The sequence below is a fragment of the Pseudorca crassidens genome, chromosome 21, assembly GCF_039906515.1.
Source record: "Pseudorca crassidens isolate mPseCra1 chromosome 21, mPseCra1.hap1, whole genome shotgun sequence".
NCBI lineage: Eukaryota > Metazoa > Chordata > Mammalia > Artiodactyla > Delphinidae > Pseudorca > Pseudorca crassidens.
The window spans coordinates 7,093,831-7,154,778 of NC_090316.1; the positions used below are offsets into that span (position 1 = coordinate 7,093,831).

Here is a 60,948-nt window from a genome sequence, read left to right on the forward strand (position 1 = left end):
GGGCAAGTGAGACCCTCAAACATACTTATGAAGAAAAAACAGAGCCAAGGGCGTGGTCAGCATGAGAAACCTGCTTATCACCAGGGAGGATATAAAACCTTATCCTGGAATCTGTGAGTGTGAAATTCTCTTGATAGCTTTGAGGTCACATCTAGCAGAGTTTAAGAAAGAAGCCATGTACAAATTCCAGGACAGGTACATAGTGAGGAGAAATAGCTGTAGACAGCAGTTCATTGTGTCTAGACCTTTTTTTTTTTTTTTTAATGTAATGGAATTTATTGGCTTATGTAACCGGGAAATCCAAGGGCAGAGCTGGCTTCAGTTGCTATGGCTTGGAAGGTGTTTTCTAGGTTCACTCTCTCTCCCTCCCACTTCTTCAGGCCCTGCCCCTCCCACTCTTGACTCCCTTCTCTTTTTCTGTTGGTTTTGTTCTCAGACAGGTTCTGTCCACAGCCATCCCCAAAGTGACTTTTCCATTAATTTCTCTCAGCACCCAGATATCTAAAGTAAGAAAAGTGTCCATTGACACTGTGGGTCTGGCCTGGGTAACAGAACACTCTGTTCAAATGTGATCACGTCACCTATCCATCTCTGTGGGCAGGAGAACTGCAATTGGCTCCACTGTAATACATGAAATGGAAAAAAGCCACTCTCACCTTGACCTTAAACGACTCAAGGGACTGGAAGGTGCTCTTACAGGTAAGATAGACCCAGTCTGGGGAATTAGGACTTGGGCATAAAAGCGTTAAAATGCTTGAGGGATGACATAAAAGTAAACATAGATGGGGGAGGGCACTGCAGGCCAAAAACATTTCCTTCAGCGTTTTGTCAGAAAAGATGTGTGTGGGAGTGAAACCGTGCAACTCAGACTGGGACTCAAACCCACATTCTTTTAACTGAGATCACATACCTGGTCTCAGGACTTAATGAAGCTCAGGTTCTTGATGTCTCATCGCAGAAAGAATTCAGTGAGAGACAAAGTGATAGGTAAGAAGTGGATCTATTTAGAGAGAAACACACTCCACAGACAGAGTGTGGGTCACCTAGAAGGCCCCATGGGACGGGGTTGTCAGTTTTTATAGGAGTGGGTAATTCCAGAGGCTAATTAGTGGGAAGAGTATTCCAGCTATTTTGGGGAAAGGGTGGGGATTTTCAGACACTGAGCCACAGCCCACTTTCTAACCTTTATGGTTGGCCTTGGAACTGTCATGTCACCTGTGGGTGTGTCATTTAGCATGCTGATGTGTTGCACTGAGCAGATACCAAGGCTCAAGGTCTAGTGGAAGTGGATTCATCCTCCATATTGGACTTATTTGGTCCTAATCAGTTTATATCGTGTCCTCAGGCTATGTCATTCTTTTCAAGGTTGTGCCCTGCCCCCTTCCCTCCTGTTTCAGGAGGAGGCCACACATGGAACAGTTTTGACATACAGATGCCACGTTGGGATAGTGACACAGAAGATCAAAGGAGGAAACATGGGAGCGCTGTTTCCCTGTGTCCACACCAGGCTGTCTCTGCACTTAACAGTTACCCCTAGGGAGTGCTGACATGGAGTAAAAGTCATCCAACTCAGGAAGAAATGGAAGACAGATGTGCTAGGCCAGCCTGGAATACTCCTCAGCACTGAAGTGAAGAAACTGAAAATCTGGACCCTGGAGTAGCTTTTAGCTACGCTTCAAACATGTGTGAAATAGCAAAGGAACAGGTCAGGAGTACAGCTCATAGAGCAAGTCCTATTAAAATACTTAGTACTCACGGAGTGAAGGATGTTTTGGAGCTTTTCACCTGATAACACCACCAACAGCTAAAGCATCATTTTATGCCTGAATCTCATGGTTTTTAGATACAAGACAAGGCACAGAGTTAGTTCTGGTGTTTTGAAAGTTGCCCCATAACACTAGCAGTTCATCCACACTCTTCTTTTTTTCTTTTAAACGTCTTTATTGGAGTATAATTGCTTTAGATCCACACTCTTTATCTGACTTTCTGTGTAGGATCGCAGCTCTTTGAGGACATGTCTTGAGACGATTCTATATGTATAGAGTATAGAACGTATATAATCTAGCGCCTGACATGTAAAAGGTGCTTTAAAATTTATCATAAGATGATACAGAAATGAATGCTCTAAAGACAGGCACCTGAAGTATGTCTTTGGTTTGGAAGCATAAAATCTAGTGTCTATTTTTTTTTTTGCAGTACGCGGGCCTCTCACTTTTGTGGCCTCTCCGTTGCGGAGCACAGGCTCCGGACATTCAGGCTCAGCGGCCATGGCTCATGGGCCCAGCCGCTCCGCGGCATGTGGGATCTTCCCGGACCGGGGCACGAACCCGTGTCCCCTGCATCGGCAGGCGGACTCTCAACCACTGCGTCACCAGGGAAGCCCGTGTCTTATCGTTTTTAGCCCTTTCTAAAATCACAAGATGATTTTACTGGGCTCTATATGAAAGATTATACGCTGACACTGATTCAGCCCCTTAGCTGTAGGCAGCACCCACCTCAGGCGGCTCTTTGACCGTGTGGCTGAGAATTTCAGTCTAGGATCTACCCCTCTGTGCTTGGGACAGGAAATCAAGCCTTCCTTTCCTCTTTGGACAGAATAATCGAGGTATATAGCTTTTTGATAATACCATTAGGGTTTCAGAAATGGGCACTAAATGGAACCATGCAGAACCCTGTGGGGCTCCTGGGCAAGGGGGCCGTTCAACCAGCTGCTCATCAGGGAAGGGAGAGGATGCGGAGACAAGGGAGGAGCAGCCACGAAACAACAGTGCAGCCTTGGGGCAGGTCCTGGCTCCGCCTCAAGGGATACAGTGACAATGTCTTTGAGCTTCTACAGCACAAAACCCCCACCAGATGGAAGATGTTCCAGAGAAAAGGTCAAGAAGCTCATCAGGAGACCACCTGAGGCCAGACTAAAGGAGTGCAGGTCCTGCACACACCCTGACCCTTATCAGCAACCCAGCCCTGGAACTATTCCTATGAAACGCCTCACCAAATCCCCCTGAGTTGGACACAGAGTTTTGAGAGGCATGAGCCTGCTGTGTCCCCACTTTGCCTGGCAAAGCAAGAAAGCTATCCTTTTCTACTTCATCCAAAACTCTTGTCTCCAAGATTCAATTCAGCTCTGCTGCACAGAGGCCGAGGCTTTGGTATCATAAGGAAGCACCGAACCAAATCTTGCTCTGTTTTCTCCACCTAGGGCAGCCCTGTTGAAAGCTGGGGAACATACTTCAAAGCCACATCTATGGAATTCCTCTGTCACTGCTGCAATAAAGGGTGATTTATGGCGATGCCTGTCCTTGGTTTATCCCAGAGCCAGGAGGACAGATGACGAAGGCACTCTGTATTACTACCTCTCTCACCATCGAGGAGTCCTGGAGGTGACCACAAGGATGGGCATGGTGGGGAAGATGCTATATTAATGGTGATTTTTACTGAGAACCAAAGGGGACCTCTGCTTTCCTCTTCTGTTCTCTTTTCTCTCTGTAAGGGGACTTCTGGCAATGGGCATTGCCATTGCTCCCGACTTTTAAATGAAAGCTTCTGAAGTAACTGGCACTGTTTATGGAGTATGAATTAAAGATGGAGTTAAGTGGGCTGACTCACTGGCGATTGGTGGGTGATTCACTGCAGGGGAATCGCTCCCCAAAGCCCTTAGTGTAGAGTCACCAATTAGGGCCATCACGTTGGGACCCCGTGTCTCTGTGTTTCGGCGGCCAGAGCAGCACAGACGCTCAGAAATGGACACTGGGACAGGAGAAAAAGCTACAGAAAGCTGAGGCTAATGGACTGGGTCTGTTTAAAATATAGAATGTTGCAAAAGACAAGGAAGGACACTACATAATGATCAAGGGATCAATCCAAGAAGATATAACAATTATAACTATATATGCACCCAACATAGGAGCACCTCAATACATAAGGCAACTGCTAACAGCTATACAAGAGGAAATCGACAATAACACAATAATAGTGGGGGACTTTAACACCTCACTTACACCAATGGACAGATCATCCAGACAGAAAATTAATAAGGAAACATAAGGTTTAAATGACACAATAGACCAGGTAGATTTAACTGATATTTATAGGACATTCCATCCAAAAACAGCATATTACACTTTCTTCTCAAGTGCACATGGAACATTCTCCAGGATAGATCACATCTTGGGTCACAAATCAAGCCTCGGTAAATTTAAGAAAATTGAAATCATATCAAGCATCTTTTCTGACCACAACGCTATGAGATTAGAAATCAATTACAGGGAAAAATATGTAAAAAACACAAACACATGGAGGCTAAACAATACATTACTAAATAACCACGAGATCACTGAAGAAATCAAAGAGGAAATCAAAAAATACCTAGAGACAAATTGCAATGAAAGATAATCCAAAACCTACGGGGTGCAGCAAAAGCAGTTCTAAGAGGGAAGTTTATAACAATACAAGCCTACCTTAAGAAACAAGAAAAATCGCAAATAAACAGTCTAACCTTACACTAAAGGAACTAGAGAAAGAAGAATAAACAAAATCCAAAGTTAGTAGAAGGAAAGAAGTTATAAAGATAAGAGCAGAAATAAATGAAATAGAAACAAAGAAAAGAATAACAAAGATCAATAAAACTAAAAGCTGGTTCTTTGAGAAGATAAACAAAATTGATAAAATTTTAGCCAGACTCATCAAGAAAAAGAGGGAGAGGACTCAAATCAATACAATTAGAAATGAAAAAGGAGGCGTTACAATAGACACCACAGAAATACAAAGCATCATAAGAGACTACTACAAGCAACTATATGCCAATAAAATGGATAACCTGGAGGAAATGGACAAATTCTTAGAAAGGTGTAACCTTCCAAGACTGAACCAGGAAGAAATAGAAAATGTGAACAGATCAATCACAAGTAATGAAATTGACACTGTGATTAAAAATCTTCCAACAAACAAAGGTCCAGGACCAGATGGCTTCACAGGTGAATTCTACCAAACACTTACAGAAGAGCTAACACCCATCCTTCTCAAACTCCTCCAAAATATTGCAGAGGAAGGAACATTCCCAAACTCATTCTATGAGGCCACCATCACCCTGATACCAAAACCAGACAAAGATACTACAAAAAAAGAAAATTACAGACCAATATCACTGATGAATATAGATGCAAAAATCCTCAATAAAATACTAGCACACAGAATCCAACAACACATTAAAAGGATCACACACCATGACCAAGTAGGATTTATCCCAGGGCCACAAGGATTCTCCAATATACGCAAATCCATCGATGTGATACACCATATTAACAAATTAAAGAATAAAAACCATATCATCACCTCAATAGATGCAGAAAAAGCTTTTGACAAAATTCAACACCCATTTATGATAAAAACTCTCCAGAAAGTGGGCAAAGAGGGAACCTACCTCAACATAATAAAGGCCATACATGACAAACCCACAGCAAACATCATTCTCAACAGTGAAAAACTGAAAGCACTTCCTCTAAGATCAGTAACAAGACAAGGATGTCCTCTCTCGCCACTATTATTCAACAAAGTTTTGGAAGTCCTAGCCACGGCAATCAGAGAAGAAAAAGAAATAAAAGGAATACCAATCGGAAAAGAAGTAAAACTGTCACTGTTTGCAGATGACATGATATTATACATAGAGAATCCTAAAGATGCCACCAGAAAGCTAATCAATGAATTTGGTAAAGTTGCAGGATACAAAATTAATGCACAGAAATCTCTTGCATTCTTATACACTAACAAGGAAAGATCAGAAAGAGAAATTAAGGAAACAATCCCATTCACAACTGCAACAAAAAGAATAAAATACCTAGGAATAAACCTACCTAAGGAGGTAAAAGACCTGTACTCAGAAAACTATAAGACACTGATGGAAGAAATCAAAGATGACACAAACAGATGGAGAGATATACCATGTTCTTGGATTGGAAGAGTCAATATTGTGAAAATGATTAACTACCCAAAGCAACCTACAGAACCTTGCAGATCCTCCAGCCCAGCTCACTCTCTTCACAATTGAGGACCCTGACTCTCAGTGAGGAGGGGTGACTGGCCTGTGGTGGGCAGGCAGAGGGGAGTAATACAACCATCCCACCAGGCATTTTATATATTTATTTGCAGAAGAATCCTGATTTATATGGAAAATTTTTCCAGTGCTGTCTTTTCTCACTAACATTTTCTTTTTTAATTTTTACTTTATATTGGAGTATGGTCGATTTACAATGTTGTATTAGTTTCAGGTGTACAGCAAACTGATTCAGTTTTATATATATGTGTGTGTGTGTGTGTGTGTGTGTGTATATATATATATATATATATATATATATATATATATATATACACACACACACATCCATTCTTTTTCAGAATCTTTTCCCATATAGGTTAATATAGATTATTGAGCAGAGTTCCCTGTGCTATACAGTAGGTCCTTGTTGTTTATTTTATATATAGTGTGAATCCCAAACTCCTAATTTATCCCTCTCCCCCCTACCCCCCCTTCCCCTTTTGGTAATGATAAGCTTGTTTTCTGTCTGTGAGTCTGTTTCTGTTTTGTAAATAAGTTCATTTGTATCATTTTTTAGATTCCACATATAAGTGATATCATATGATATTTGTCTTTCTCTGTCTGAACTTTTGAAGGCGTATTTTATCCATTAATTTTAGCACCACTTAAGAAATATGCCAAACTTGTTTCAACTCAAGTACCAGAATCAGTCTCCCCTCAGATAAAATCATGGTTAGTCAGCAGTTGATTTGGAATTTTACCATTTTGAGGAAACTCTTCATCTCCTTTCCTGTGTCTTTTGGCCCAAGCTGTCTTGCATTTTTTTTACTATGTCCTTCGTTTAACAGTAGTATTGTTTTTTTCTTTTCCTGAAACTTGAATTTGTGTTCTACTTCAGTTGAGACTTAATGGTGCAAGAGAATGATCAGAAAGAATTGCCTTTTATATAATAAAAACAAACACTTTTATCCAAGTTTTTGGAGAGGGATGGGTAGCCAGGCTATCAGAAGAGACGTAGGCATTTTTTGCTTCTTATTCGGATGATGATAAAGAATTTATGTTTTCTGCTTCAGAAAACAAAACCCTTTTTCATTAAATGTGAGGTGAATTATAGGTAATGGTTCATGGTCTCCTTGCCAACAAGGGAAAGAGGAGAACGCCATTAACCCGTGGGTCTCAAACTTTAGCTTATAATGCCGTCACCTGGAAACTTGTTAGAAAAGCAAATAATCAGGTTGAACTCCAAATCTACGGATCAGAAACCCTGCGAGTGCTCCAACCCCATGTTTTATCAAATCTCAGGCAATTCTGACGTAAGCCTAAAATTTGAGACATACTGGGTCAGCCAAATATTTCGTTCAGTTTTAAGTAAAAATAAAAGATGCGGGCTTCCCTGGTGGCGCAGTGGTTAAGAGTCCGCCTGCCGATGCAGGGGACACGGGTTCGTGCGCCGGTCCGGAAGGATCCCACATGCCCCAGAGAGGCTGGGCCCGTGAGCCATGGCCGCTGAGCCTGCGCGTCCGGAGCCTGTGCTCCGCAACGAGAGAGGCCACAACAGCGAGAGGCCGGCGTACGGTAAAAAAAAAAAAAAAAAAAAAGATGCATTTTTCGTTCTCACAAAGAACTTTACTGAACACCATATTCACTAACCAAACGAACTTTTTGACCAACCCAATAGATTGCTGGAAACTAAGGAATACAACCCATTTAAGAATTGACTCCTGACTATGAGAACAGGTAGAATTTCTTCCAATCTGAGAGCAGCTATTTTATCGAGGCAGGACCTTTTCCATATCAGTGTAGCTGCAAGGTGAAGATAATATTACAGCTTTTAGTGCAGGCTGACTGGCCCGAGGGGAGGAATGAGTTGTCAGTGTGCGGTGATTTCATACTCTGCTCCTATCAGACACTGTCTCTGCTCCCTGTATTTGCCTCTCCCTCCCTTGAAAGTTTACTAGTAACGTTTAATAACTATACTTAAGGCTTTAATCTTAGTATACGTCAAATACCTTAGGGAGGAATACTTTCATCCTTTACCAATCTCTTATACAATGAACTGAGTTTTGGACTCCTTTCTGAGGAAAAGTTTGGAGAACCATGAAAGACACAGAGAAAATTAGACTATTTAAGGAAGGTATAATAAAATACGTCTTGTTGCCTACCTCAACAGGCATTCATGCCTTCTTCCTTTTTTTAACAGAATCCTATTTTTTGTTACGTATACAGCAATTCTGCCTCTGTTGTAGCTGGGAAAGCTATGAGATTAAGATATAGTCAACAGAAAGTAAAACATCCATAGAGGACTTCGTGGAAGTCTTCTAAAAAAAGAAATTGTGGGGGCTTCCCTGGTGGCGCAGTGGTTGAGAGTCCGCCTGCCAATGCAGGGGACACGGGTTCGTGTCCCGGTCCAGGAAGATCCCACATGCCGTGGAGCGGCTGGGCCCGTGAGCCATGGCTGCTGAGCCTGCGTGTCCGGAGCCTGTGCTCTGCAATGGGAGAGGCCACAACAGTGAGAGGCCCGCATACCACAAAAAAAAAAAGAAAAGAAAGAAATTGTCCGTATTTCCCTTTTTCTTCCCATCACCTGGAAGGCAGATATAAAGGCTGGAGCTCCAGCAGCCATATTAAACCATGAGGCGGCAGAAATGTCCTGAGATGTCTGAGTGGAGAGAGAGCAACTTGAATTATTAATGACTGAATGGAACCAGCATTCCATTCCTAGATATGTTAAAACATGAGAGAGAAACAAACTTCTATTCTTGGGATTTTTTTTTTGATTATATAAAATACAACATGATATAAAAGATGGTGCCAAGATGGGAGTGGACAGCACAGAAAGGGGGGATTAGGAGTGTGGAAGCTAAATTTTCCTACTTACAGCTTAGCCAACCCTGTCAAGCAGTAGGATATTAAATTCCTTCTCCCAGAAAATTAGCTCCCCCTTGCCAACCAGCTCATGAGTCTTTAACTCTGTAAGTACTTGTTCTAGTTTTTCAAACTCTATAGTATCTCCACTTCCCTCAAAGAGTGTTGTAAGGTCTCACAACAACACTGACATGATTTCAGTTATATGTTTTAAAGCTAGATATTTTATGTCATTTAGAATCTAGGAGTGGGATTGGAGAAGGTCTTTTATAGTGAACTTGACAGTAATCAAACAGTCAGAAAAATATTTCTCTAAAAAGATGACAATGTAATACCATAGAAATTTCTCAGTTTTCCCCGCGGCCTTCCTCTGGGGTTCTTAGGGCAAAAATTCCCTTCCAGGTGAACAGAAATGAGCAGAGCTCTTCTATGACTCTATGCCTCGGGTCTAAGAAAGCACGTTTCCTTCCACACTGTTCAACTGTGAGTCTAACAGTCCCTGGAAATTCCTAATAGCACCAATCATAGCAGCAAATAGTTACATGGTGTTTGCTCTTTGTAGACACTGGTCCAAACGTTTTATATACAGTATAGTAACTCGTATAATCATCATTCCCTATCATGTATGAATCGTCATCACCCTGAAATTGACTCACAAAGGTGTCACAAACACATTGAATGGAGGAACTGGAATTTGTACCAGGCAAGTGGCATGGAAAGGAGGATGTTGCGAGGAGATTTCCGTGGGCTTCGTGCTCTGTATCGAAATCTCTAATCCCACATTTGTTTACTGTGTGGCTACGGGGCATTTTGCAGCATAGAGTCTCCATTTGCCTTTTTCATTAGCTTCACATCAGAATTGATTCTCTGTTTTAATTTCTGTATTGGAAATTAATGGGCAAGGGAGGTGATAAATACGGACTCTTTAAGTTTGTTTTCTGTTTATGCTTGTTTTGTATTTTAGAAGAAGGGCGAACGTGGTGACAAGGAGCAGATTGGTTAGATGTCACATTGTCTGTTCCTTCTCCTGTCTCTGTCCACCCGAGAGTTCCCCTCCAGAGTCTGAATACAATTTCAGTGATTGCCCTGATAGGACACGTTTAAGTGAAGCGTCTATTTGCCTGTGCAGATTTCATCCCTGTGCTCTTACCACAGTAGGAATTCCACAGGAGTCACACATGGCTCCGCGTGCAGTGGATCGGGATGGGGGGTGAAGGAGGCAAAGAGGAGAGAAATATGTCATCAGTGATGACGTTTTTCTTTTCCTGTAGGCAAAGCCCCAACTAGTCTGTTTCTAAGCCCAAGGCAGTTATTTGGCTTTTCCTGTTTGTAGTATTTATGTGATCTTCCTTTTCAATCCTTAGTTGTGTTATTAATCTTCTTTTCCCAATCCGCCAGCATTTAAGCTTCCCTGACAGTAAAGATTCTCGTATAACAGTGGTCACTGAGGTAGGAAGAAGAATTCCTCTCCAACTTTCAAAACAACAGGGAGTAGAGTTTTCTTTTTGATAAAGGAAACTCTTAAGAAGAGGAATCCAAGTTATCCACAGTTCTACCACCCAGAATATCCCCATTAAAAATTTACAAATAAATAAAATAAGATTTGCTTTTATTTATTATTTTTGGCTGGGTTCAGTCTTCATTGTTGTGCATGGGCTTTCTCTACTTGCGGCGAGCAGGAGCTACTCTTTGTTGCGGTGCGCGGGCTTCTCATTGCGGTGGCTTCTCTTGTTGCGGAGCACGGGCTCTAGTCGCGCGGGCTTCAGTAGTTGTGGCTCGTGGGCTCAGTAGTTGTGGCTCGTAGGCTCTAGAGCGCAGGCTCAGTAGTTGTGGCGCCCGGGCTTAGCTGCTCCGCGGCATGTGGGATCTTCCCGGACCAGGGCTCGAAACCGTGTCCCTGCAGTGGCAGGCGGATTCTTAACCACTGCACCACCAGAGAAGCCCTGATTTGCTTTTGGACACACAGAGAGCTGTCTGGATGGATTACTGTGGCTCTGTCTGGTGCCATGGCCCTGGGGGATAACCTCTCAAAATTCCCCAAGTCCTACTGTGGAGAAAGAGTTAATTCTAAAACATAGGAAAAGCTTTTGTAAGGTACTTGGGAAACCGCCCTTGCTCGGGCTGGTGCTGTCTTGCAGGTCGCTGTTGCCCTCTGGTGGTGATAGGGCAGACTTGCAAGCAAAGTTTAAACTTTTCAAGCCTGGGACAGAGCGAGGCAATCCTCACCCCTGATGTCTGCCAGGGCCTTTGGGGTAAATGGACATCCACATGTCATGTCTACACATATGTAAAAGTGATAAATCAAGATAGCAAATTATTTTAAAAGGTTTCCATCATCCCACCTCGAAAAAGATACTTTCGTAATAAGCTGGGGGCCCATCTTCAAGTTAAAATTCCCAGACCCCTGAGAATCCCATATGAAACCCGGAGGCCTGGAGACAGTGGGTGTCAGGCGTGGCTCACTCTTCCCAGCCCCGCTCTGTTGCACATCTCCAGGGACCGCACCATCGCACCATGACACCCCAGCCTCCTGTCCAAACACCATCCCCATCCCTGCTCTGCAAAGAGTTCCTCCTTCCCACGCACTCGCTGTGAGTCCACGGAACGAACAGCACTGACCCCATCAGGACCAAACCCAGCAGAGGACTATGCAAGTTTCAGAAGCAGTCTTGGGACCCCTTGTGCGAGGATTCTGTGTTTCTCGTACCCAGAGCATGATCTAGAAGGTGGCAGTGGTGGAAGTGGTGTGGACTCTTGGGGGCAATTAGGGTGACCTGACTGGGTTGCTTGCACCTGTCCTGCTCTCAACACTGAAGTTCCACGTCCTGGGAAACCCTTCATCGGGATGTGAAAAGTTCCACTTTTCAATCTTGTGTCCAAAGATTAAAGGAGAAGGGCAAAATGCACATAACAGTCGCCTAAACGGGAGCTGAAAGTAACACTGTTTTCAACGTCAAACCGATGTGTTGTAGATTATCCCTCTTCTACAGTCGTGGTCACGGATGTTGGCAACTGTGGTCCATGGTTCACAGCCATAGGTCCCCCACGGATGCTCACTCCGAGGGATGTGCCTTATAATTGCAAGTGTTCACAATCTGTCCAACTTTGCCTGTGGACTGACTATGGTGTCTTCTTTGTATTGAGACAGTAAGAGAGTTTGATTTTTCACAGTGTCTGCAATCATGTTTACTGAACCCTATTGAAAAGTTTAGATAATTAAAGTGAGAATAAATACATATTATTGGTTTAATCAGTCCTACTCTTAACCACTACTATTCCCACAGTTAAGTATATTTTTGACAATGCTTATGTTCAAGAACTCAGGTTTTTAATGTTGCAGGCAAGCAGATGCTAAGCTGCAAAAATTAGAGATGGCATTTCAGAAAGCGATGATATCCGACTTCTTTATTAAGTTTGCTGTTAAGCGAACAAAGAGAAAAACATTTCTTCCATTAGCAAAGCAAATAGGACATCTGTGCACAAGGAAATGCAACACACAATTTGGTGGGTGAAATTCATTGTCGTGGAAGGAATAATTGGCTTGTGGGTACAGAGAGTTTTCTATCCCAGATCTTAAATTGGTTAAGATCTCACAGGCTTTAAACATTTCTTTGTTGTCATAGTTTAGTTTCATTTTGATTTTAACCCTGGTTCGGAAACAACGGAAAGCAAAGTACAGATTAACAGTGAGGAAAGGGGAACTCAGTCTCTGAACCTCTCTGTCTTGATGTCTTATAAGTTGAGAGACCTTTGCAGATCTTTGCATCCAAGTTTGACCCAAAGGCAGCCCGGGGATCAGGCTGGCGTGGGGCTTGTGAGCCCACATAGGGAGCATGACATGTCAGCTGTGTTTGTTTTCTTGTAAAATCATTCCGGAGTCTTCAAGTCCTCCCTTTCTTTCAGGCATTGTTGTCGCTCTTTCTTCTGAAAAAGACAAATAAAATTAAGTCTTGCCCCGAATAAACGCATCATTTTGAATGAAACAGTGGCTAATCCCTCATGTCCCTGCGGCCCCGTCTAAGTAAAGACACTCATTTTTCAAAAATAAAAATAAAATTGTCATGACAAAAATAAATAAATAACCAACATTTTTGGTTATTTATTTATTTTTGTCATGACAATTTTATCAAAAATAAAAATAAAATTGTCATGACAAAAATAAATAAATAACCAACATTTTTGGGGGGTTACAAAACTTCCTGTAGTCTGAAAGCCTGAATCTTTAAAGTCTCTTAAAAAATGACCACACCCATCCTAGCCAGACAAGAGCACAGGATGGAAAGGACTCAGTGCTTCCTTGTCACCAGCAGTGGTGGGCGGTGGCAGCTGCCAAAGGGAAGCTGAGTCTCGTGTACGAGGCTTAGCACTTGAAGGCCTCGTCCCTCCTTCTCAGGTGAAGATTTGTCCTACATTCTCAACCTCGGAGCAGTGGAGTTTTATTGTTATTAAGAGAAGCAATGGGGACTTCCCTGGTGGTCCAATGGCTAAGACACTGGGCTCCCAAGGCAGGGGGCCCCAGGTTCGATCCCTGGTCGGGGAACGAGATCCCACATGCAGCAACTAAGACCTGGTGCGGCCAAATAGACAAACTAACAAATAAATAAATAAGTGAGGCAATGGTGCCATTCCACGCAGATCACCCAGCGTGGTGGAGCCTTTAGTTGGCCCTAAGTCAGCTTCCTCTAGGTGGTGTTCCTTGCTTCTCCCTAGTGGCTTCTACCCAGTCCACTGCTGCACCCCTCCCTGGCATGTCTTAGAGAATAGCTCTACTTGGTACCATTTTTTATCTCCTTGCCATCGTTACAAAGGAAGATTCTTCTGCTAATACAGAGTGTGGGGAGAGTATGGCGTTAGACACCATAACTTCTCAAGGAAGCTGGGGATGGCTAAGTTTAGACATCCGCTGGGCTGGGCCATGATGCCCAGATATTTGGTCAAACACTATTCTGGATGTTTTGGAGGGGGTTTGGGGATGAAATTAACATTTAATTCTGAGGACTTTGAGTCAAGCAGATTGCCCTAACCCTAGGAGGGTAGGCCTCACCCAATCAGATGAAGGCCTGAATAGAACAAAAAGGCAGATCTTCCCCATGAGAGAGAAGAAATTCTCCAACAGTGACCTTCAGACTTGAACCACAGCATTGGTTCTTCTCTGGGTCTTCAGCCTGGGATATATATAGATGTGGATATAGGTACAGATACAGATATATATGTAGATGTAGGTATAGGTATAGATACAGATACAGATGTAGAAAGAGTTTCTAAGCCTTCACTTTGGCCTTTTCTTCGAGCTTGCGTTAACATCCTCACCTCATCATGGTCATGATCAAATCATTTCTACCATTAGTTATTTTTCCCACTGATACAGATTCCCTTTATCTCTAGAGATCTTGAGGAAAATGCATTCTCTTTTGTTCTGGAAGCTTTAGTTTCACACTATGCCATAACGCTGCACATGGAACTCACTGGCCCTGGAAATCAAAGCTTGAACGTGAATTAGGAGCTGGTTCTTTGGCAAAGGAGCTCTTCGGTTTGCATTGATTGCATTCTTGTGTAAAGACAACAAACAAACAAACAAACCAACAAACATTCTGAAAGCTTTGAAAGACTACACTTTGTTCACTCCCGTTTCAGCCCCCTTTAGTCTATCTGGTTTTCTAATTCTTCAACATTTACTGAAAACCTGCTCAGAGCCAGGCCCTGTGGTCTCTTTGTGTGGACTTGGATCTGTTGAAAGGATACCAGGGAAGAGGAATCTCTGTTAATCCTGTCACTCTCAGGGAAATTTTTTTTTTTTTTTTAAATTCATACAAACCTAGATTTAAAACCTAGACTGAACTGGCATGCTTTTTTTGTTTTTGTTTTTGTTTTTTTGTTTTCGGTACGCGGGACTCTCACTGTTGTGGCCTCTCCCATTGCGGAGCACAGGCTCTGGACGCGCAGGCTCAGAGGCAATGGCTCACGGGCCCAGCCGCTCCATGGCATGTGGGACCTTCCCAGACCAGGGCTCAAACCCGTGTCCCCTGCATTAGCAGGCAGATTCTCAACCACTGCGCCACCAGGGAAGCCCGAAAAGGCTTTTTGAGTGATGACAGTCTCGGTCTTCTGAGCTGCAACTCTGACTTAAACGGTAGGCAGAGAGGACCTCATCAGACCCAGAGTTTCCCTTGGTCCACTCAGACCACATGCTCTTGGCCCCTTCATGCCCACCTCCCCATTGGCAAGGCCACGCCCTGGGAGGACGTGGGGCAGTAGGAGCCTTCCTGGCACCCCAAGAAATATACTGGTTCGTGACTTCTCACCAAGGGCCCTGGGCATTGAGGAGAGTCCAGAAACCCCTGCCCCACCCCCCATTGCACTGAAGAGTGGAGATTGTGCCTACAGCTCTGGGAGATGCTCTGAGCCGGTCTGGTAGTCGCCCAACATTCCTGGGGGCTGTGGGAATAAGTCAGTGCTTCTCTAGGTGGCGCGATAGGACCTTGAGGGCTGAGCAGCTTTTCTGGCTTAGACAGGATGAGGCACGCTGCGGGCTCCATTAGACCACTACCCACATAGGGAGGGGGCCTGCTTCGCAGATGCTCACTTGCCCACCAGCCCGATGATCAGGTGCCTCTCCCTGATGCTGTGATATAGATCAGCCCTCCGGAATTTAGAACTAGCCCAGGGACGTGTGTGTGCACAGTGAGGGCAACCCTAAATTAACGGAATTCATCCTAAGATTAACGTTTTCTAGTTTTCTACTGCCAGGCGGAGTGAGATCTTGTGATATAAACCAAGTCAATAAAAAGTGACATTTATTTGCCCACGACACATGTGGATTTCCCATGTATTCCCATTTCACTCATTTACTTCCAAAGGGTTCATTCATTTTACAAATACAAACTTTCAGCGTAAGGAGGAAGAATCATTCTTCTAAAAAGAAAGAAAGAAACCAAAATAGAAAGTACAAATTTCTGAACTTTGTGGCTAAGCCTCACCCGTTCCCATATCGTTCACTTCTCGTTTCCACACTGGTGATTTCAGAGTCTTATCAGCAGCTGCCTCTTCCCTTCACATGTCCACTGGAGCATCTCCAAACTTCGGCCCCCAAATTCTGCACACGTGGGGAGAGAGGACTGTAAAATTCCTGCTGTAACCCCTAAGCCAGGACTCAGTATGGGCTGAGTAAGTCAGTAAGTGAACCAACGAATGCAGGAATTTAAATTTTTTTTTTTGAGAAATCAGCAAGGTGATCTGTCCACAAGCAATTTTATTTGATTTGTGAAATTATGTTAGTTTTCTAGAATAGGGGTACACTCACTCCTCCGTGGGGTTCTGAATGAGGGGCTCTCCAGAGCTGTTTGCTATTACCCAGTGATCAGGGAGGGAAAGACAAGTTCCTGGCCATGAAAATTCTCTCAACATAGGAGAAGATGGTGCTCTGTGCAGCGAGAACATGAACAGGTCTGAGGTCCCTTTCAGATTATTCCAGACAGAACCCTCGTCCTCATTCTCCAGGCCCACCTGCTGTCCAATGAAAGGAGGATAAGGAAAGATCTGCATGGTTTGCATTGCTGGGGAGAAGGGCAGTCTCTTAGCCACTTTGGTGGAGAATCGCCTCTATGGTCTTATCCCTGACACTCTTCAGGAATCTCATGACTGCCGTTCCGCCTGTGCCCCTCTCTTCTAAGGCCTGAGGTGGCCCCGGGAGATGGCTCGTCTTCCGGCCCTTTGCTTTGGGTGCGGCCGTGATGAGGTACTTGGTCACCATGGCGAGGTGGTAGCTGCGCAGGGCTGCCAGGGCCTCCACGCACTGGTTATAGGCTGTCAGAAGCTGGCTGTTTCCAGAGGACAGGATGTGGTCCCTCAGGGAAGGAGCGGAGTGAATTTCTTCTATGAAGGCCCTATGGGAAGGAGGCATGTAATCCCTCATTCTGTGCAGAAAATCAGCTGAAAGAAACAAGGCAGAGCAATGCCATGAAACAAGGCAGAACGATGCTGGAGCTCCACGTGGAAAGGTAAGAGAGCCTGTCTGCCTTCCCAGACATCAACACAGCAGATGCTGCTGCTGCCCTCCTAACCGCTCATCCCAATGGCGTCTAATCAACTTGGCTGGCTCTTTTGCATACAGACATCAGATCCTCCAAACGTAGATTGGAGATGAGGCAGGAAAAGAAGCAAGCCCATCACAAATAACTAAGATGGAACCAGCTCTACCGGCCAAGGTATAAATATTTATCATCTACCACATGTGGGCCACATATCTTGCCAGTTACACATGAGGTATATCTACAAATGTAAGGCATGAACCCTTAAACTGATGAGCTAAATACTCTGATGAATTTTGTTTCCTGAGTGCTTCGTTGTGGAGGGAGTGCTAAGGAATAGGAAAGTAATAGTGTTTCTAAGGACAGGAAGATAAAGAACGATCAACTGTTTTAGTAGCAGCCTCTTGAAGTCAAATGGTTTAAAAATCAAATCAATAGATATTTATGGGAAATACAGGTAGACGAGAGATCATTTACAGGAAACTCATTATGGGATTAATATTAGGCATGGTACATCAACTACTAACCTCATCAAACCAAAATTCTGTGAAAAGTGATCATGGTTCTATAGAACAGACTTTTGTGGATGAGACTGGACCCTATGACACCGAATTCTAGTCATTGATTTTTTCTTAATCCAACTTGAAAACTCTGTACCAGGAAGTGCCTTTTTGCAGCTATTGAACATTAGGCTTGATGCCGGCAGGTAAGGAAAGGAGCCATTTCAAGCTTGTAAAACGGCAGAACCCCTCTTCTGGTCTACGTAGCCTTGGCTTGCGGCCACACCATTTTTACGGAATGGGCTTCACGGGAGGAGCCCATCCCCATCCCCATCCCCAGCTGCATCCAGACCTGGCAACATAGTATCACAGCCCTGGATCTGCAGATCTCTCCCCCACTCTGCAGAAGCAAGCTACTGCCTAAGGACCCAAACAAAGTTACAGGGAACAGCTGGAAATATAGGAATGTTTTAAGATTTAGAAACAAAACCCAATATTCAGCTGAGCTCTGATGCTGATTGGCTTGACAGTCCCAGACGGCAGGTGCACAGTCTCCTGGTTGATCTGGAGAAGTATAGACTTCCTGAGAGTTTCATTTACTTACTTGGACATATCAGTTGATAAAAACACCACTGTTCTTCCTCCCTGTTAAGGAAAAAACAAGAAAAAGAAAAACGTCCGACTTACCGCTTTCCTTGCTGTGACGAACACCCAAGAATTCATCAAAGGCATGCAGCACTGTGCTCTGAGCAGCGCTCGCGCCGGAGTAATGCAGGGGCTCTTTGGAGACGCCTTCATATAACAACCCCGCAGGCATTGCTGGGTTATCCTTCCAGCTAGGCGAGAGTAAAAGTCAGAGAGAAGAAGTGGGTGCTAGGAGTTAAGAGTATATTTTCTGATATGGAAACAGAGATTGAGCGAGAAAGTGAACACAATTTCAATGGCAACTTTAGGGCAAGAGGCTGGATATCTTTGTAGGATGTGTACTTAAGCATTATCTTGACCCAACTTCCTAACAGGCCAGCCCTTCTCTTTGCTCATATAAAGGACTGTTCCAGAGAAGTAAAAGATATTTAGAGAGAAATCATTGGCATCGGTCCTATGACATGTTTTTGGAAATTTCAATTATAAAGATGACGTCAGTGCTGATCAACAGGAACCATTAACATAGGGGATCTGGAACAATCTTCACTCCCTCTGCTAATCTCAACCTTGATGACCTTGATGCCCGTAACTCCACAAGTAGAGTTTTGAAAATACATGCGCGTGCACACACACACACACACACCCCCAAACACCGACACAAACACACAAATATACATACAAATACACACACATCTTTTCCCTTCCCTAAAAGTTATAGCTATAACAGTTTTCACATTAAACTTCAGTTCTAAATGCTACCTAACTTCATGGGAATGCCTTTATCAGATAGTGTGTTGATGGTAGGTGTTAATAATAAGGGTAGCAGCAAAGAGAACACAATACAGCCATGCAGATCACCAGAATCTATGGTCAAGGACAGGAGGAAGGACCGGAATTAAGGCTCAGATTAAATGGTTTTTCCTTCCTTCTCTCTCCTCTCTTCTCTTCTTTTCTCTCCTCTTCTGTCGCCCTGATTCCACGTCTTCATCTTTTTGTCCTTGAGTCCCCCTCTTCCTGAGGACCCAAGCCACTTTACTCAGTTCGCTGTCTGACTTTTTATAGGGTCTTGAACCGTCACAGAGTGTATGTGGGTGACTCCACAATGAGACAGTCAGCAGCGCCAAGAACACACCACATCTGCCCTTACGACGCTTTACAGTTTACGTATCACAGTCACATCCATTTTCTCGTTTGTCCTCTTTGGAGTAGATCAAGGCAGACATTTTAAAATCCATTTTACAGATAAAGAAATAAAGACGCAAGGCACTAAGTCTCTAGGACCACGTTGTTAGAGAGAGAGGGAACCAGAACTTGACCCCCAAACTTGTCATTTTCTAGTTTCACTTCCCAAGACCACCCACGGGTAAATTTCTACTTTTACTAAAGAACAGAATCGTTTCCTTTTATTGCCGGGAACCCTGTTGTTAACGGTTTTAAATAACAGGCTTATGTTGATGTCTCTCCTTCTTCCTGTAATTCTACAAGTCATTCTGCTGGAGAGAAGGGAAACACACACATCTCGTACACACAAAAGCCGCAGACAGACTGCTCAACTCGCATCCGTGACCTTTTCCAAATACTTCTCTGAGGTAGGAAATGCTATTGTTTTCTTTGGGGGCTGTTTTGCGTTGCCTGTTCTGTGGTTTCACTGGATGAATATCGTAGTGGCCTTTGCAGTTGTAGCAATATCACTATGGAAAGAGATGACACTGCACAGCAGGGCAGGGGACAAGTCAGAGGAAACCAGGGAGGATTCTGAGTCTAAGATCACAACCTGCTGTAGCTCTTAGGAGAGAGCGCTCTATCTTAAGCAGATATGGAATGGAATCTCAGCTTTGATACTTAGTAACTCTGAGCCTTGGGTGAGTTAATTAACTTCCTGGAGCATCAGTTTCCTCATCCCAGTAATATTAGTATCTACCTTACTGGGTTGTGAGAACTAATTAAAATAATACCTGGTCCGTGCCTGAAAACTATTAAGCATTTGATAAATATTAGCCGTTTTATCATATTATTCACAGTGAATTTGAACCTCTGCTCCCTCCTTTTGTAACTTTGTACAAACCCTTCTGAGTCTCAGTTCTCCTGACTTGTACCTACTTCCTGAAGCTGCTGGAAGAATCAAGTGGATTCCACAAAGGTCTACTGACTCCGCAGAGTTCAGGACACTGGTCCAATAAAATTTCTAAGCAACATTTTATGGGGCAGAAATATTGAAGACCAGACCACTATTGTGTGGTAAGTGGACCAAACACGATGGCTGTACTGGTTCAGATTTTATTCTCTGTAATCCTGTTGATGGTCTCATATAGTCACTTTGGTCTCCTTCTCTAGTTCCTTCCCTTCACGACCACTTCTACGTGCTGGACACTCTCAGGACTCATTCCTTGGGCTTCTCACTACTCTCACTTCCCAAGTGATCTCATCTAAGTCTCCTGGATTTCAAAGCCAACTATATTAGGATTACTGACAAATGTGCACCTGGACCTGGATCTCTGCCCTGTATTCCAGAGACGTGTATTCAACTGCCTACTAGACATCTCCATGGGAGGGGACACATCCCAAACTGACCTCTCGATTCCCCCTTCCTTTGGCCAGACCTGCCCCTCCCATGTCTCCACCTTCAGAGAAAGGAAAATGGCAGCTCCATTCTTTCCATGGATCCGGCCACACACCTCGAGTCCTCTCTGAAGGACCTCATTCTCTTCCATTCTACGTGCAATCCCAGAGCAGATAACTTCAGTCCACATCCAGAACTGCCTGTTTCTCAAGGCCTCTTCTGCTCCTGCCTAGTCCAGGCCACCACCCTGGACTGTAGTCAGAGTTTCTTAGGTGCGTTCCTCGGTCCATTCTATTCCCCACTCAGAAGACAGCGTGGCGATTTGCAACTTCACACAGCTCGTGTCATTCTTCTCAAAACTTGCCTGTGGTGCTCACCCCACTCAGAAAAGGAGCCAACGAGCCTCTACGTGATCTGGTCCCCCCACCGCTTGTATTTCTCATTCTCCCCACATTTACTCCATGGGAGCACTGCTGGGCTCGGTGCAGCTCTTCCTCCAAAAGTGCTTCCACCCCAGGGTCATTATGATGCTTGTTCCTTTCAGGCGGAGCTGGTACCTGGGTGGTTTGCTACTCTTCCTCACCTCCTTCACATATCTGCTTAAGCACCCTTTAGAAATGTGGCATTCGCAGATCACAATAAATAAATAAGGACTTCGGCTACCACCCCTAACACTGCATAATGCTCCATTATCCTACTTTCAAGTTTCCTGTATCTCTTCTTGTTGTAACACATCGAGTATGGTATTGCCTTTGTTATATTTATTTACTCATTATCTGTCTCCCGTGATTAAACTGTAAGCCCCACAGAAATGAAGTTGCTGTTTTTACTGCTCCATCCCCAGCACCGAGAACTGTGCCTGGCATTTTGTCAGCCCTCGCTAAGTATTTGGTCAATGAGTGAATGAAAAACTAGCCCTCTATAATTAGGCATTATCTACGTAGAATATGTAAATCCAAGTGTATTTGTTGAAAGGACCTGGTCAGCTTAAAAGAAGATGATCGAGAAAAAAAGAGCATGAAAGTCAAAAAAAAAATAAAAGGAAGGCATCTACTTTCAAAACCCATATTCTCCAACTATGATGAGATTACTATGAGGAAGAAAAATTGGGTTTCTCTGAATAGCCCAAGGATTGCTCCCATGCATTCTCAGGCCCAAACTGCTGTTTGTGAAGAAAAGGAATTAGTTTCCTTACAAATCTCTGTAGGCAAGTTTATTTTTAACATTTCTTGTAGCATATTTCTAGCAAACCCCAGAAAAGGGGAAGTTTAAACAGGAAAAAAAATAGAAAGGAAAAGAGATGACTTTTATCCATAGGGGCTAACTTCCCTGAGGAATTTGACGTGAGTGAGAAATAAAGGGACTATGTTTTACAGATGGAATTTCTTAATGCTCCTAAATAAAAATGTTTTTTTAAAAAGTCAACAGAAATAATGAGTCAAGCATAAGACAAATCAAGAACACAGGAGCAGATTTAGACTTTTCAAGACAGCCCTACTGGGAACTCTCAACCACCCAGATGCTTTTGGCCACCAACACGTTTAGGATTGGCTACTGGCCACTTAGTTGAGCTACGTGGGAAATAATTTTGAGGATCAGAAATAGAAAAGAGGCCTTTATGTAGATCACAGATAAAAGGCATCACTGACTCAGAACTTATCTTAATGAAAATGAAGTCACCCTTTGGTATCCATTTAACTATGATAGATGGAATTCTAAAAATGTTGTCCCAAGATTCCCATTCTAACTCCTAGAACTATTAATATGATAAGAAAGCATGCCTGTCGATATGATATATCATAAGGCAAGGCAAAAGGGACCTTGAAGGTGTAACTAAGGTCACTAATGAGAGACCTTAACATAGGCAGTTATCCTGGATTATCTAGGGGAGCTTAATCTAATCACACGAGACCTTAAAAGCAGGGAGTTTTCTCTGGCTGATGACAGGAGATCTCTGAATTACCAGAAGGACTGGAAATATCACTGCTGACTTGGAAAGCATACTGGAGGCTTCTAGAAGCTGACAGCAGATTCTGCCAGGAAAGAATGAGAGACCTCAGTTCCCAACCCACAAAGAGCTGATTCTACCAAAGACCTGAATGAGTTTGGAAGTGAATTCTCCCCCAGATTCTCCAGATAAGAGCTCAAGCCCAGCAGGTCCCGACTTCAGCCTTTTGAGACCCTAAACAGAGAACCAAGCCGAGCTCACCCAGACTTGTGACCTACAGGGATGTGAGGTAATAAGTGAGCCTTGCTAAGTTGTGGTGATTTGTTATGGAACAGCGGCAACTAACCCCAACTCAGGGAGCAAACTGAAGCACAAGGAGATTTTCCAGAATTAGGTCTTCCTAAAACGCAGTCTATTTAAAACGTGTTGGAAAAATGGCCCTTTTGTTCTCCCCTCTGATCCTACCAAAGCCTGGCTGCATGCTTTGCTTAATATTTGTTGCTAGAATCTCTATTTTACGATCAGATCTTTGTATTGACCCTGGCTACATGCAAAAGATACAGAGAGCAAAAAGAGTTCCACAGGATGAATAATCCCTTTGTCGGGGTTTCAGGAGTGAAGGGTACATAGGAAGGTGTAAATTGTGAGATACGCTCTCAATTCCACTCCTTTGCTCTTCCCCTTTCCTTCTCTTTTCCCCATAAAACCAGGTACCTGTTACTCTCAAGTTATTCTCTAGAAATTTTGCTTCCACTCACTACCCCTACAATGAGGGGTCCCCACCCAGGCTGGCCTCCCCTGAGAATGTCTCATACTACAGACCTACCCAATCTAGAGAAAATACTTAATACACATGGTCACTCCCTTCGTGCACCCATGGAATATACCACTAAATCTACGGATGAATCAGTACATCTATTGATGTTGGAATTCGGCATGACTCTTGCTACATCCAGACACAGCTTCATATTCTTCCTACCAGCAGCGTTTCAGGCACCTCCTAGTTATCAAGATGGTGCTTTAGATGATGTCTATTTCACATTTTCACCTCTTCCATCCATCACCTCCACCTTTCACTCTTCACCATTAAAACAAAAACAAAAACTTAGTTTCTCTCAGTTAATGTGAATAGGAAAGCAATCTCATTAAAACATGTCACGTTATGACAAATGTATTTAAAATAAGACATGTATCTAAGAGTAGAGTTCTCTATCTGGAGAAATTGCAGGCCAGGTGACCACAGAAGAACACCAGAAGTATGAAAAACTGTCTTTGTTGTAGCTATTCCAAGAATGTTAGAAGGAAGCTTTTAAGCTACTGCCTATGCCTCCACCTGCCTGCATAACAGGCGGGAGAAAAGATACACATAATCGAGCTTTGTGGGTGGCACACTGGGCTGTGTTCCCCTCTGTCATCCAGTGGTTTTCTAAGGTGAGTACATTGAATCGAAAGTGATGGCCTCAGGACAATTACCCTAAACTTAAATATTCAATCCTTCAGTGTCATTTATCATGCAAATGGTTCCCCACTTCTTTTATCCAGGAACGGATCCTGGTGATTCCTTTGTTAGCAAGGGTTACTTGGTGTGTTTCTTCCTCTGGGAAGCTTCTGTCTGTTTCTCCCCTCATAAATCTGGGAAAGGCTACAGATGTCTCATGCAGGAGAAGAGTTGAACTGTACTTACCCAGAGAAGAAGATCCGGATGACTGCGTAAAAGATGTCTGGATCTACATAATCTAGAGGAGCAATCAAAATGTGAACTTTACTACAGGCAAAAAAAGCAATTGGTTCCACATGCACGGGCTCTGCTGCCCTCCCAGGACACCCCCTCTATCTGATCTGCACAGAAACCTGGAGGGAACACAGCAGCAGGAGGGGGAGGAATGTTCCCTTCTGTCGCTCCCCTCACTGGCGCTGACGGGAGGGTTAAACGGTTCCAAATGCTGCCTTTTTCTATTTGTGGTTACTTCCCTCTTCTGCACTTAACAACAATCACCAAAAAGAGAGGTCAAGGCCATCTTTAAAAAATTAGTATTTTAAACAGCCAGAGAGAATGAAAGAATGTGGGAAGCAGAAAGGAGAAAAGCAGAGAGAAAGAATCTGCTCTCTTCAAGGCTTTCAGAAGAGAGGACCCCTGAACCCCTGGGTGCATTTCTGTGTCGTCAACAAAGGGCAGAGAGTGGAGGATCCTCTGCTCAGGCTCTGCCACACTTGGTCGGACACAGGCTCACTCATTAGTCCGTGCAGCTCGTTGTGTGTGTGTCTGTTGTTGTTGTTGTTTCTGTTTGGGGGGTTTTTCTTTTGACGGTGCCACATGTGGGACCTTAGTTCCCCAACCAGGGATCCAACCCACGGCCTCTGCATTGGAAGCACCTAGTCTTAACCACTGGACCACAGGGAAGTCCCTATGCTGCTATTTTGAATGTAAGCCAATGCGTGGGGATAACTGATCCCACTCGCTTGTTAACTTGTGTGTGTAAGGAAGCACGTCCTCACGTTTGCACCGAATTTCTTTTCATCCACTTTTGAACGTTATTCTCTCTTCTTCTCACAATGGGGCCCCTCTGGGAGCTGACATGTTCCTCTCATCCAGATTCCTGTCTATGTCTCTTTGTTTCGGAGAAAAAAAGAAACATCTTTTTGATGAGACCTAAATAATGGCATCTCTACACCATCAATTGACCTTTTCCACCATCACACCTGATCTCTGGTCTTCCATCTCTGTCTTCTCTGAAGCCCCCTGGGCTCAGGTAACTCACATCTCCCATCAGCCTCAGGGCTTCCCAGGGCCTCTGAGGGCTGTCACATCCTCCCTGCTCATTTGCGACACCATCCCATGTGCTGGACTTTTCTCTGGGCCCTATTTCTGGGTCTTTCCCATTTGGTGCTCTGTTCCCACAAATATGCTAAGTACTATGTACAAATTTTTGCTGAAGCAGTAATGACTGGAGATAATTTAATGTTTTACCCAACTTATCATATTTAAGGAGGAAAAGCCAAATGATGACTTCAGTAAATGTGAGATAATTTTTTCTTTTTTTTTTCTGGCTGTACCACATGGCTTGCAGAATCTCAGTTCCCTGATCAGGAACTGAATCCAGGCCCTCGGCAGTGAAAGCGCAGAGTCCTAACCACTGGACTGCCAGGGAATTCCCACATGTGAGATAAGTTTGATGTAAAATTTTCAATAGATATAAAAAAATCCATTCATGATTAAGACAAACAAAAACTTTTAGCTAATTAGGAATAGGAGGGAACATCCTTAAACTGATCAAAGGAAGCCACAGAAAGCCTCCAGTGCATGTTACACTTAACGTTGAAATATTAAAAACGTCTTTTAAAATGTCAGACAAAACCAAGTATCAGCACGTCCATTCAACACCGTGTTAGGCATCCCCTCGCCTGAAGAACAAGAATAAAAATTGAAAGAAAAAAGTTATGAGTATTTAGATGAAAAAACAAAACAATGTTATTCTCAAATAATATGATTTCTACATAGAAAACCTAGATAATCAACAGATCATCATTAGAATGAATAAGAGTGTTTATCAAAGGGCTAGATTCAAGGTTCACACTAAATATCAATTTCATTCTATAAACCAAGAACAAACAGGAATTAGTTCAGTCAAAAGACGCCATGTTGGCTAGAAACAAAAATATAAAGTAACTATGAACAAAGCAGACTGTAACTCAGTCTCTTACGTTGAAATAAGTCAAAGTAATTTAAGAAAATGTGTCTTTGTTCGTGGACAAGGAAACTCAGTATCAATATCCAGGAAAATAAACGTATCAAAGAAGAGTTCTTTGTTTTGTTTATTTTGTTTTTATTGTATATTCAAATATTTAATGTAATTACTGATATGTCTGGGTTATATATACACTTTTATTTATTTTGTCTTTGTCTCCTATTCTCTGTTCCCTTTTTTCTTCTTTTTTGACTTTCATGAAAAGATGTTTTAAATTATTTTATTTCCCCCCTTATTATCATTAGTTTCCCCCTCTTAATGCTATTCTTTTAGTAGTCATTCTTGAGATTACAACAGGTAGCTTTGATTCAACAGATCTACGAAATTGAGTGCTTTGACCACTTCCCAATCAATACAAGGTCTGTAGAATACTTTATCCTCTTTAACCCCTTCGCCTTTTGTGCTATTGTTATCATTTATTTTATTTCGACGTACATTTTAAACCTACATTATTATTGTTGTATAAATTCAGTAATCATCTGAATTTAACCACATAGTTACCATCTCTTGCTCTTCATTCTGTCCTGTATTTCTGTGCTTACATCTGGAATCTTTGTACTTTTGCCCGAAGAAGTCAATCGAATATTATTTTAGTGTGGGTCCTTTGGCAATAAGTTTTCAGAGTTTTTATTTGCCTGAAAATATCTTTGTTTTAGTTTCAAATTTGAAAGATATTTTGGCTAGGTGTGTAATGCCAAATTGGAAGTTATTTTCTTTCTGCACTTCAGTGGTACCATTCCATTTTCTTGGTTTCTTTTTTTCTGTTGACGAGTCTTCTTATTTCTTTAAAGAAGAGTTTTCTATCTGGATAAATTTCAGGCCATGTGGGAAGAGAAGAACGCCCAGCAATATGAAGACATGATTCCGAGAGCACGTTAATGTCTTTACGTTAGTCTCCACCTGTCCATCCGCCCTGATCAGAGGACAGAAGGACCAGATAGAATATCAAAATCAGGTAATTTTTCTCCAAATTAATATACAGATTTAATGCCATTTGAGCAAAATTCTTAACAGAATTTTTTTATTGGGATTTGACAAGCTGATTCTAAGTTTATATGAAAAGCAAAGGGTCAAAGACAGGATGCGCGCCCCTGGAGAAGAGAAAAGTGAGGGGGATTTTCTCTACCTGAAAATGAGAAATACTATGAAGCTATGGTTCATTTAAGACAGATGGTTTTTGTGTGGGGAAAGACAAACAGACAATGAAACAGAATAGGGAGCCTGGAAAGAGATCCAATCATTTAAGAAAATCTGCTGTAAGACAGTGTTAATATTGTAGGTTAGTGATTATTCACAGAAGGGAAATTGAATTTATTTCCTATGTCATACTGTATAGAGATAATAATTATATGTGTATTAAGGGGTGAAAGGTGAAAGACAAACAACATCAACTACAGAAAAAAATGTAGAAAAATATATCTATGACCTCTGATTATGAAATTATATCTTATGCCACACTTCCTAAAAATAAACTGTTACAAAAGAAACTACAAATACTTTGACTATACTTAAATTAAGAACTTCTGCTTTCACAAGGCAGAATGAGAAAAACCACAACACTTGCAATCCATAACTAACAAAGATCACCCTCCAGAGTGTACCCAAAAACTTATTAAAGGCAATGAGTAAAAGATAAAAGACATTTCCAAAAATAAGGAAAGCCATGCATTTCGCAAATCAGGGACGCACGCGATGAGCACGCAGGAGCACAGGCCCTTCCACCCCCATCCCAGACACACAGACGGTTAACTCATTAGAAAACAGGGAGATGCAAGAGCGACATCATCAGCATGGCAGAATAAGAGTTTTCGACTGTCTTCCCCCCAAAGAACATTGTTTTAGACAGTCACCCGTGGATAAGACAGCATTTGTGGAAGTCCAGGAGTCCAGCGAAAGGTTCCAGAACACCACTGGAGCAAAAAAAACAAAAAAAATCTAAGAGTAGATGCACTGAAGAGGGTAAGAAGAATATTTCACTTTACCCACATCACCCCTTCCCCAGGGCAGCACAGCACAGGGCCAAGAGAGACCTTCTTGGCACACTCCTGAGGGTGGCAAGAGTGAGCCTTTGCAGATAGGTAGCGAGCAAGTACAGCGGGACTCTGTGGGATTGGGAGAAAGCAAACACACTTGAGAGTTTAGCACTGCCCTAGGGGAAGCAAAGGAAGAATGTCAGCTCCTGGCCTGGCTTTACAGGATCCAAAGAAGGCATGCACGACGATGAGTACTAGAAATTCTGCCACAAGAGGGAGCAAAAAGATTGGAGCAGGTGTATCCATAGACGTGTGAAAAAGCCTCAGAATCCCTACCGGGGCTGACGGAAGGTATTTCTCTCCCTAAACCAGATAGAGAACATCTATTAACGTGGGGCTGGTGAGGGACAAGGGCCACATAAAAACTCTTGCTTCTGGATCTGATGTGTGTACACTTGGGCTGAGAAGGGCAGTTCCTGAAAGCCAGTGCCATTATCCTCCAGGGAGCATAGAAGACCCAAGAAGACACCTGAGTTACGTCTCCCCCCTTTCCTCCCCTGTGTCTTCCTAGAGGAGTGGAAAAATGGCCCCATGGACTGCAGTTTCTGCCCCGATGGCCAAGCCCAGGTGCACTTAGTGGATGGGGCTAGACGTCTTCCAAAGTTGCTGTTGTTATTGTTCAGAAAAACACAAAACACTTTGGTCAAGTATCTTGTTCTTTTAAATCTAAGTGACTCTCAAGAAAAAAACAATGTCTGCTTTTGATTAGTTCACTCTCATCTCATTCTATCATAAGCATTATTTTTGTTTTGCTTGGAAAACCTAAGGAAACTTGTTTTTTCAACTTTTCAGGGGTAGGGATTTAGGTTTTATACTGAGAAGTGGCCTTTAAACAAAACAAAACTCAGCAAATCCTTGCTTTGGGTCAGTACTAAAGCCACAGACCCAGAATCACCGTAGTATTTTCATATGACATCATTAATGTTCATTATGGTCATCCTACCCAGAAAGGTAAGGCAGTCAATGCTCCATTACTGACACCCAAAACGAAGCACTGTAGGTACATAACTGAAATATACATCTGATCGACCTGACCACCAAACTGTCTTTTTTGGGTAATTCCCACTTTTTTTTTTTTTTTTTTTTTTTTTTTTTTTTGCGGTACACGGGCCTCTCACTGCTGTGGCCTCTCTCGTTGCGGAGCACAGGCTCCGGACGCACAGGCTCAGCGGTCATGGCTCACGGGCCCAGCCGCTCCGCGGCATGTGGGATCCTCCCGGACCGGGGCATGAACCCACGTCTCCTGCATCGGCAGGCGGACTCTCAACCACTGCGCCACCAGGGAAGTCCGTAATTCCCACTTTTAAAGCCACATATTTCCACTGAGTGTCTCACCATCACCTTAAATGTGACATGTTTCAAAGCAAGTATTGTTTCCTTTCCCTGTGTTCCCTATTTACTTTGAAAATCAACCTGCCAACCAAGCAGAACTTGATTCAATCTTCCAAATAACAGATCTTTGCCAGAGGCCTCGTGACATTTTTCAACCAGCTTTGAAATCATACGTATGTGTATACCCTTGACCCCTCCTCCTGCCTTGGCTCACACCTAAGCTCTGCCAATCCTCAGCCCTTCTCCTCGGGGAGTCTTGTTTATTTCTCCTGTGGCTCCATCCCTTGCCCCATTCCTGGGTGTGGCAGCATTGCTGATAGGGTTTAAGCAGCTATAGATGCCTGGATGAGACCGGGGCTTAAATCTGAGGGTAAACAGGAGTTAAGTAGGCAGACGGTGAGTTAGGAAGAATGTCTGAGGCAGAAGGAATAGTCCGTACACGAGCCTTGAAGTGGAAGAAGTTCTTTTCAGGAGCTAAAAGCTAGTGTCAGAAAGAATAAGTGAAGGGAAAGATGATGTGAAATAAATTAAAATTAAAATAGCCTGGGGTCAGTTCATCTTGGGTCTTGCAGAATAGGTTAAGGATTTTGGCCTTATCCTTAGAATAATGGATAAACTAGTGCTTTCGGTTGAAATCTAATGTGATAGACACGTGTAGTTTTAAATTTTCTAGTAGCCATATTTCAAAAGGTAAAAAGAAAAGGAAAAATTAATATCAATACTATATTTTAGTTAACTCCAAATATCAAAAATACTATCATTTCGGTATGTAATCAATATAAAAATTATCAATGTGGTTTTTAAAATTAATTGTTTGAAATCCTGGGTATATTCTTATAGATTTAAAATTTATTTTATACTTAGAGTGCATTTTAATTCGATGCTGAATTTTCCACAGTTAAGTGAAAGGTAATCTTTCTAACAATGAAGCTGCATCTAACAGAAAAGTATGTGACACTGATTCAGTTTTTCGACTTCAATTTCAATTAGCTAAATTTAAATACAATTAAAAATTTAGGGCTTCCCTGGTGGCGCAGTGGTTGAGAGTCCGCCTGCCGATGCAGGGGACACGGGTTCGTGCCCCGGTCCGGGAGGATCCCACACGCCGCGGAGCGGCTGGGCCCGTGAGCCATGGCCGCTGAGCCTGTGCGTCCGGAGCCTGTGCTCCGCAACGGGAGAGGCCACAGCGGTGAGAGGCCCGCGTACCAAAAAAAAAAAAAAAAAAAAAATTTAGTTCCTCAATCACACCGTCCATATAGCAAGTGTTCAGTGGCCGTGTGTGGCTGGAGGTTACCATATTGGACTGTGCCAGGAGGGCAACGGGAGGGTTTTAAGAGTCAAAGTGATGCAACCGATCTGCACTCCTAAGAGTTGGTTCAGGCTTCTGTGAAGAGCATGGATTCGACTAGGTAAAGGACAGATGAGAGAAAGGATTGAGAAGGCCACTGCAGGAGTGCTGGCGGGAGATATGATAGCCAGGTGCAGAGGAAGTGATGGTGGAAACACAGGGAAAGGAAGAGATGACAACAGTACGCCAGAAAGAGACTTCCCTTTGTGGTAATGGAATGTTGTTTTACTTGGACCTATCCTTCCCCTGACAAAAACAACAGAAAGCTGGGTAAATGTGAAAACATCCTAAAGGCCATCAAAGAGCTCAAAAGACAGCAAGGAACCACCGAGCAAACATTGCAAGGGAAAGCAGAAACCCAAGGAGGTAGAAAACAAGACCAGCAGAGATAGTGTTCCCTGAAATCACTTGCCCATCCGGGTTCGCCAGGGCTCTGGTTAGGTGGCTTCTCTGTACGATGGGAGCCCTGGTCCCAGCTTTGGTGAGGAATTTTACACCAGACTCTCCTCATATTATCCGCAGAGCCCCAAATGCCTATACTCACAACTCCGAGTGAATCAGGGCCCCCCTGTACCCCCATTTGCCACAGGAGACAGAATTAGAACTAACTTTGGCACCAAGCCAAAGAGGATTAAAAAAAAATCTGTCCCTGAAAAGTCGTGACCTTTTCTTTTGCACATTTTTAGCCCAAGTTCAGTTGTCGGGTCCTTACGTGTTCAACATGATTTAAGATGATCCAGAATTTTAGAGTGCCAAAGAACCAGGAAGAACCAAATACAAATATTTCTCTCTCCTAGCCCCAAAAGTCTGCCTACAGATGATGTTTCAAAGACAATGAACATTACAAGGTGAAAACAAAATCAAGCATAGAAAAAAACATGGCAACCACTGTGAGGACTGAAAAAGGAAGAGAAGGTTAAAAAACAAGAAGGAAACAGAAACCAGTTTCAAATATTAGAATGACCACATCTTTAGGCGTGACTTTGAAAATTCCTGGAAAGGAGGGTTTGTACAGGAAGGGAGTACACAATTCGTGCTAAAGTTTGGCTCCGAAAGAAGAATGGTTGGGTAAGCTCCATTTGGGGGAGGACAGCAGTGCAGCTGGGCTCTATTTATCAGGCAGAAGAAATTCAACAACCATAAACCACAATCAATCACTAACAAGTCCGTGTGATTCCTTACCCCTTGAAGTTTTTATTGTTCGTGATCATTTTTTTTTTTTAATTGCTGTACGCAGGCCTCTCACTGTTGTGGCCTCTCCCGCTGCGGAGCACGGGCTCCAGACGCGCAAGCTCAGCGGCCATGCCTCACAGGCCCAGCCGCTCCGCGGCATGTGGGATCCTCCCGGACACGGGAGGGGCACGAACCTGTGTCCCCTGCATCGGCAGGCGGACTCTCAACCACTGTGCCACCAGGGAAGACTGTTATCATTTTTATAATTTTACTTTTCTGGTTACTGTGGCTGCATAACAAACCACTCCAAACTCAGTGGCACAAAATAACCATTGTATTATGCTCACGGACTCAGGGCAGGAATCAGGGCGAGACACAGTGGAGATGGCCTGTCTCTGCTTCTCAGTGGTTGGGTCCTCCGCTGAGGAAATGGAAGAGTGAGGATGCCTGGAAAGTGGGAACTCAGACTCATCTGAGGGCTTATTCGCCCCTGTGCTAGGTGCTAATTGGAGCAGCTACAGTTGGCCTCCCTGTGTGGTTTGACATCTTCATTCACAGCCCTGGTGGCCACAGAGTAGATGGAGTTTTTACATGGCGGCTCAGTATACAGGGTGGCAGCTGCAACACTTTTTCTAGCCTTGTCTGGGAAGTCACGCTGTGTCACTTCCGCTGAGTTCTACTGATCGCGAGCATGTCACAAGCCCGCCTACGTCACAAGCCAGGACACGGGCTTTGATGAGAGGAATACCCGGGCCACATTGTAAAGGAGCCCTGAGGATGGATGGCGGTGTTGTGGCCATTTTTGAAAACTGCAGGCTGATACATTCATCTATTTCGCTGCAGTGACTAGTAGTGAAACCTTTAAAATACAGGATGTCGGGCTTCCCTGGTGGCGCAGTGGTTAAGAGTCCGCCTGCCAATGCAGGGGACACGGGTTCGTGCCCCGGTCTGGGAGGATCCCACATGCCACGGAGCAGCTGGGCCCGTGAGCCATGGCCGCTGAGCCTGCGCATCCGGAGCCTGTGCTCCGCAGTGGGAGAGGCCACAGTAGTGAGAGGCCCGCGTACCGCAAATAAGTAAATAAAATAAAATACATGATGTCTGTGTGGGAAAATTTGCCTTTGGGGGACACAAGGGAAATCACCCCATCACCTGCCCAGGCCATCAGACCTCCTGCAGAGGATGATCAAGAAAGCATCAGGGTTGGCCTGGGTTGAATACGTGACTTTGAAAATGAGTGCTAGGGAAGCGTGTGAGAGCCAGACAGGGCTGTGCCACCTTACTGGGACACACCCTGGGACAGGGTGGAGGGCCTCCTGTGACCTTCCAAACCACTCACTGCTGCTTATGCCTAAGATCTGAAGACCCTGCAACGCGCCTCTAGCGGTCTTCACATCCTGAGTAATAAACGCAGGCCATCTTGCAAAACTAAAATCCATCTCCCTGAGCTGGGAGAGCTTGTTTGGCAGGAGACCTACTGATGTGATCGGGAGGAATTTACAATTAAAAATCAGGGCAATGGGGAGATGTGAGTCAAACGTGTAAAACAGGGGCCTTGAATGGAAAGAATACATAACCCGGTGACTTCCGATGGACGTCCCAGAGAGTCTGGGATGACAAAGAAATCTATCCTTTGAATGAAAAGTCACAAAGCTGAGTACCATCCGGTCTCCGGCTCCCTCCCTCCTGCCCCGTTTCCTACAAACACTCTCTTTTTCCAGAATCTGTTTTGTTTTCCAGTGAAGAAGGACTTAGGGGAACTGATACTTAGCTGCTTTTCCCTTGCTAAACAGATCACGCCCATTTTCCCCCTTAAATTTTTGAGATTCTTCTGCTAGGGGAAGTTGAAGAGCTGCCCAGACATTGGAGAGGAAGGCAGTTGCCAGAATAATATGTAACCAGTTGCAGCAAGGGTGGGCCCCTTAAGTGGCCACACTTGTGGTAACCCATCCCTGCACTGGTCACAGACGAGGGCTGAAGAAGCCAAGGTCAGTCATGTCCTCCGGTACCAAGGTCACTGCTGGATAAAGCAGGTACAAGCCATGTAGTGTGCCCTTCCCCTCCTCCCAAGCTTCGTGCAAGACCTCAACGCACAAAGAAATACATGGCAGCCGAAGAGAGGAAATTAGCCTAATCACATGAAAATAGAAAGACTATACCAGGAGAATATCCCTGCCAACTGAGAGATCATTTTCCAATAGCATGAGCGGCAGTTACCTAAAACAAAGCTAGCACAGCAGTGCCACCTCATGGACGTTGCCAACCTCCAGGCCCTTTCTGCCCCGCAAGCGACCCTCAGCCTTCAGGAGCCCCTTACCATGCACTTGTCCCAAGGCTCTGGTGATGTCCTGAATGGAGAGCCGCAGTTGCTGCAGGGCTTGGAGCAGGGAGTCTGGGCTGGGCAGCAAGACGGCATTCACCGCCTGAACCAGGGCCTGGGGATGAGATTCAGTCTCGTAATGCATTAGCATTCACTGAAGGCCCACTGAGATGCAGTGAGCCTCGGAGATGGGGGAATCCAGGAAGGGCAGCCCTCCGCCTGCTGGACTGTGTGACAGGGCTCCCCAGGGAGTGCTTCTAAACTACATTTGGCCATGAGGTCCTTCTCAAAGGAGAATCTTCCTGGTCACCTCCCAGATGGACCTGGTTAGGTCTTTCTGGATCTTTCCACTGGCTGATACTTCGTGTGCCTCTCAGGGGCCTCACTCTGTCATTTTCCTCCTTTCTGCTTCTTGAGTTATTACACATAATACTCCTGCGTCTTGACTCCTGCGTCTTGACTCAGGACGGCCTCACCCCTGAGCTCTGTCTCACAGAAAATCAGAATTGTGGAGCCCTCAGCTCAGACCCCCCCTTCATTAGCAGTCTCGACCTTATCTGAGCTATATTTGGAAGACCAGTATTTTATTCTGTATCTTTCTATGGAATAAACACACGGATGAGAAGTAAAGTGACCCCATAGTTTCACTTCTGAGAGTGCAAGAGGGAGCTATAATAATTGTAGCCCGATCTGGTCACCCTACAGTAGGTACAGTAGGCACCCAGGGAAGGTGGTGAGGAAGGACAGAGATCTAACTTCAATATCTTCAGGCAGGGCATGGATTCTCTGACAGACACCTGACCTTTCTGGGACCTGCCTGACCCCTAAAGGAATTCAAGTTTACAACCCCAGGGCCAGGTAATCTCAAGGATGGTTCATTTGAACTCAGAGCCCTTGCATGGTAGTTCCAGGCATCAGCATCTCTCTCTGTCTCTGTCTCTCTCTCTCTGCTTAATTCCTTTACATTACTCAGGTATTAACTTTCAGACCTGTCATTTCCCTTGGAAAGCTTTGCCCGACCCTTCAAGTCTGAATTAGGTTTTAGACGTCTTTTCATGAAACACGGCACTTTTTTTCATGTTACTCCCTCCATCGATGCACCCTCCTCCACTGGATCCTGAGCCTCTGTGGAAGCCAGAGCAATGTCTGTCTTATTCCCCCAGATATCCCACTGCCTAGAACAATGCTCGTTTGTTGATGGGTAAACGGTCAACTGCGTGTTTTACAGTAGTTTAGGAAAGGTAGATACCTCTGTGGGCCAGAACTTAAATCTCTTTGCTCAACTAACCAAGTAAGATGAGGCCTGTATTGACGAATTCACTGCAGGGAAAGGGCCTGGGTGGGAAGCAAAGCTCAGACTGACTTTTCATTTAGAAAAAAAAAAGTTCTGTGTGTGGGAAGATACCTTAATCCCGGGTACAGCTGCTTTCTCCACCAAAACAGTCACCAGTATAAAACCACGCAGGCTTTCTCCCCCTGGGAATAAGACAATGGGGTCCAAGTTCCTTGGGAGGGACATGACCACGTGGTTAGAAAGGTCTGGACACAGTGAGTACGCACGGCCCAGCGGTGGCCTCGAGTCAGGTAACTGCTATAGTCCAAGGTGGAACCAGAGGTTGATGCTCTCCTCTCCACAGGGCAGCCCGAAGATGGGCCTCTTCCCTCCAGCAACATTCAGGTAGGAAAGAGACAGATCTGCTCCAGCCCAAGTTCACCTGAGGACTCCCAAGCTAGCATGGCCCGGATGGTCCCAGACCATCTCCCCCACCCCCCACCCCCACCCCTGCTGTGGAACTGCTAAAGCACGAGGGGACAAGTAGGGTTGATTCTTCACAGGGCCAGTCCGGGGCCCATTACACCCTTCCCGTTAGGAGCACAGTGTCTTAATGCTGCAGTGACCACAGGCAACAGCTAATTCCATGCTCCTTTCTTACAGACAGAAAACTATGGCCCAAAGAAGCAAAATCGCTTCCCCAGTTGCATCCAGCTGCTTAGTCACTGGACCTGGTCCAGAGCAGTTTCATAGCTCAGGCTAGTGCTCTCTCTCATTAGTCATTTTCCCCCCCAAATTCTGTATTATAATAGTGAAAGCTGAAGACTGTTATAGAGGGATCATTCTTAAATGATCTGTTATCACACGGATTCAAATAGCCCAGAGGCGGATCCAGTCTACAAAACATAAAACTTCATTCCATAAGTCACTTCTGCCTCTAAAACATGAGAAGACATGAAAATCAAACACAAAAGATAACTCAGTCAGGGACCCCCGTAGTTTCAGCAGAGTCACGTTAGTGTGGAAATGGGGTCTTCAGGCTTCATCTCTCCATCTTCTGAGGTACAGCTTTTATACTGAGCCCCTTTATGGAGTTGAGGTTTGGTGACCGGAGAGGCAGTGTCAACTTAGAGGTTAACTGTGCTCCCTGGGGAAACAGGGGCCTAAGAACATCTGGACCAGACTTGCCCCACGAGCTCCAGTCTATGTAATATTTCAAAGGGATTCTGTAGCTGTAGCAGCCACAGCCTGCAATTCGGCCTTTCAGAGAAGTTACAGTGAGACCAGAGATCTTCCTCAGATCATTAGACTTCAAAAAATCACAGAGAATTGGAGAACTGGTGAAGTTTTGGCGTTTGGGGGGGTTTTGGTTTGTTTTTTTGCTCTTCTTACATTGCATTTTACTTGTTTTATTATGTACAAATTGGAAAATGTAGTCAAGAAAATTAATCCCTTAATCTCTACAAAGCAGAGACAACTACTGTTAACTTTGGGGCTGTTGATTTGGCGTACATTTCCTTCTACTATTTTTTCATGCATTTTTATATGTTTCATGCATTTTTATATGTTTTATACGTACAATGTGGTATGCTTTCTCTTTTTTTTGCTTGTTGTTTTTATTGTAAGCTTTTACAGTTAGCAAGAATTCTGAAGTGAGTGAAGGATTTCTGAGAACTTACCTGATTTCCAGGGGTCTAGTCCAATTTCAGTTATTGACAAAAGGAAAGAAAAAGAAGAGAACAAATCAGTTTGCAAACCTGATATGCCTTCTAGGGTCACGTGGACACAGGCATGCACACTTGTGTGCAAATGCACGCACAGACACACACACATCGTGCACAGTTTGGATGTCACGGGTTGTGACTAGACCGTGGGCCTGAGGGGAGCAGAATAGACCACCTCAAATATGCCACTTAGTGGATTGATTATTTTGAATTAAAGATACTTGAGAAACAGCCGGTGCCAAAAGGACACTAGGACCTCTTTGTGCCGCTGAAAGTAGGAAATAAATCTCCCATGTGAAGGTCCCCCTCCCTGTACCAGGAAGTAGAGAGAGACAGGCTTATCACCAGAGACAGGAATTCAGGGCTGAGAAGCCTGTATAAACGAATCTTGTTACTTCTTCCCTAGTTAGCTAACCCAAGCCCCAAAGCCTGTGTCTTGTCAATTCTTCATAAATGCAGTGCTGCCTCATCTAGAAGATATACAAGCTTCCGGCTTTAGTCGCATATTCGAGTCTCATCTTTTTATGGGGATCTAATAGGTACAAAAGTAAATTTGTTTTTCTCCTGTTCCCCTATCTGATGTCAATTTGATTATTAGACCAGCTAAGCAGCCTAAATGGGAAGAAGGGCAAGGTTTTCCTCCCCTACGGTCCTCGGAGCAACAAAGAGGCAGATAGATCTCAATTTACATATCAGCCCCAGAGCATTTAGCCTGTGGCCATCCTGACAATTGAAATTGCTCCTTTTATATACTTGCAATTACCTGCCCCAATGTTTTCAGAGTGGGTTGAGAGGAAGCTCCTGGGAACTGTGATTATTGAACTTGCGTTCAAGTTCACCCCTTCTTTGGCACCATAAATCGGGTAATAAATATGAACATCCCTAATCACAACATAGCTGACAAAGCCTGGATTTTTCCTGCAGAGAGAAGGAAAAGTCAAGACTCTCCCTTACCCGCTTTTAATCTGTGCAAATCCCAAGCACCTTCTCCCGCTCTTACCTTCCTGGGTTCCTAGTAGCCCAGTTGGCCAGAACCACGTCCGAGTGAAGCAGGATAGGAGGGAGCCCCAAGGTCCTGGAGACCTCGACCAAGGGAAGGGCAAGGGTTCTCGGCAGAACCTTGAAGATACAAATCCAGACAATTAGCACATTCTAGAAAGAATGCAGCAGAGGAAGCAATCTGTCTTTTATTCTGGCAATCTTGGGGTAGAGCAACGAGCCGGGGATAAAACTGGAATTATATGAGTGATCTATAGACACACACCTCATTCTCATATTTATTCTGTTAACAGCCTAGTGGGTATATTGTTTATGAGTGCGGTCTGAAATATATGTGAAGATTACAAAACTGGAACACACACACTTACACATAGGGTATAAAATAATCTCTGAATATTGTGCAGAGAAGGGCCTGAGCAAATGTTTAAGCATAAATGGGGGCTGAGTTGATGAGCAGTGGGAAAAAATCTCTCTCTATCTATATATATATCTCCAGAGAAATAGATCAGACAGATATGTAGCTATCTAGATATATGTGTGTTTTTGTGTTGTGGGACTCGAGGGACATTGTTCCAGATAATGATTAAGAACTCTCCAGACAATAGGGGCTTCTTAGACAATGGGTGAATTTCCAGGATGTCCGGCCCCCTTCCGAGAAGGAGGGGAGATAACAAAATGTAAAAAAGGTGTCTGTCAAAGACCAATCAGACAGCTGGGGAGAAGGAGGGAGATAACAAAATGTAAAAAAGGTGTCTGTCAAAGACCAATCAGGCAGCTGGGGACAAGTTCCCTCTCTGGTCCGAGCCTAAGCCGGGACCAATCAGCAGGAGAACACAACCAAATCTATAATTTACATACGGGGAAGTGGGAACCTATAAAACTGACATATTCGCGCCCAAAAGGGTTCCTTCTTCGACCTCCTGCGTGAGGACCAAGGAACCCCGGTGCACCGGCCTTCAATAAACCTCTTGCGTTTTGCATCGACTTCCGACTCTTGTTGTTTCCTGGGCGAGTCGAAACTCCTAGGAGACCGCGCAGGTCTAACAGTGTATAGTCTTAGTTTTAGGAACATATGCGTATGCGTTTGTATGCAAGCGTGTGTGTGTGTGTGTGTGTGTGTATCCTCTCCTCAGGGAGGGGGATGGGAAGGATAGAACGCTTCATCAAACCCAATAACAACTTTGAGTAAGTCACCTCAAGACAGTCCCCATTCAACCCCTGAGTTATCCTAGGACACTCTAAAGAACCCTATATGCCCCAAAATCCAGAAAAACTACCCACGTGGGTACCAGTGGGGGACTCCAACCACGAACAAGGCTAAACTAGTCCAGATCCAAAAGAACATTCTTATGCTTCCTGTCTCCCACTTCCCATTTTCCTTCCCCTTAATCTACTCAAAGAAGTCCAGCTTCTGCCTTAGTTTTCCGTTAGATTTTTAGAGAGAGTTGGGACAGAACTGTTTCTCAGGTAGAAAACAATAAAGAGCTTTAAAGAGTTGTCAGATTCAAACCTAAGGCCAGCTTCCCTTGGGGGGCAGTGGATGAGTAGGGCAGCGCAGAAGCGAGGTGTCTCCACAGTGAGGAAGCGAAAGGAGGAGATACAAAGAAGGTAAGAGATGGCCCGAGGCAGGGGTGGGGTGTGACAGGGGGCTCCCACCCCTTCCCCTCATTGAGGATTGTGGTTTGGAGAACGGAAGGAGGGAAGCCCATTGGGATGTCCTGTCGTATGTGCCTAGATCTCAGACTTTCCAACATCAGACACATGACTCTTTTTAAAGAGTCTGAAGCAGCTCTATGCTTTCCTCTTCTCTCCTCTCTTACTTTCCTTTCTTTTTCTCACTGGGAGTCTCCTGTATTTACTTGAGAGAGAAAAGGTAGAATCAACCCAGCAAACAAGATAAGCACAGGCTGCTGACTCAAGAAGCAGGAAGTACTAGAACAAGGGTAACACCCGCATTTCTGGAGAATGTCCATTTATAAAAAAATGCAGCTAATAGGAATTTATCCTGCAGTTAGGGAAACAAAGACTTCACGTTCCAAGTTTCAGATTGAAACTGTAAACAGTTATGAAAAGATTCAGAAGAGATTTACATGAACTATTGAGAGACACAGACCAATATTTGGTAGATAGCAAGCAACATTCAAGAAAGGAAGATTAGTGTTATAAATGGCAATGTGTGCTCTTCCCCGCTGGGGAAAGAAGGTTACATTAGTGAAATCAGAAGGTCTGAGTTGTGGCCCTGGATTTTCCATGAACTTGCTATCTGACCTTGGGCAAGGAATTTAACTCCTGTAGTCCTCAGCCATCTGTAAAATGGGCACAGCATTGCTGTACTTACCTTATGGGATTGTGAACATTGACTGTGATTACGGATGTGTATAAGAGCACAAACTGCTGTAAAATGGAAATCATTAAGTTTTCCGTGACACCTCAGAGCTTGCCTTCAAATGCAGCTCTTCACAATTCTTGGAAGAGGGTGAGTGCCAGAAAAAACAATATTCAAAAACTAATGAGAGGGCTACCAGTTCTAAGGAAAATTAACCTCCTGGCCAGGGGAAAAAGGTGTTTTCATTTAAATGGGCCCTTTGCCCTTCCTTCACCTCATACCCAAAGGAAAGAACAAGAAAGGACCCATTTTCCAGGCAAACAGAGAGCGTTTGCCAGGTGCAGCAGACCTTTGCAGAGAGCGTCCTCCAGGTGCAGCAGACCTGCCAGATGACAGGACAGGTGTCCCTTTGTCCCTACCTCTTTGGGCTGTGCCTCTCCATCCTGCCAGACATATCCCATGGTAATAAAGGTTAGGACCAGGTGTGCCAGCCGCTGTTCCCGGTAACCCGTGAGGAACTGGCAGTTCAAGAGGGGCATCTGTTCAAGAGAATTTCCAGAGATTACCAGCTGCAGGGGTGTGAAGGGTGCAGGGGTTCTGTGGCTTGAAGGGGTTATATTTCAGTGACGGGGATCCACACACCCCCTCTCTACCCTGATCTTAGGACACTGCGGTAGAGGAGGTATCCCAGATGATATTGTTCACGAAGTACCTACACCAAATTGTCCCCATGGTTGTGCCGGACACTGGTCACCATCACTGACAGCTTGGTTAGAGTGTTCTAGAATAACTCAGTCCCAAGACTGACATCATTTATTAAACGGGAGTCTCCCGGGGCAACTTTTACAATCCTGCCTTATCAAAGCACCTCTGCATAACGGGTACCATTTAACCCTAATAACAGCCCTGCTGCTGTGGGCGTTACTGTCTCTGTTTACTCTGTTTAATTCGTAGGTAAAGAGTACACGGAGGCCAGTGGAGTTAGGAATCCGATCAAATCCCTTAAGGGAGGTTGCTGAGCGGGAATAAGAGGTTGTTCAGTCCTTGTCCGAACACTCCCCGTGACCCTGTGACCTCTCCACGCCCGCTCCCTCCCTGTCAAGATGCGTCATAGAGAGGTGTAAAGGTGATGTCGTTGAAAGCAACACCCTGTACACAAGTTAGTTATTACTGACAGCCCTGCCTAAGCAAATATTACCAGTTTCTCAGTTTTCCCCCGGCCAACCCTGCCTGTCTCGGTTGACGTCAACAGCCTCTGAGCTCCAGCTTCCCTGTACTTCCCCCTCGGCTTTCCTCCGTCCCCTATCCCTTCCCCAGCTCTAGACACAGTCTGATCTAGTTCTTCCCAGGTGCCCCTCTCCAGGATCCGAAGCGCCAGAAGGGGCGGCGGTGGATGTGTGTATCTCTTTAAGCTCCGGGCTCTTAAACGATGAGTGACAAGTGGGCTGGGACCGCGGTTCCCCAAGCCCAGCGCCCGGCAGCCGGAGCCGCAGCCTCCCCGATGGTAATCCTTCCTCCGCTGGCCCCTAGGGGGCAGCCTTTCTGAGTCTGTCCTCACTGTGCCAGACTGTTTATTTCACCCTTAAAATTGGCTCTGAGATAGAATCGCGAAAGTTCTGTGCAGAATCGCGAAAGTTCTGTGCCTTAGGGTGTGTGTGTGTCTATTGGAGGGATTGCTGAGATGTTGCATTTTAACAGGAACCAGCCTGAGAATTATAACCACAGTTATAATGTATTCAGTTATTTCTTCAGCACTTATTCTAAGGCAGTTACTCAAGTGTCCAAGGCATAGTGCGAAAAGCGTCCCAAGCAGGTTGATACTCCATTTTCCCCCAAACCCACAGGCCAAAACTGAGGGTCAGAGCGGGTAAGATATTTGCCCAGAGCCACAGAGCCAGGAGGGACTGAGCCAGGGTGCTAGTTCAGTTCTGCTGACTACAGCCTTGCCCTCTGAAGTCAGCACTGCCCGAAAGAAATATGAGCCATACGTGTAATTTGACATTTTCTACCAGCCACATTTTAAAAATAGCAAAAAACAAAAAAGCCCCAGGTGGAATTAGTTTTAATAACATTTTATCTAGGTCAATGTATGCAAAATGTTTACACATAATCAATATTAAAAATATCGAGATTTTTACACTCTTTCTAGTAAGTCTTCAAAATCTAGCGAGTGTCTCACATGCCAACTTGTCCTGGCCACATTTCCACTGCTCAGTAGCCATCAGTGGCTACTGGCTACCTACAGTGCAGCCTCAAGGTAAAGGAATAAGGTCCCAAGATGTTCTGGGGTCACCTTCTATTTTTCCCTGTTCCGGATTTATAATCAACTCTTTCTCCGAGAAGCCCCAGTTCCATTTATTGGCAAAGAGTTCCAATAAATGGACACTGGGTTTGCTCTTTGCTAGTGGAATGCTACTGTTTCTAGATCCCTCACAGTGGACAAAGCTAGGAAATGTGTGTTCTCTGTGTGTGTACACGTATTACGTACACATACATACAATGCTTGTTTACCCATCTATATATCCATAAAATGTGTGTGTGTGTATATAGACATTTTAGTATCATATGTATATATGATGCTAAAATGCTAAACATGTCAGACGTCTCCAACTCTTATCTGGTGTCACAGGTTGATCTTATCTTTCCCCCCTTGCTAATTTATAACTTTCATCTCTGATGGTGAAATATTATCCACCATTCATTTACTTATTTATTCATCCTAACATTGGGTTGGCCAGAAAGTTCGTTTGGTTTTAAGTACAAATAAAAGACATTTTTCATTTTCACGAAGAACTTTATCGAACAACATATTCACTAACCGAACGAACTTTCTGGCCAACCATATATATATATATATATATATATATATATATATATATATATATATATATATATAAATGTCACATGAAAGGAATCATACGATAGGTAGCCTTTTGGTTCTGACATGTTTCATTTGGCAAAATGTATTTGAGGTTCATCCATATGGTTGGATAAATCAATAGCTTATTCATTTTTGTCACTGTACAGCGTTCCAATGTGTGAATGCAGGAGTCCTCGTTCAGACTGCTGTAACAAAGCACCATAGACTAGCTGGCTTAGAAACAACGGAAATTTGATTCTTACAGTTTTGGAAGCTGAACGTCCCAGATCAGGGTGCCAGCATGACTGGGTGCTGGTGAGAACCGTTCTGCTGTCTTCTTGCTTCATCCTCACGTGACAGCAGAAGAGGGCCAGAGAGTCCTGGGGTCACTTTTATAAGGCATTCATCCCATTTATGAATATCCCATTCTACTTTCATGACCTAATTACCTTCTGTGTTGGTCAATTTGATGTGTCAACTTGACTGGGCTAAGGGATGCCCAGATACATTATTTTTGGGTGTGTCTTTGAGGATGTTTCCAGAAGAGATTCTGGAAGACATTGGGAGACTGAGTAAAGCCCATCACCCTCACCAATTCGGGTGGCATCATCCACCCTGTTTAGGGCCTGAATAGAGCAGAAAAGTGGAAAAAGGGTGCATTTGCTCTCTGGTTGAGCTGGGACAGCTATCTTCCCCCAACATTAGCACTCTTAGTCCTTGGATTTTCAGACTCGGACTGGCAATTGCACCACTGGCTCCTCTGGTTCTTGGCTTTCCTGGGCCTCCAACTTGCAGGTAGAAGGAAGATTGTGGGACTTCTCAGACTCCATAATCATAATCATGTGAGTCAGCCACTCCCAATAAATCTCTTTCTACACATCTCTGTATTGGTCTGTTTCTTGGGAGAACCCTGACTAATACACCTCCCGAAGGCCCCACCCATAACAACATCATGTTGGGGATTAGGATTTCATCATATGAATTTGGGGACCACACACACATTCAGGCCATTGTACTCAGTTTAACCATTCCCCTGTTGAGGGACATCTTGGTGGTTTCCGGCTTACGGGATCATTTACCCACAAGCTTTTCCAGGCACATAAATTTTCAGTTTATTTGGGTAAATACTTAGGAATGTGATTGCTGGGTCATATGGTAAGTCGATGTTTGCCTTTAAAAGATTCTGCCAGATTCTTCTGCATTCCCATCAGCAAGGTGAAGTAGAGTCTCTTTTGGTTTATAGCCTCACCAGTGTTTGATGTTGCCAGAGTTTTAAAAAAACGTTAGCTGTTCAAATAGGTTTTAAATTGCCTTTTAGTACTTATTAATATAGATACATAGTCCTATGTTTCTCTGTAAGTCACCTAGTTTCATTTTTCTTCCTTCCTGATTAAGACTTGCAAAACTTTCCTCTTATTCTACAAACTCTGAAGTTTCACCAGGATATCCATGGGTGGTCCCCCGCCCCCATTGTCTTTCTGATAGAAGTACTCCAGTCTTTCATAAGAGCTGAAAAATTGTTTTTATGCGTTTAAAGCTTTGCTTTTTCTTCACCCACACTAGTCTACTTGTGGGACTTCTGTTCTGTGGAATTTAGATCATCCATTTCTCTTTTTCATATACTTTTATTTTTCTGATGCTGGCATTTAATTTTTGCTTTCTGCTTTATAAAACCGTTTCAAGGAAGTCCCTAAATCACCATTATTTTTCTATAATCAATGTTTCCCTCATTTACTCGGGTCGCTATTGAGCTTTTTGTTTATTTCTTTGCTTTCCAATAGTTCCTTTTACCGAGCAACTTTATTGATTTTTATGAAGTACATATACTGAAGACATTAATGCAATTTTTAAAAGCACTGATCTCATCTTTTGGCTTCTGTCGGAGACCAAATGTCCTGTGTCTCCCTCATCCTTCTTGACTTGCTTATTCTCTTCATATCGTTTGGTCATTTGGGGTTATCCATTCGTGTTCAGGAATGGAGGCCAGGGTTATCAGAATTAGTAACTATTAGAGCTTCCCTTATCATGTTTCCAGAATACTTCTGAGCTTCCTCTTGTGACCTTCCTGTGAGTCCACCAGCTGTCTGTAGTGTTTTGTCCCAGAGGGCTGGAGAAGGGGGACCCTTCCTGGAAGAAGATGGTTGAGTCTAAGCCAGTTAACAAGTTTTTGTCTGTCTTGTTTTGTTTTTTACCAACATACGGATAGGGGCCTTGGGGGCCTTCTAAGAGTAAGGTGGTTGGCCTGGAGGTACTGTGAGATTAGAAGTACAAATTCACTTTCTGTCTTGTCTGTGCCAAGTAAAGGCCTCAAGAGGAAAAATGTCTTAGTCTGTAGCTCTATGTGTGGTCCTGGAAGCCACAGTATTTGCTTCTCATGATGGTTTTCCAATGGATTCAGTCTCCATCTGTGGTGGTGAAGTCTAGAGAGTGGTTTTATCCAGTTAGTTGTTTTAGAACTAATTAGAAGCATAGGGAATGGCCACGGATGTTATATTAGTTTCCTGGGGCTGCCCCAAAGAAGGAACACAACAGAAATTTATGCTCTCACAATTCTGGGAGATGAAAGTCTGAAATTAAGGTGTTTGTGAGGTTTGTTCCTTCCGGAGGCTCTCGGGGGAGAATCTGTTCCCTGTTTCAGTCCAAGTTTCAGGTGGTTGCCAGCAACTCTTGGGATACTTTAAGGGCCTGTAGATGCAACACTCCAGTCTCTGCCTCTATCTCCACATGATGTTCTAACCTGTGTATCTGTGTCTCTGTGTCCAAATTCCCTTCTTGCTCTAAGCATGCCAGTCCTAGCGAACTTAGAGTGCACCCTAATACAACACACAGGACCTAATTTAACTTGATGACATCTGCAGAGACCCTATTTCCAAATGAGGTCATCTTCACAGGTTCCAAGACACAATTTCTGGAGAGAAACTATTCAACACAGGAGAAGTATCAGGGGGATTAATTCCACTGCAGTACTGAGCTGTATCCCCCATGCCCATGTTTACAGTGACCAGAAATTAGCTGCACACTCCTGGCCTTTCCTCATTGACACTTAACCTATGAGAAGCACCGATTCAACAAGTTCTTCACTTCGTTTATGGAGGTTGAGTTACATAAAGCCCGAGGAAAACCTTGTACAGAGGACCGTGAAGTTCACATATTGAACTTGAATCTACCTTCCTGCAAACTGCCCCTTGCCTCTGTGCGCTCTTACTCTGAGATGGGAGAGGGAGCCTCGGGGGTGTTCTTTGTGCTTTGGTTGAATGCTTGGCATGGGTACAATAGACTCATTTCTGGATCTGATATAATTTGATTAATATGGTACGAAAGTCCTTAAGGGTTTTATTCCATCATTTCTCTGGTTTTCCCTCACTCAGATATCTCCTTTTTTCTTCTTTTTGTATTTCTTTGGTCATTTTAATGAGACTTTAGGCAGCAGGAAAATAAATTCTTAGGCTTAGTTTCCCATCTTCATAGACACTGAAGACAGTGTCTTACATCTCTTACAGGGTTTTAAACCTTGTGCTTGCACTTAGCAGGCATTCCATAAGTATTTTTAAATGAATTTGTAATTATAGACATGAAATATGCATACGTCAGTGAAGGAGAATTTTGGAGGGAAAACCTCTTATATGTCTAAAATCACATGGCACGCCAATTGGTGAGATTAAAACAGATGGAAAAGAGACGAGATGGAAGTGTAAATATAAATATCGAACACTGTTGTGTGGCAGGAAATACAAAAGCACTATTGCAAAAGTCATTTAGTTTTCACAACAATTCTAGGGGCCCCGAATTTCTCCCATTTTATAAATATGAAAACAGAATAAGTAACTCGTTAAGTCAAAGTTTATAGCGACTAAGTGATAAAACCAAGAGTCCAACTCAGGTCCTCCTGAGTCAAATCTGTGTTCTTCCTATAACACCTTCTTCTTATTCCTGTGGGGTCATGTCAGTTCTCCCAGGACCAAGGAGTTTCACCGTTCCTTACATAATTTGGGGAAACATTGCTCATCTTGTCTCATATGTGGCATTTACAGACTTATCAATGATTTCTGAAGAATCTGCCAGCCCTGACTTTATAACTGGGAAAGTCTCTTGACTCAACTATTCTGTGAAACGCCGACAGTAAATCAATGTGGCTTCACTCATGGGGAGGGGAGCCCTGACCATGTGGCTTGGCGTGAGGGCACTGAGAATTTTCACACCTGTCCTTCCCCAGCTAGGTCTTATTCATCAGTTTCCTGACACTTCTCAACCAGACTGTCTTTCTTCTTTAAACACATGCTTGTTGAGTGCCCAGGAACTGTTCTGTGCAGGCTCTGGAAATTTTAGGGAAACACACTTGTCATACCAGAAGCAAGTGTCATTCTGCTCATGATGAAGGGTGAGATAGTTTTAGTTTCGTGGATAAACTCAACAGCAGTGATTGGTCAGCTGACCCACTTCCACAATGCTGAAAAAGGAAAATGGTGTGAGGATGAAAATAGGGTAGTGAGAAGGGGTTAAGGAGAAGAATACAAAATGTTTGGGGCTTCCCTGGTGGTGCAGTGGTTGAGAGTCCGCCTGCCGATGCCAGGGACGCGGGTTCGTGCCCCGGTCCGGGAAGATCCCACATACCGCGGAGCGGCTGGGCCTGTGAGCCATGACTGCTGGTGTCCAGAGCCTGTGCTCCGCAACGGGAGAGGCCACAGCAGTGAGAGGCCCGCGTACCGCCAAAAAACAATACAAAACCTTTTACCTCGTTCACTTGAGCTCGAAGCTGGTGACTCCCAATCAAGTGAGGCAGTCGGTTGGCAATTTCCATCCAAGGTCTATAGTGATCAGGGAGTTCTTTCTGCATTGAAAAAATAAAAATGTCTCAGTATTTTAGAGCTCTCTGGGAAGCAGCTTCGTGTAGTAGCTCTTTTCAGATTTCAGTCTTAAGGCAGAATTCAGGTCAATTCCATTCAACAAATATTGAGAATTCACTATCTGCTGTACCCTATGCTAGGCACTGCAGATACACAGGTGACTGATATATAGTCCTTGTGGTGAGGGAGCATATGGTCTAGTAAGGATAAATAAAATGTAATCAGACATACCCAATGCAGTATAATATGTTCAATTAAGAATATGTGTAAGCTTAACAACCAGCTGAAGAGGAAGTAGTTAATTCCATAAACTGTGCTAGGGAATAATGGGAAATGGTCATAGAAATATGATAGTTGGGGCCAGTAGTAGGGTCTGAAAGTGACTTTTCTAGTTGGAACTTTTAAGATGGGAAGCCAGTGAAACAGAGGAGATAGTGGATAAATAGAGATAACTGTGCTTCTTGGGATTACAGATGATTCAGTGTCACTAGAATATAAAGTTCAAGAGAAAGGATGATGGAAGATTTGACCAGAAAATCAGATCAAATATGCTTTTTATTGACTACATAAGAACTTTATTTTTTATGTATGTTGGTGACATGATTCAATCTGAATTTTAGGAAGATAACTTTGCTTTGGGATTTTAAGGTATAAAGTCAGATTAGGAAACCTTTGAAATATTGTCTGAAAATTAAGCTTAGGCAATGGCAGTGAATTTGGAAAGGAGAAGGTATGTATTCAAAAATATTTGGAAAATAAAATTGAAATAATTAAATTTAGAGGCAGGGATGGGGCTAAAGGCGAGGTGATCCCTAGCCCAATAGCACAGTTTATTTGCCCACTCTGGGTCGTCGGTTTAGCCAAGAAGAACACAGGTTGGATTTCAGCAACCCTGACTCTATCCCAAGAAATGGCAAACTGCAGCAAACTACACTCATGAATAAGCTTTTATTAGGACACAGCCAAGTTCATTTGTTTCCACATTGTCTACAGTGGCTGTCACTTTACAATGGCAGAGTTGCATAATGGCAACAGAGATCATATGGTCTGCAAAGCTTAAAATATGTACTATTTGACCCTTTACAGGAAAAGTTTGCCAACTCGTGACCTGTCCCCAGGGTCTGGGCCTCCTTTTACAGAGTACAGTCTGCAAGACTGAAATGTTGTGTCTCTGGGTTAAGAAGGAGTTAAGTGAGGATGATTTCCATGTTTCTGAATCAGATGACTGAATGAATTGTTGAGAAGACAGATTGAAACAGAAATGCAGGTGGAAGTCAAAGAGAGGACATGCAATAGTGAATTTGTTTTTACATATGTCCAACCTAAAACATCTGTGGAATGTCAAGATATGGCTATGTACTCGGCAGTTGGATATACAGTTGGAAGCTCAGGAGAGAATTAATATTAGAAATATACAATCAGGAGGCGTCATAGTAGTGCAAATTCTGCATTGTGGTAAAAACCACAGTGGGTACAAGACCATTCGGGAGAAGTTGCCAAGTGGAGGGAGAAGGCTTAGATCAGCGCACTGGGGGGATACTTACAAGGCAGGCAGAGGAACTGAATCCAGCACAAAGAGATATGTATAGAGGCTAAATGAGCCAGAAGAGAATCACCCTATAAAAGTCAAGACATTAGAGGATCTCTCGGAAGCAGGGATTCATCAGATGGCCAAATGCATCATTTAAGTAAGGTTACCCCTTTGGAAGACAAAACTAAAGAGTCACTAATATATCAATATATACACCAGTCTTTCCACATATATGGCATAGAAATTCAGGTCAGGGTCATGGAAACAGGGTTCAAATTTTAGTGTGCTGAGGAGGGAAGAAAACAGAGATTGGAAATGTGAATTACTTTTTTGGGAGAGCCATAAGCCATCACAAGGCGACAGTTTGTGTTTGAGAGCTGTTTCCACTTTCGAATGGGAAACTTGAGTGGTTTACAGCCTGCTAGTGTATAAGAGGCAGAGATTGAAGAGAAAGGAGAGAGGGAATAATTAAAAGTAAAGGGTCGTGAGGAAGAAGAGGAGGAGAGGAAGAGCCCAAATGCAGCGCCTGGCTGCGAAGAGCTGGAAGGAGAAAGTCTGGAGTTTGAGGGATTCATTTCTTATGAACTCAATTTCTCCGCAAATGGTGAAGATTCAGGTTACATGACTTGGGGAGAGGGGTGGGTGTTCAATTAATTATCGGAGGGAAGGGAAGAGGAAATTAAACATAAAAATGCAAACAACATAATATATTGCAATATAGAATATGTGTATTATAATACACTATAATGACTTTCAAAACCCAGGGAAGTTTGAAAACTATAAGTTTGGAGTGCTGTAGATCTGTAAGTTACCAATAAGTCACTTGCTGGAGATCCTCTGTCTCTCAGACTCTAAAATAAAACTAGGTGAATCTAACATCCAATACACAATCTTTGAAAATTATAGACTTTACTTAATCCTCTGCTTCCTATCTTTGCCCCTGAATCAATTTAGGACAAATTGGGCACCCTTTACTACCTTTCTCGACAAATCAAATTACACCAAACATCATAATTTAACATTTTTAATATAGATATTGTGCAGGAGGGGGCGATTTAACCCTCTACTCCTCTTGAGTTCTTGTGTCAGGAGTCAATAAAATTGACGCAAAACAGATTAACAGGAGAAACAGAAAGAAATGTTAGTTTGTACGTACAGAGGTCTCATAGAAATGGGACCTAAGAAGTGGCCAAAGCAGGCTTTTATACTTTGTAGACAAAGAGACAATAAATCTGTAAGGAATGGACAAGACAAAGAAACTTAGGCTTCAGGTGCTTATCTAAACAGAGTTTGGTCTTGGGGTCGTCAATTAAAGAAGTAACAGGGTTTTATTTATTCAGGCCTCTCACCTTGAATTCCCTACCTCTGGTGGTAAGGGTGTCCTATCTCCAGATGCGTGGAGGGTACCTTTCATAGGAGAGATTTATTTCCTGCTTTTAGGGAGACAGAGAAGAGGGTCAAATTTCCTCTTAAATTGACTGTTTCTTAAGTAACTTTCACCCAAAATAATCAATATGCATTGAGGCATATTCGTGGGTGACTTGCCCCAGGCACCAACAATACAGATATTCACAAAGAGGAAATCACACCGTTCTCCTCAAGCATTCCAAATCCAGTACCTCAGCTTCTGAGAGGTAGAGTCCACTATGCTCCCCTACTCTTCTCCCAGAGAGAACATTTATAAGCATAATGGTATAATTTTCCCTAGCAGTGCTCAGCGGTAGTGCAGAATTGAAGAAAGCCGCTAATTGACCCGAGTTTGGGGATTTACAGAGCAGTGGCCGAGCTGAGAATGCTCGCACACATAAAGGCAGAGAGATTTATGGTAAACTGACTCTGAACTGGCAGCTTGTTTTTCTTCTCGTCTATATGATGCATATGTTTTATGAACAAAAACTGAATGCATCTACAGAGACAAAGGAATATAATATTTATAAAAGAAAATCACAGAAGCAGACTCATAGTATTCAGAACCCCTTTTAAAGTGGGTTTGAAGAAAAGCTGTAACTAAATCTGTCCTTCCTTCTTTGATGCCTAGAGAGGGGATCGTGTTCTGAGAATTAAATTAGAGCACCCTGGAGAATTCTCTGGCAATCTAGGGGTTATGACTTGGCACTTTCACTGCAGTGGCCCAGGTTCCATCCCTGTTTGGGGAACTACGGTCCTGCAAGCCATGATGAATAGCCAAAAAAAAAAAAAAAAAAAATTCAAGCATCCTGGATTTCTGCTTCCGGGCTTGCGTGGGAATCCTTAAATACTACACTTTGCCTCAATCTAAGCAGCACTCTATTCTTGAATACCTCTTTTTCTTTCCCCTTAGATTCCTAGAGGCTTCTTTTCCTTCCTTCTTCTCTTCATCCTCTCCCTTCTTTAAAGAGTTCTAGTCTTTGGACTCTGGTATCACCCCACAAATGTAAGAAAACCATGAGCTTTGAGAACCTCTGGGTTCTCCGAGTGTGGTTCCCATCCAGCAGCATCAGCATGATGTGGAAACTTGTTAGACATGCAAATTCTCGGGCTCTGCCCCAGACGTACTGAACCTGAAACCAGCTGCCTGTGCTTTAGCAAGCCCTGTAGGTGAAGCTACAAAGTTTGAAAGTTCGGTGTACCCCAAAGCTTGAAAACCACTGATGTGGGGACCTCAAAGGAAAGGGAGAAAGGATTTTAAAGCTAGTTCATAATCCATTAAAAATGTATTCACCCTAAGTGTCCATTGACAGATGAATGGATAAAGAAGATGTGGCACATATATACAATGGAATATTACGCAGCCATAAAAAGAAATGAAATTGAGTTATATGTAGTGAGGTGGATGGACCTAGAGTCTGTCATACAGAGTGAAGTAAGTCAGAAAGAGAAAAACAAATACCATATGCTGACACACATATATGGAATCTAAAAAATAATGGTTCTGATGAACCTAGGGGCAGGACTGGAATAAAGATGCAGAGGTAGAGAATGGACTTGAGGACACGGGGAGGGGGAAGGGTAAGCTGGAACAAAGTGAGAGAGTGGCATGGACATATATACACTACCAACTGTAAAATAGATAGGTAGTGGGAAGCAGCTGCATAGCACAGGGAGTTCAGCTCAGTGTTTTGTGACCACCTAGAGGGGTGGGATAGGGAGGGTGGGAGGGAGACACAAGAGGGAGGGGATATGGGGATATATGTATATGTATAGCTGATTCACTTTTTTATACAGCAGAAACTAACACAACATTGTAAAGCAATTATACTCCAATAAAGATGTTAAAAAATAAAATATACTCACCCATTCAATGGGATTTTCCTCTAGAGACTGAATAAAATATTGAATTATGTTACTTACTTTTTGATTGCCAGATCTTGTTTTAAGTTACAGTATGGGGGGACAGGATCAGTTGATGAGTTTTTCACTAAATAGCACCCCTTTTGGTATTAGTTAATACTTATCTATCACATCTATTTCAAAACCTATATACAATTTCAATATTCTATTAATGAATATTGGTAATTGCTTACAATTTTTCACTATCATTAACAAGTTTGAAAGAGTCATCCTTATACATGTGTTTTTAGATGTTTTCTCATTATTAGGACAAATTTATAAATGTGGATTTACTGGATTAAAGATTTTGCACATAGAAAGGTTAAGAGCTACTTCTTGGTTTTCTTACAGAAAAGTTACATGAATTTATAATCACATTTATAGTATGTAATATATAATGGGAGTGCCAGTTTATTTATGATTCTAACAACAGAGCATCACCAAACTTTTTTGTTATTTTTAAAGATATAATATGTATTATCTGCACTAAAATTCTATAATTATTTCAATATTTAATAACAATAAAATAACCACCCAAAAATATACCTTTCACAGAAATGATTAAAATAATGCAATCAATATTTATGGCAAGACAGTCAAAAAGCACAAAATTTATAAAGTGGAAAGTAAAATTATTCTTATTCTCATCTAGCAATGATGACCCTTGGAAGTTTGAGTGGTTTTCCAGAAATTTTGTATGCTATCGTTTTATTGTTTAAATTTACATTTCTGTGATTATTAATGAGTTTGAATATCTTGTCATGCTTTGGTCATTGCATTTTGTGTGTGGGTGTGCAATGCCATTCATACCAGGGTAGTCAAATGAACCAACATTTTCATTTATGCCATTGGGTTTTCGATGATGCTTAGAAATTTCTTCCCATCCCAATATCGTTTCTTTTAGAGAATTTCTAGTTTAATTGTTGGTGCTTACATCTTTCATCTATCTACAGTTGTGTTGTGAGTTAGGATAGATTATCTCATTATTTCCATTTCAAAATAGGGGAAGTTCAAGCCAGAGAAGTTTTATAACTTTCCCGAGTTTACACATCTGGTCAGTGGTCAGGTCAAACCTCTTCTGACTCAGAGTTCAGTGTACTTTCCAGTACCTCCTGAGAGTAAACACATGGAGAACGGTGACTGCGGAGGTGGTTAGTACAAAGGGACAAGAAATTGAAAGAAACTTTACATGTTTTTCTTCCCCTCATTCCAATAATCAGAAGACCCAGAAGTGGGATGGACACAAATAATAAAATCTATGACCTTCTTTTCTATTTTTTCAGTTTCCTATTTTATGTTATTCTTTCTCTGCACTTTTATATCTGTCAAAGTACAATTTTCAAAAAGTTAAAAAAAATGACTCATGCAAATATGGAATGTGTGTCCAAAATATATTTAGTTTATTAATGAGGAACTCAGCAGGATGGTCCAGTTGATTCAAAAGCACTTGATAAACTGAAGTGTTTAGAGTTTTGGTAAAAAGAATGTTAAAATTAAATTGCTAAGGTAAAGACACAGTAATTGGTTAACGTCCTCTATGGCAGAACAATCGTAAGCTTTAGGGTTTTATTTTCTACTCAGCGGAAATCACTGGCAGCTCTTTTGAACAAAAATCTGCAAAAGCTAATGTGCAGCTTCGGTCCTAATCGATAGGAAGCAGCATGTCAAGAAAGGAGCATCCCTTAGGTAGTTAAGTAATCTTAAGGTGAGACTGCTTAGTTAGAGAGGGCTCCGGATGGCACTAAATAAAAGCCCTCCTTTTGCTCTGTTTTGGATAATTCTTCTCAACACATTTATAATCTAGAGAAGAACAGACTTTTAAAAAAATAATGTATTTTATAGAAACAATAAACTGTATTAGCACTGATGAAGTTAATGAAACCAGCTTCTGGTTAAGAAAATGGCACAGAAAGTTTAAAAAATGAAAGTTTAAGTGAAGTTAAAGCGGGCGAACGTCAACAAAGGAAGTTGGGTGACAATATTATGATCATAAAAATTAGAATGTAAACTATGGGACAGAGTAGAATGTGAAGGAGAGGGTTTTAAGTGAAATAAAAGACAAGTTTCAATGGAAAGAGGCTGGTGTGTCATTGCTGCCAACTAAAGAGGAGAAAGATATTAGATGACTTTGCAGGGGTGGGTAAGCAGCATGAGAGGGCCTTGGAGGCGACACTAAAACATAGGATTTTGTTCCAAAGAGCGGAGTGATGTGATTTGATTTTTGTTTTAAAGGGTCGCTCTGACTGCCATGCGGAGACTGTACTATGGCAAGAGGGGAAATAAGAAGACGGGTTACAAGGCAATAGTCCAGGGAGAAATAGTGGTGGATGGGACTAGGGTGGAAAAGAGAAAGGTGGGCAGCTAAAAGACAGTTTTCAGAGACAGGGCTGAACTCCTTAATTATCACATGAGTCACTTGAGAATAATGAAGATCACTGTGAGACTCAAATGGGAAATGTGCAGTTAACACAAGGCCTAGTACAAAGTGAGCACCTATTAAATAATAATTACTACTCTTATTGTATATTATAAGAAGGTTACCATAGGAAATAAGAAAAACTCCATTGTTAATGAAATATAGGAGAACGCTATCAATAAATTTTGCTAATACTTTGAAAATCTGAATTAAAACCACTGCTTCTCTCAAGTGCTTTGAATTACTACAGGAGATTATATATGACTTTATTTTTCCTAAATCGTTGCTTGGCCGCTATACAGAGCAAGGTTCCCGGCATCCCGATTCCTTTTCTTCTGCTCCATGGCACCCTTACAATTTGTTTTTGTTTTTCCCTTTCCTTTGTTTTTGTAGTTAAACTACTTCCAAGCTCTTCTCACTGTTTCTCATAGTTACGACACCTTTCTTTCCACAAACAACCTCCTACGTGTAGCCCCTCAGCCCTCACCTGGACCTTCACTGTCCTTTACGTATTCTGTCGTTTTCAAGTACCAAGCGAGTTAGGCTAGAGGTTCTGAATTAACTCCTGGCTGGGGTTCTGGCATCAGTAATTTTTAAGCTTCCCAGCCAATTTTGATATGCAGTTCAGGAACCATTGCTGGAACCCACCCTGCACTTAACCTTCTGCTAGGAATATATTCACACACCAGGGCACTGTTGCTTACCAGACACATGAAATCCAAATTCCTGAGCCTAACGTTTGAGTTCCCTTGGTCTCACTCCAATCTAATCTCGTGCTATAAACTCTCTTGGTTCCTCCCTTCCTGCCAAGCAAATTTCCTCACATTCTTTATGTCTAAAGAAAAATTACTCCTCACCCACGCACCAACCCAAACACACGTACACAACAGACACACGATCTGGCAATGGATTTCTGTGGCTTCCTTATGGACATAGGTCTGAAAGGTATACATTTTCCTCACTGAAACATTACACCCTGGAGGTGTTTGAGAGTTTATAGAAACAGTGGGATGGAGTACTTGAAACCAAGTCAGACCCTTCCCCCAAAGCCAGAATGATTGTTTATTCATTAGTTTGACTGTGTTTTCTTTTCTTTTTTGTTATTATTAAAAACCAGAACCGTTTCCATTATTTGTTAGTTTTAGTCATAAAAATGCTATTAGAAATAGCATACAGATTGGTCCAATACCCATAAAATCATTGAAATATAACAAAATATTTACTACCTGTGGTACATGATGACACTCACATGCTTTAAGTATTTACGGTAAACAGCCAAGCTTGCTGAAAGAGTATGTTTGGGCTCATTGACATGAAGGGATAGCCAGCCCATCACTTACCTAAAGGCAAACAAATCCTACTCATGCCCTTAGCAAAGTCAGCGGTTCCTATTTCACAATTTGTGATCTATTGCGACACCACTGTTCTCCGATGACGGGTGATAGATTCCCTCCTGATCAGGTGAATAGACTGAGGCAGATTCTGGTGTAAACTCTCTTCCCTTTCCTCTTCCCAGAAAGGGAGATGTTTAAAATTCTTCCACAAGTGAGAGAAAATTAAAACTGAAACAAAGAATCGCATTCTTCAGAAATCTGACACATGACTGCGAGCGTAGGCCCAGTTTGCCAGGAAATTCTGAGCTCCAGAATGGAAATTTCTTCTAAGGAGTATCCATCAACCAAACTACAGGGCAGATAGAGTCCTGTGTTTCCTCAGAAAGTCACAAACACTTGATGTTCCTCTTGTTTCCCGTCTGGTTTTCTTATTTATAAGAAAGGAAACAGCAAAGAAAGGAACACAATCGTGGTGGCCCTATCCAATGTTTACATACTTTTAAATATTATTTTTCTTAGCTCAGTGTATATATTTAATCCCAATAAGAGAGCGTTGGCCTGTTGACAGACTCTTCCTTGTGAACTAGGGATGATAGAAATATTCCTGAATCAAGTTATACACACAGAATGGAATTTTGAATAAGCACTGGACCGAGGGTTGTGCAAACTAGCTTCTATCCTTCCACTGGATTTATGGAAGTGCTTTCATACTCCACAGCAATCCAGTGGCGGGGGGGCACTAAATCTCTCCAAGTACATGTGAAACTTGAGGGTCAGGCAATGCTGGTGGTTCATTCTAGGTCACGAGAGTTAGTAAGTGAAACTTAGGGTGACTAAATAATTCTGTTTTGCCCAGGACTTTCCTGGTTTACCATGGAAAGTCCTGCATCTTGGAATCCCCTTCGGCCTGTAGCAAATGGACGTTCTTGATCACCCTAGTGGCAGGGTCAGAGAACACAGTCCAGTGTTCTGGGCCACAACCCTCCTCTGCATAACACCCTAGAGTCATTACTTTTAATGCTCAAGTTACTTGCAGATCTGTGACTTGGTCTCACAACTAACAGCTCTACAGAGGGCTTTGGGGATCAGCAGATAGATCCTATCTTCATTTTTATTCTTCTATGCACACTCAGAAGAAGGTATTCCATAAAAGCTCCTTAAATGCCAGATCATTGATCACAGTTAAACCCCCTATTAGACCCCTAGAAGGAAAAACTGGATCTAATAAATGGTTGCAGTGATTGTAACTTTGGATCCCTAGATTCTTAGCTGAGTAGGCTTGGCCCTTATTTAGAATGTAGTAGAAAAAAGATGTCAAGGGTCCTGAGTACTGCTTCTGCTTTTTCCAGTAATATAACTTTGGGCAAGAACCCCTGGCCTTCAGCTATGGTTTCTAAGGACTCTTGCAGTTTTGACATTTTAGACCTGACCATTAAAGTGTTGAAAAGGAATTGCATTACAGGTTGAGCTTTAAGAACAATTAAGAAAGAGGTACTGGGGCTTCCCTGGTGGTGCAGTGGTTAAGAATCCGCCTGCCAACACAGGGGACACGGGTTCCAGCCCTGGTCCAGGAAGATCCCACATGCCATGGAGCAACAAAGCCCATGCACCACAACTACTGAGCCTGTGCGCCACAACTACTGAAGCCCACGCACCTAGAGCCTGTGCTCCGCAACAAGAGAAGCCACCGCAATGAGAAGCCTGCGCACCGCAACGAAGACCCAACACAGCCAAAAATAAATAAATATTTTAAAAAAGAAAGAAATAGGTACTGTTTGTCCTCAAAGGTTCTTTCCTCTTCTCAGCACTTTCTGTGAATATCTAATCCCTCCTACGAACCTCGAACACAGCCAGGGTCCCTTGTGATCTCTTTTCTCTCCCACTAGCAAGTCAAGATAAACTGATTTACTCATATAATTGATCTTTATCTAAATTCTCTCTCTCTCTCTCTCTCGTTTTTTTTTTTTTTTTTTTTGATAACTGCACATTGGCTCATGAATTTGCTGGAATGATTGACAATCCATTAAAAAAAAAACTGACATTAAAACATTCCATTTGTTCTATCCCCTGCTGCAGCGGTCTCTTCTCCTTTGTTGGTAATCACACTGTGCCTTATTTGAATTATCTGTCCCAAATCAATGGCTTGGCATTTATATTGCATCAATTGCATCAATTAAACAGACAAACACCCAAGTCAGCATCTCAAGAAACCTATACTGACCTGCTTTAAGACCCTATCCTTACCAGAGGATTTGGAAGAAGAAAGCCATAATCTTCAGAAATATGAAATCTTCCTAAAGTCAAAGATGGTGCTGTCTTCAAATTCTGACTTTGAGGCTCCATAATTTTGTTTGAAGTATCTGCTCAGAGGCTGCTGCCAAAGAGACAACTGCTCCAAATACATCAAAGACCCGGGGTAAGGGAGCTTCAAAACAGCATCTCTTCCTCCCAGTAAGCTGTACAGTTGTCTCGGGAACAGCGGAGAACCTTGCTCTCAGGTTGAATTCCACACTGCCATAGACTTCCTCTGACATAAGGTTGAGTAAATTATTAAAGACTGCTGATTAAAACAAACAGGCAAACAAAATCACCTCGGGAGGGGGGGAAACTCCTTTCTTTTCATATATGTGAATATAAGAAGATTGATTTTAAACCCAGAGACAAATCTGCTCTATTTTAGGAAATGGGAAATGAACAAGCGTTTTGGCTGTCGATGATCCCAAACACCCCGACGGGAACCTGGTCCATGATAAACTTTGACAACTGGGTCTTTATTTCAAAGGTGTAAACTATTTAAACTAGAAGTTAGTTACATTCAGATATTTCGGTGGATGGGCCATGGGTAGAGTGGGAATGAGGACTCTGAACGCACATCAGACCCTCAGAAGTGTTCTGCACGTATTTGAACAGTGTATTGTAAAGATTATTATTGCTTTGATTTACCTTAAGAAATATTATTGTTTTTGAAACCTTCCATGACATTAAAGGAGAATATATACTTTTGTGAAGTTTAACGAATGAGGTATAGCAGATACTAATGAATTTGAGAAAAGCCTAACAGATCATTTGATTTAACCTTCTACTTTTATTAAACATCTTTTGAGAACCGACCACTGAGATGGAAGACTTTACCTATGAACCAGGTACAGATTAGTACACTGAGGCATACGCATGTGAATAATCCTGTCTACTGTCACTCCACTAATTATGTACTAGAGCTGAGGTAGCTTGATCTCCAAGCCATTCCTTTGTTCACTCGATCAGGCTGCCAGGCTGTCTGTCAAAGGCGCCATCGTGGTTTGAATTCACATCAGTATGGAGCTCATCGGTAAGTTCCAGGCCATAAATCCGCACCGTGAAAATTCCGAAGCCTCTACCTTTTGCCCAGTTGGACCCTGAACTTAGGTCGTCAGGTTGTCATCAAATTTATTTGGAAGCTGATTTGTCTATACACATCTTCTCCTCCCTACCTTTCTCTAAGATAAGTATAAAAGCTAAAGCAGGAAGTGCTCTGATAACTCCTGTAACTGTTCCCATGGAGCGTTCAACTTTGAAGGTAGGATGTCAAAAGTAACCTAATTGATTTATGGTTCATTAGATCCTAAGAGCCATCCTCAATTAACCACTTCCTCTTAGCCCAGTACCCAACCAGTTTTGAAGATTCGTTTCTTATGCCTCCTAAAGGCAGTTTGTCAAACTTAATTCGTTGAATCATCTTCTTGTTTTTTCCTTCAATCTCAGGTGAAAAGAAGGCACAGGTATCTTTGTTTACGCTAGTCCTGTTATTTTTCATCCATTCCCTAT

General features: G+C 43.0%; 1 protein-coding gene across 2 annotated transcripts; it reads right to left on the bottom strand.

Moving 5' to 3' along the window:
- Window positions 1-16,085: 16,085 nt before the first annotated feature.
- On the bottom strand, window positions 16,086-59,643 carry IDO2 (indoleamine 2,3-dioxygenase 2). Of its 2 annotated transcripts, none has more exons than XM_067721545.1 (10): window positions 59,389-59,643; window positions 48,443-48,538; window positions 41,270-41,389; window positions 38,526-38,644; window positions 37,481-37,495; window positions 35,934-36,033; window positions 34,526-34,643; window positions 24,261-24,312; window positions 18,111-18,259; window positions 16,086-16,825 (listed from the first exon to the last, which is right to left on the bottom strand). In XM_067721545.1, exons 1-10 carry the CDS (start codon window positions 59,485-59,487, stop codon window positions 16,470-16,472), a joined length of 1,224 nt encoding a protein of 407 aa, XP_067577646.1. In that variant the 5' UTR covers window positions 59,488-59,643; the 3' UTR covers window positions 16,086-16,469. The 2 variants fall into 2 exon arrangements, with proteins under 2 accessions (XP_067577646.1, XP_067577647.1); XM_067721546.1 differs by lacking the exon at window positions 59,389-59,643 and adding an exon at window positions 57,151-57,354.
- Between the last annotated feature and the right edge of the window lie 1,305 nt (window positions 59,644-60,948).

Excerpts from the sequence above, each read along its gene's own strand:
- IDO2 (XM_067721545.1), bottom strand. The coding sequence starts at position 59,487 with ATGGAGCCTCAAAGTCAGAATTTGAAGACAGCACCATCTTTGACTTTA. Across the intron at positions 38,645-41,269 it reads GAGAGGCACAGCCCAAAGAG|GTTCTGCCGAGAACCCTTGC; the intron begins GTAGGGACAAAG and ends TGTATCTTCAAG. Across the intron at positions 18,260-24,260 it reads ATCCGGATCTTCTTCTCTGG|CTGGAAGGATAACCCAGCAA; the intron begins GTAAGTACAGTT and ends ACTCTCGCCTAG.